A 68,383-nucleotide genomic window follows, 5' to 3' on the forward strand; every position below is an offset into this window, starting at 1 on the left:
AACTAGGAAATTCCGTCTTCTCCCCCGGCTCACAGAACTCGGTCCAGCTGGACCGGCGTGCTTCCTCCCGGGCCAGGGCTGCAGCAGTGGCCGACCGTCCCTGGCCAGAGCTGCTCAGCCCCCGCCGGCAGCGCCCATTCCCCCCAGGGACTGCCGGACCCCGGCCAGGGAGAGCAGACACCCAGGCTGAGCCTGGAACTAGACAGCCCCCCACCTCGGCAGCGTGCACGGTGTAGACTCGCTTCACCCCACCCCCAACCCGTCGTCTGTGTGTCGTCGCGCCCCCTCCCCAGGGTCTGCGCGCGTCCCCCACACCTTCACACAGGTCTCGGTCTGTGCTGTAACACCGGCCCCATTCCCGGCGCTAGGCTCGGGTCAACGTCTGCTGAGCTTCCAGAGGAAGCTCATTCACCGCATAGTTGGATGGGGGAGGAGTTGGGGCGGGGGCGGGGGGCGCTGTCGTTCTGAACCTCCAGGTGGGAGTCCAGGGGCCAGGTGCTCCAAGAAGGGGCTAGGAAATAGATCGGGACGAACCCCCCACCCCAAGCTTGGCCCTGCTTGCCAGTCTCCAAGATTTAGGACTCCTGATACTTCTTGGGCCCCCCCGAGCCCTTCCCCTCGCCCGCCACCCAAGGACCCAATGCGAGGCCCCTCTTTCCCTCCCCCTAGACTTCTTTCTACCTCTTCCCCTCCTCCCTCCCGAGTCTTTTCCGTCCACGGTCTAGGGCTCGCGGCCTGCGCCTCTGCAAACACCCCCACCCCTCCAATCCGGGCAGAACTCCGAGCGGAGGGGCCGGAGGCCCCCCTTCCCGCCTGTGGTCGGAGAGGGCAGCGCCGCAGCCCGGGACGGGTTGGGGGGCGGTAGACAGGGGCCGTCTCTGCGCCCCGCCCGATCAGGCCACTCTGCACACTTAGGGTGGGGGGCGGGAAGCAGGGCTAGAGGAGAGGGGGGCTCCGGTCCGGGCAGGTGCGGGCTCTGGCTGGGCCCAGGCGGGCTCCGGGGGCGGGGTCTCAGGTTACAACCCCGCGGGGGGCCGGGGGCGGCCCGCGGTTTGGGCGAGTTCGCCAGCCTCGAGAGGGGCCGGGCGCATATAACGGGCGCCGCGGCGGGGCGAAGACGCAGAGCGCTGCTGGGCTGCCGGGTCTCCTGCCTCCTCCTCCTGCTCCGAAGGCCTCCTGCATGAGGGCGCGGTAGAGACCCGGACCCACGCCGTGCTCCTGCCGCCTCGCTGCGCTCCGCCCGGGCCCGGCTCCGCCAGGCCCCGCGGTGAGCTATGATCCGCCTCGGGGCTTCCCAGACGCTGGTGCTGCTGACGCTGCTCGTCGCCGCTGTCCTTCGGTGTCACGGCCAGGATGTCCGTAAGTCGCCCACAGCCCCCGCCTGCCATCCTTCTGTGTCGACCCTCAGCATCCTCTTCCCTGGCCCTCTCGCGCACTGGAGCCCGCGGGTCTGGGTTAGAGCGGCTCCGGGGTCAAGGCGCGCGGAGACGGGTGCAGGATGCGCAGAAGCTCATCGAGTGGAATTCTGCAAGTCAGGGGCTCCGTCCTAGCGTCCTCCCTGCGGGGTGGTGGTTGGAGGCATTTGCCGGTCCTTGCGTAGGGCAAGAATATTAAAGAAGCAAAGCGTCGGGTCGGAAGTTTGCGCTTAGATTCAAGCGCGTTCTCTTTCACCAGCTTTGATAATTAAGCTCACACGCACACTGCTTGCCTTACCCAAGCACTCAGGGTTCAGCAAAACAGGTTGTGGCCCATAGATCTCAGGAAAAGTAGGAAAGAAAGGGCACGAGCGAAGAAGCGAGCAAGCGCCAAGGGGTTGAATTCCCAGTCGTGTCCAGGGGTCGGTGTCTGGGGTTCAAAGGGAAGTTAGTTAGACAAAGGAGAGGCTCTGAAACTAGCAGGCTGAAACCCGAGGCCACGATGAAGGGCTTCGGAGAGACACCGTGAGGTCTCAGCGCCCCTCGTGGGTTTTCTGCCTCTCGCGGCTGGCCCAGGAGCAAGGTGCAGCCCTCTTGGCATCTCGGCTTTCCCCTTGCCTCTAAAAGATACAGAAACTTCCCGCAGGAGAGGCCATCTGAAAGGCGATAACATTCCAACCAGACCTTGCTTTTGAAACGTCCGGGAAAATAGCGCCCCCTCCCCGCCGTGTTCCCCCCATCCGCCCTCTCCCCGCCCCAAGCCAGGTACTACAATGAGTTACTTTTATAAAAGTTTCTGAAAGTAGAGGAGGCTCTGCCAGAAGTGAGTGAGCGAGTGTGTGTGTGTGTGTGTGTGTAGCAGAGGAGTGGGACACGGTTGGTCGATTGCTGTAACAATTTCTGCCGTATATAGTTAGAGATGGCAGTTTCACAATCTGGTCCAAAGGCAGTGCGAGCCGCACCTTTCCATCATCTCCTTTGGTAAAGTCCCACTGTCTGGGATTATATTTAGGACAAATGAAGCCTGGAAAGTGTATTAAGTAGAGAAGATTTTTTTTTTTTCCACGTGTTTGGGCACGTTTCCGACGGCTGGGATTCCAGCCCTGTCTTTGTATGTTACAGATTGTAAATCAATCGCAGGGTAAATTTGGGGGGAAGGTATGGAAATCAAAGTCCGTCTGCCGACGATTCTCTGCAGTCTCGCCTGCCACCAGGCTATCTCTGGAGACAGTTCAGAAGGCTGCGGGCCCAGCAGGACTTTCCGTTCATTAGGGTGGTCGACAGGGGCAGACCTGGAGCCCGTGGCACAGCTGCAAGGAGCCTCAGGCAGGAGATTTTGGCCAGGGGGTCGGGAGGTGCACTAAGCTGAAGGCGCGCTCAGGGCACTTGTTGGAATACGGTGTTTTTAAGTGGCCCCAACTCGGATTGGCTATATATTTGTCCTAAATTTGCACGTACAAAGGTGTCTTCTTGACTGATCTCTACCATAGTGCGCAATGGAATTAGCTAGGTGACTCTCAAAATCCCCAAACTCTCCATCTGGTATTAGAGGCGCTCGCTTAAGTGGCAGAGCGTTCTCAGCGCCGCAACTTTCCTAGGAGGGAATGAATTCCACAGCTCTTTGGGCCCAGATCTTCCAGTCGCTCCTCCCCGCCCCCTCCCCAGGGGCAGAGCATTGGAGCCGCTGGCTTTGCGCCCTAGCGCACCCTTGTCGGGTAACCCACTCCCCTGGGTCAGCGGACCCAAAGACGTGACGTGGGGAAGGACGCAGTCTGCGTGGACGTCAGGAATGTCAGCAACCTAGGGCTCGGGCACGCCCCTCCTCCCCATCTTTCCACAAGTCTGAGAAGCTTATTGGCTGCTGCATTTTTGACCCACATCTGCATTTCACAGCCCTCGTCTCTGAAAAGTGCCCCTCGGCTCGGGGGAGAGACCTCAATCCGTCTTTGTGAGGCTTGTTTGCGTTAGGAGATTGGCAGCGATGGCTTCCAGATGGGGCTGAAACGCTGCCCGTATTTATTTAAACTGATTCCTTGCGGAGACCTGTGAATCGGGCTCTGTGTGCGCTCGAGAAAAGCCCCATTCATGAGAGGCAAGGTCCGGTGGGTTCCCCCGGACTCCCCGACCCCCTCTCCCACAATGCCCCCCTGTGCCCGCCCGCCGCCACCTCTCAGGCTCCAGCCCTGCGCGGAGCGGCCGCGAAGCAAAACAGTTCCCCAAAAGAGGTAACTTTTTAATTGGCCTGCTACAAAGAGTTGCTTATACGGCCCTGCGGTAATGAGGGGAACCCGATCAGGCACGCCGGGATGCTATCGGCCGCCGTTTCAAACAGCAATTATGGAGGTGCTGCGCTCCTCCGTCCACACCTAACGGATCCGGTTACGGAGCTGGCTTCTTTCTGGGGCAGTCATTTAATCGCACTTTTCACCCTCCCAGTGTCCGTGGGCGAGCTGCGTCCAGAGCCGCAGCCACAAAGAGTCACCGTAGGGCTCTCACACCCAGCGCTGCCGGCCCCGCCCCTGCGCCCGAGCATCCCGGGACCGCCCTTCCGAGGGAAATCTGATCTGCCTTCTGGGTGAACCCCCTCATCCAGCATTTTACTCTTTTCCCCCTACGGCCCTCCTGGCTGAGAGTGGATTCTTCTTTAGTCCGGACCCCACCCCTCGCTTTCTGCAGCTCCACCTATTTTAGCCGTGGGTGTGGCCCAGCAATTTCGATACTGAAGCTAGGATCCCCACCCCCACCCCCGCCACCCACCACCGCGTGATTATCTTGCCTAAAGGCTGAGTGGATTTTTTTTCTTCTAGTGGAAAAAAAAGGGGGGTTTATCTTTCCTAGTTTCCTTAAAGAGCAGGGGGCAGGCCCGTTTCTCTCTCCGCCCACCTGGTTTGTGGCCCTTTCCTATTATTCATCCCTCGCTGCCAATGCTGTGACGATTTTGATGAGAAAAACAGCGCTGGGCGCTCCCTAGCACGTGGTGCGGGCTCTGCCACGCTTGGCGCTCTTCGGAGCGCTCTTGTCAGCACAGGCTTCGTTTGCAGGGTGAATTCCAGACGGCAGGGCACTTATGGAGGGGGACTACTCCGTGCCCTTCTTGGTCTGCATTCTTGCCGGGGGCCGGGCCTGGACTGGCTACTCTTGGCCGGGACCAGGCATTCAAAGCCTCCTTCCATATCCCCTCCGTCACGTTGAGCCGTTGTCTTCAGATGGAAGCAGGGTCTTTCCAGAGAGGGGCTCCAGCTGGAGGTCAGCACCCACAGAGGGGTCTTTGGCCCTGCTTGCCTCCCGGGGCATTTTGTCAGCCCTCGTGTGTTCTATCCAGGTGTGTTGTTTGACTGGTCCAAACTCCCTCCCCAAATTGGTCCTAAGACTAATATTATTTAAAGAATGGGACAAGATCCTACCTCTAATAGCTCCTCCTTTCACACGCCTCCACTCCCATATATTCACTTCTGGACCCTGGCTGCTCATAGAGTCTAATTTTTGTGGGTAGAATTTTCTCCACGCCTTCTGAATTTTAGCTGTCAGTTGTATTCAGCAGATTCCATAATTCCCAGAGGCAGGCAGAAGAAAGAAGGCCTCTGTCCCTGTTTTGGGGGTGGGGTGGGGTGTGGGCATCTCTGCATTTTCCCCTCCCCTCTGTCTTTACAGTCCTGAGTCCCCCAGTTCAGAGGCTCATCCTCTTCCTGCTCCTACTCTAACTTGCCCATGACCCCCACATCATCATGTCTCCCCAATATGAGATGCATGAAGACAGTACTTCATCCTCCGTGCCCCCCGCCCACCTTCCCTGCTGGGTCAGGATTTTCATTGGTGAATAGAGAGCAGAGTGCAAAGTGGACAATAATATTTTACATGGAAGAATGAATGATGTCTTAGAAAAAATAACAAGTTCTCTATGCTGGGTGGCCGGAGTCCACACGCTTCAGCATTTGAATGATGTCAAGTTGACCTGCAACCTCTCTCTTTTTCTCTTCTGGCTCCTCATCCCCTCCTTCCCTTGGCACTCCACTCCCACCCCCCGACCCTCGGTGCAGAGAAGGCTGGCAGCTGTGTGCAGGACGGGCAGAGGTATAATGATAAGGATGTGTGGAAGCCCGAGCCCTGCCGGATCTGTGTCTGTGACACTGGGACTGTCCTCTGCGACGACATAATCTGTGAAGACATGAAAGACTGCCTCAGCCCCGAGACCCCCTTCGGAGAGTGCTGCCCCATCTGCTCAGCTGACCTCCCCACTGCCAGTGGTCGTAATTTATTTATTTCCTGTTACACATAAATAAATTACTTGCAGGGGCAGTAAATGCCCTGCCATGGATGCCAGTCATCTCTGTGAAGCAGAGGGACTGGTTATCCATGGGACCCCAGCAGCTGAGGCTGAAGGGAAAGGTGATTTCTCGCTTGCAGGATGACACTGAGTGAGCCTGACACACCAGAGGGGTCCCTCCTCACCTGACACCTCCAGAAAATATGTTCCTAAGACCTGGAGGACAGAGGGGACTCCACACAAGCACCTCTGCAAAGTCCTTGAGGCACAGGCGATCCAGTGCTCCTTCAGGCCAAAACACAGATTCATTCCTCCTCTATTGCCCACACCTTGGCTTCTCTGTAGAAGGCCTCCAAACATGTGGTCTTCAATGTGGAGCAAGCTCTGCTGGCCAATGGGGTGACGGAAAGGGCAGGCCCCCTTTTGAAAAATACGGAGCATTGCTGGCAGTTTCATTTTGGTTTTGCCTCTGTTGGTATTGACTGCCAATTAAGAAGCAAGTTTCTAGCAGAAGGAAGAGCTGCGGTCTGGGAGTTCAAGTGGTGAAGAGCGGAGCTGGGCCCGGGACAGAGCCCCAGGTGCCTACACTCTGGAGCCAGGCCTGGTGAATGTGTAGGTGTGCAGATGACCCCTCCCCAGCTCTGGAACCCATGCCCCAGGGGATGGGGACACATCTAAGCCTTTTGGGTGGCCCTCACTATTTTCTTCCTGACCAAGCAGAGAAGACAGTTGAAAAGGAAGCGAGCAGTTGCCTTTCCTTAACACTTCACCCACCGTGGAAAGCTGCTTGGGGAAGCCGCTTTGATAGCCCGGTTCCCCAGATCATTTCTGAGGGGGCCTATGTGAGTGAAGCATTGATCACCTTTACTATTTCGCTGCTACAGATGGGGAAGGGGTTACTGATTCGGGGGGCACTGGCTCCAATGCCCTCTGTAACTTCTGTGCTCTGCTGTTTTTTTGTGCTTGCTTCATGGAGACCCAGCTTGAATGTAAGACCTTTCTAAATACCTAACTCTTCTTCTGGGGTGGGGGATGTGTTGCGGGGTGCTTGGGCTATGGGAGGGTCTTCTTACCCTCTGGGGAAGAGAAGAAACTGAACTTCTCTGTTTCTCAGTTTTGGGTGCTTTCTCTCCTGGTGGCTGATAGACCTTGAGTTCTTCATATTCTTTTTGGCCCCTGCATGCTGATTGCCTTTCAATAACAAATTCTGGGTCATCTCTGTTCCTCTTGGGACCTCAGCAACTCCAGACCCCAGTGAAACCTAACACCCCAACAGAGGGCTTCGGTGGCGTAACAGGAAGCTACCTCCTTCCCTGGTCGTGTCCCCTTCTATGATCCCTTCACGAAAGTTTGAATAACAAGAAGTTGTACTTATCCATTTCATGACTCTTACATTTTCCTTCTCTGTTTTTTCCATTTGCAGGGCAACCAGGACCAAAGGTGAGGATTTTTGTTGTTGTTGTTTGCTTTTTTTTGTTTTCTTCGCTTTATATTTTCATTAAAAGCAATGCTGTGCTCATTCAGCATGTGGTTTTTAGGCATCAACAAAAGATCTGTTTCAGTGGGCACCTTGATGCAGGGGCTACTGTTTTGTACTGGAGGCTTCGTGAGCTTGCTTGACTCAGTCCTGACAATGTTTCATGTTTCAGGGACAGAAAGGAGAACCTGGAGACATCAAGGATGTAAGTACACTTTCTACTCCCATGCTGCGTCAACTTTTCCAACTGGGTCATTTCCTTGAGGTCTCTTCTAACTTGCCATTGTGTGGGTGTCTCTCTCACAGATCGTAGGACCCAAGGGACCTCCCGGACCTCAGGTAAGAAAGAGAGAAACCCCGTTTTCCATGCTTTCCTTGCGTTGTTGATCAGCAGGCTCTCCGGGTCTTGCTGTCATCTCAATATTTTTCTTCATTTTCAGGGACCGGCAGGTGAACAAGGACCCAGAGGTGATCGTGGTGACAAAGGGGAAAAAGTGAGTGGAGAAACAGTGCTGTCTGGCCCTGTGGACTCCCCAGGCGCTCTAAGGACCGCCCCCAAATGCCTCAAGGCAGCCCATAGACAGATGGGTCTTGCATAAACACTGCTTCACGTTGGGGCCTCTTTCTCTTTCTGCCAAGGGTGCTCCTGGACCTCGTGGCAGAGATGGAGAGCCTGGGACCCCTGGAAACCCTGGCCCCCCTGGTCCTCCCGGCCCCCCCGGCCCCCCTGGCCTTGGTGGAGTAAGTATCCTTATGTCCCCTTCCTTCAGGCTGTCCGTCCAGAAATGTGGCTTCTAAATTGCTAGTCATACTCACCTGGCTGGCTCCCAGGGCTGCCAGAAGTGTGTCCGCAGCCTGTCTTGAACATGGACTTCTCCCCCAGGCCTGTAATTTAGTGGAATCACATAGTGGGCATGCGACTGTGGCGCTAAGGAGTGACTTTGTTCACTCACTGGGTTTCTGTAAAGAAAGTCTTCAGTGACCTGGCTTCCTGGCATCTCTACTGTGTGGCTGGTCCTTGGGAGTGGGTGTAGCGGTTGAAGGAGAGGATGACTGGGCACTTACAGTTCCCTGGAAGAAGAGTGACCACTGTCCGTGGAAGACATTGAAGCTTCCTCTTTGCCAACTACATTCCAAGCAACTATTTATTCTCATGAAAGAGCCCCACTGAGTAAAGGTGTGTGGCTAAAGTCATTTTTGGAATGAGACCAATCAACAAATTATGTTATTGCCCAGTTTTTGCAGGTTTGTCATTTTGATGTTGCTATGATTTAAATTTTTAAACTTGAATGGCTCATAGATGCCTACTATATCCTCTGCTAAAATATTTTAAGACTGTTGATTTTAGAGTTTTGCTGGGCATAAGGTCTTAGAAAAGAAAAAACAAGAACCTTTAAAAGTGATGTTTTTAGTTATAGTTTTCAATTTATGTGAAATAATATATTTAATATTTTAGAATTAAAGAAAACTTACAAAATGAAATGCAAGTAATGGATATTCTTGCAAGTAACACTTCATCTCCCAGGGAAATGGTTATGCCACTGTCATCTAATAAGCCATTTCCGAAACTATTTTTCAGGAATCATTAGTATTTCTGATCAATGCTAAGTTAGTCTTCAACAATTAAAAGTTTTTTTTTCTATTCAGATACAGCTTACCTAGCCATGTAGGAAAAACATAGAGCCTCTCAAGCTTTTAATGTTGTTGGGTTTATTTGCAGAACTTTGCTGCCCAGATGGCTGGTGGATTCGATGAGAAGGCTGGTGGCGCCCAGATGGGAGTAATGCAGGGACCAATGGTAAGAAAAGGCACCCGTTCTTCGCAGCCAAAATGGCAGGAGGTGGCCCTCAGCAGAGCCAGGGACTCTGACAACCTCACTTTACAGATAATTACTTAGAGCGGCCCTTCCCCATCAGTTACATAACCTCCCATTTAGCTCGCCCAGAGCATTTGGTTTTTAATGGCGATGGATGCCAGTTTTAATGATGCGCTGGAGTGACTAAGAAGAATGAGGATGGAGAGAGGCATATAGGCTGATCTGTCAGAAGGCCAGTTGCTATTGCTCTTGGAATGAGAACTGAAGAATGCAGACAGCAGCCACTGTTCTCTAGCATCCACAAGACTTCCAGCAGGAAATCTCAGCCCTGCAGCTCCCACTTGGCACATGCTAAATGAAACTCAGACTTTAGTAAACATGGCTGCTGTCCAGGGGAAAGCAAGGCCAGCTTCTCTGTCCAAACTGTACCTATAAATAAAAATAGAATGTTGCGAGGGGAGAGGGAAATGAGAGGGAGCAGCCTCTGCAGGCCCCCTCCTCACAGAGTAACTCCTTGTCCTTTGTCTGGGCTGTTAACTGGGAGGCGGCGGCACCGTGGAGGCCAAGGGTGAAGCCTTTCCAGTAACGCTCCTTATTTTCTGTTCCAATGCAGGGCCCCATGGGACCTCGGGGACCCCCAGGCCCTGCTGGTGCTCCCGTAAGTATTGGGTTTTTCCTTTTGGAAAGTGGAGACACAGATGCTTTCAAACTCTCTGATGTCAGTTCTTAGGGGGGCCAACCTGGTGTCCTCGCTTTACTTTTTAGGGACCTCAAGGATTTCAAGGCAACCCTGGTGAACCTGGGGAACCCGGTGTTTCTGTGAGTACTGGCGCTGGCCCTCCCTCCTAGGGGGGCCTTCCAGTGATGCACCATTCACAAGCTAGTCCTCTCACCTTCTGGGCTCTGCCCAGTGCTTTCCACAGTGGAGGGCTCAAAGGAAACTCAGATGTCCCCTCTTAGCTCTGGGGGAGCTCTTCAGGGAGCCAGATGTGGCAGGAACCACCCAGGATTCTGTCATGTCAGTCCTTTTTCTGGGTCACCCCTGCTGGCCTGTGCTGTCCACTGCCACGATCTGCTCTGTGCCTCTGCTCTCTCTCAGCACAAACTGGGTTCCTCCATCTTTTTTTCCTTTTAGATGAACTAGCTTCCAAAAGCTATAATCCCTGAGTTTTGCCCACTGATTAGGTGTCTTCCCCCACTCCAACCATCTCTTAAAGCTCACTTATTTTGTTTGTAGGGTCCCATGGGTCCCCGTGGTCCTCCTGGCCCCCCTGGGAAACCTGGTGATGATGTGAGTACACCTGAGTCAATCAAGTGGCTGCCTCACTTGAAAGGGCCTGGAGAGAGGGGGTGCTGGGTGGTGCTGGGCGGATGCACCCTCGACTTGGCCCAGGGGGCGGGGCTGGTCAGTTGGAGACTTGGACACTACGTCTACATTTCCACTGGCAACTTAGCTTGCAAGTGCCTTTGGGGACAGCTTTGGACCCACTGGGAAGGGAAATAATTAAAACATCATTAGCTCCAGGAAGGGAAATTGAGAAGTGAGAGAAGGGAGAGGGGAAACACAAGAGGAAAGATGCAGAGAAGGAAAAACAAAAGAGAAACGCTCAACAGTCCAAGGTTATCTTAATTGTAAATGAGTTGGGGAGAGCTCAGGCTGAGTCAGGATGTCTGCAAGGGATGTAAACGAAGGGGAGAGAGGAGAGCTGGCACTGAAGCTGCTGGTGAGAATCCCATTAGGCAGTGAACGTCTCTGAGGTTAGGGAACACAGGCTGGTCATTAGCGCCTATGAGAGGAGACAGTGAGCCCACCAGGGGAGGCTGGAGGCTGTAGGGGGCGGAGGAGCTTGGCCAGGGCACAGGCAGGGAAGGCACTGAGGGAAGTCTGGGACCTACAGGGGTGAGGGGAGATGAGGAAGCAGGTGGGCAAAGGTATGGCAGGCTGGGAGAAGTGATGCCATGCTGGAGTGCACCAGTGATGCTAATGTGTCTTCTGAGGAAGCTGAGGTACATCTCTCTCCCTTCAGGGTGAAGCTGGAAAGCCTGGAAAATCTGGCGAGAGGGGCCCTCCTGGCCCTCAGGTAAAGTCCAGCTTTCCCAGTCTCTAGTCTCATTCCCAGCATCTCCATCCTTGCAACAAACGCAGTGGCCTCCCACCCAGCTCATCCAGCTCCGATAGCTCGCTCCTAAAGTTCCAGCAGTCCCCACATATGTCTTGATTTCATTGCTGATGACCATGTCTCTGATCCTAGCACAGGCTCGGGGCGTCCGGGGCGGGGGGCTGGCAGATGTTTACACCCACTTTGCCTAAGCTGGAGTGGGCACAGAGAGGGGGATTCTGGGAGTGACCGAGAGATGTTCCTGGTGCCGGGCTTCCCCTGCTTCCTGGCCACCCAGGGGCCTGGCTCCAAGGCCTCTCGCGTCAGCCCAAGGCAGCCTTTACCTGGTTCTGCTCCGTGCTCTGAACATCTCTGCTTTGGATTGCAGGGTGCTCGTGGCTTCCCTGGAACCCCAGGCCTTCCTGGTGTCAAAGGTCACAGAGTAAGTGTCATGGGGGGAGAGTGCTGGAAGGAAAAGATTGACCAAGGGAGAAAAAAGTCTTGGTGGGGGGGACATGAATCGTCTTCTTCGGCTTCCCCAGAAGCGTGATTGAAAGTCTTCTCTTGTCCCGTAGGGTTACCCAGGTCTAGATGGTGCTAAGGGAGAAGCTGGTGCTCCGGGTGTGAAGGTAAGGACCAAGAAGCACATGGGCATGAGGGACGGATGATGAGGAGGTGCTGCTGAGCTCGGTGGAGTTAGGACGTCTGAACGGCTTGGGTTAGGAACACCCAGCGCTACATCCTAACAAACGAACAGCAGGTCCGGAGAGATCCAGGAATTGTCCCTAACGGAACTAAAGCTTGGAGGTGTCGGTGCTAGCTGAGATGACCAGAGCATTCGGCTTCCTCCATGGGAACTGTCTTGCGGGCTGGCAGTGGGGGCCCTGCTCGCTGACCCTCTGCATCTTCTTTCCAGGGTGAGAGTGGTTCCCCAGGTGAGAACGGCTCTCCAGGCCCAATGGTGAGTATGAGTACCACCTCCTGGAGGGCCTCCAGACGCTCTTGAGACGCTTTCTAAAGCCCAGCAGATGGCGCCACTGTAGATGCCACCGCTCCCTTTGGGCAAAGTAGATACTCAGTTTTGTAGACTGATTCGATTATGAGCAAAAAGTAAAGTGTGTCAAGTGGATGGTTTATGCAAGGGCTCACCAGCATTTCTTTGAAATAACCCTGTTGACACACTTAAGGTGTTCTTCAGTTTTTACAAATTCTGTTTATTTTCAACATTTGGGGGAGTTCATCTATTGTAAGGAGCAAGATCTGCCTATAACAAGGCTCCTAATAGGTAACAGTGGGAACACCTGTGTGCTCTGGCATGGCAGAGAGACCTTTGGTGTGGTAGGAGGGTCCTGAGTCAGGAAGGTGGGACCAGGGGCGTCCACACCTTTGCCTCCTGGGTGCTCCTGGCTCCCTTCCTTCCAGCGTCCGTGAAGGGCCTGCAGGTTAAGTGATGGTGCCGAGCGGTCCTTGAACCAACTCATGCTTGTGCCTCTTGGTGTGTGTTCCAGGGTCCCCGCGGCTTGCCTGGTGAGAGAGGACGGACTGGCCCTGCCGGCGCTGCAGTGAGTAATTGACAAGACCCAGAGCCACCATTTGCCCAGCTCTTTGGAGTCCACGAGGCACTTGTATTCAGGGTTATTTTGCCTGACCCTCAAAGCAACTCCACGAGGTGTAGACAGTGTCATCCTCCCGTGAGGATTCACTCTGAGTGTGCCCGTCACAAATCCCCAGTCTGGGACTGCACAGTCAGAGGACTTGGCGGGGCGGGGGAGGCCATGGGAGAGCTGGCGGGTGAGGACAGGAGTGTCTTTAACCAGTCTCAATTATTCAGGTAATCCCTCGACAGTCTCACCCGCTCCCCAATCAATCCTGTTTGAATTTATGGACAGACTTTAGTCGGCTATAGTACTGTGTTCCTTTTAGTCCTTTCTGCTCACTTAGATGCTGCCCTAGAAACGTGTAACCGTCTAGGGTCAACTCACGTACTTTACATTACTGCACTGTTGGTGACACTGTGACATACCAGTGGCCACCGCTTCACGGGCACTTCCTCTGTTTAATACCCAGATGCTTTGTCTTATCCAACCTTCCCTCGAATCCTGCCAGGTGGACTTTGTTGTCCTCCCCCTTTTAGAGGAGAAGAAATTGAGGCACTGAATGGTTAACTAGCCTAAGACAAGCCGTGCTCTGCAGCCTCAGACTCCGGTGGCCTCTCATTAATGGGGAGTTAAGAGCGCGGGGGTTTGTAGCAGTGGAGGGTGCAGGTGTTTAGCTCCGATCCCTTAGCAATAGAGAGCCCTTGTGGGCGCCTGGTCAGGCGAGTGATGCGATGAAAGCTGTGTTTAAGAAAGATTATGCTCTCTGTTGATTTCACACCCCAGCCACCCAAGCTCTAAGGCCCCTCCTCATGGGTCCTTGCAGGACCGGCCAAAGTAAATCAGCTTCCCTCAGTTGTGCTGCTGTCCAGATAATGTATCTGTTTTGGCAGAAATTTCCCTCAGAAGCAGATCAGTGAAATAGCACACAGTCTCGACCCCCATTTGTCAGCCAGAGCTGTTGAAGTGGCTTGTCTCCCCGGGTCACTTTGTGTGAGAGGATTAGAGAGCCCCGGGCCTGCCAAGAAGCACTGTGATTGCTCCAGATTGTCCGGACCTGGCTTGTGCCTTTTTGTCCAGGCTTGGAGTCATGGGGGCCACACTCCATGAGGGGCACAGATGACCTGCACCCCTGTTCTCCTTCCTCCTCCAGTCAGCCCTGCTTCTTGCTTCTCCCTGCTGACTCCTGTCCCTACGGTGGTTAGACTGGCAGGGTGTGCATAGGCTTTGGCATGGAAGACTGACAACGTCACATAGTTCCCAGTGCAGGCCTGGTGTCCAGGCCTGGCCAGGGGCTGGGCTGGGCTGTGGTCCTGTGCCCCCTACCTTGGGCCAGATGGTGCCCACTCCCCAGCTTTCCTGCAGGGGGAGCCCTGGATGCCCGTCCAACTTTGGCCTCGGGCAGCACCACACTCCCCTTGCTCACAAGCAGCCCAGGCCTCTCCTCTGGCTGAACCCTGGAGGGAGGGTGCTTTGTGAAGCAGCCAGCCCAGAAGGGGCTCTGGTCAATGCTGAGGCTTTATGTTCCCTGTGACATTTTCTTCTGTTAAGTCTTCTCCTGCTTCCCTGGTTAATGCCGAGCAGGAGAGTCTCAGTCATGAGAAATAGACCACAGCCAGGAGAAAGACTTGAGTCTTATTTAAAACAGGAGCTCCCCCTAAAGCATCCTTCTTCAGCTTCCGAGGAGAGGCAGAGGCAGGCAGGCGGGGCTCAGCTGAGGTCTTCCAAGGACCAGGTGCCCGGCCCAGCTCTACCCAGCCTAATGATTCCCGGGACCTGGAGGGGCCTCAGAGAGACACCCTGGAGGTGCTCACCCTCAAAGTGCATGGCCTGTAGAGGAAGAGCTGGCAGCCTTGCTGTCTGTGAAAGAAGTCTCAGGACAAATTCGGTCCTCGGGCTGTGCCCGGTGCCCTGTCCCCATTGCCAAGCTTCTTCCTGGGCTGGTAGCAGATGCCCTGCAGCTTCTCTGTCTTCCATAGAAGCAGGTTGTTCTGTTGATTGGGAATGGGGACACAGATCCAAGAGTTGACCAAGGAGATTAACCGAGTCCTGAAAGAGCTTTCCGCTGCAACAGGCAGGAGGAACTGAGTCAGAATCGATGTTTGGCTGTTTCATTTTCACTGAGTCTTTAAATGATAACATGGCCTTGAATTCGGGGATACTTGGGGTCTAAATGGAAGTTTAAGAAATGATGGAGTAGCTGGAAAATTACCCAAGTTCTCTGAGGCTGAGAGCAAGCCCACTGCAGGCCCAGTTCTCAAAGCCACTGTGGAGGCTCCTGCGGCTGCTTCCTGCCGCAGCGCACACCTGCCAGGCTCCTGCTCAGCCCTGGGCACCGTGAGAGGGACTGGACATGTGGGTGTCTCTCATAACGGCTACTTCCTTCTCGCTCACAGGGTGCTCGAGGCAATGATGGTCAACCAGGCCCTGCAGGGCCTCCGGTAAGTTCACTTCACCCCTGGCAGGTTTACCTGAGTCCCAATCAGCCGCCCCATGATGTGGCAGTGTTTACCCAGTATCACATTCTGGATTCTCCTGGAAAAAAGAGGAACAACTTTTCATTACTAAGGGAGTATGTTGGTAACAAACTTTGAAGCAACGGTTCATTTTTCTCAGCTACACTTTTGGTAGTTTTTCTGGGGAGGGGTAGAGAGGGAGGTGAAAGAACTACTTGCTTCTCACCATGTATATAGTCAGAAACTATATACCACATCAGAAACGCAGTTTCCCCAAGCCAGGCTTGGGGACACTGGCAGTGGGGACAATTTTCATCCAGGGGCTTTCGGCCACAGTGGATGTAGAGCAGTATCAGTATAAAGGTGGGAAGGCGTGGGAGGGGAGTGGGTGGCTTGCTGTGGAGGCTGGAGGTAGTCTGCCCGGACTGGGCCTTCACCTTTGCATCGGCTTGCTTCCTCCAGGGTCCCGTGGGTCCTGCTGGTGGTCCTGGTTTCCCCGGTGCTCCTGGTGCCAAGGTGCGTGTCCTGCTTGTCGAGTCAGGACCCCCCCTTTCCCCATAACCCTTGCTGACTGCCCCGCTAGATGATCCCCCTTCCCTTTGGAGGAGTGTCCTGCACCCCTCACCACACCCCTTGCCCCACTGCTGCTCTCCATGGAAGCAAGGAAAGAGCCAGGCATTTGGCAGAGTCACCAGCTGGAAAGGAAAGTAAGATGGAATGATACAAAGCTGGAGATACAGTTACAGCTTCATAGTGGGCCAAGGCAGACAAAGATGGGGGGACACCCACCCGAGACCAGGGAGGGGACTGAAGATCAGGAAACCGAAGAAAAAAGGCAAAGCTCAGCTGACTTAGATCTGGAAGAGAGCTGGAGGGAAGTGGGTACAGAGATGGTTCCATCCTTCCCTCTCACCCCTGCTTCATCTTGTGGGGCGGGGCTTGTCTCTCCCAAACTGTGTTAATAGAGTTCTTCCAAGGATTAATAGAGGCCAGTGGGAGGCCAGCCAGTTCAGGGAAAGGCCCCTGTGGCCCAGGAGAGATTCCAACACGCGTGCGTCCCTGGGAATTCTCTCCTGGTGCCGCCAGGAGATGAATAAGGAGCCTCCATGTGGTCACTGGCATCAGGTTGCTTTTCCCCTTCTGGGGGTTTCCATGGCAACCAGACAGTGTCTGAGGCCCCAGGAGCTGGGTGAAGGAGACCCATTGTGAAGAGGGACAGCGGAAGGTGAGGGGGCCTGACCTTTAGAAAATAATAATTACAAAAGTAAAGCAAGAATGTTCTGAGAAGAAACCTGAGGAGGCCATGCCCTCCCTCCAGGTCAGCAGTCCTCCCCAGGGACTCCGCCATCCAGAGAGCCCTGCTCACAGCCAACTGTAACTTTCAGGAAAAAATTGAAAGTAAAAGCAAAGGCCATTTTGGGAAAAGGAGTGTTGGGGCGCTGGTCCCCCCGCTTGCTTTTTGCCCTGGCTTGCTGGCTTCCTTCAAACAGGCTTGACTCAGAGCCTGGTTCACGTTAGCCAGATGCAAGCCCAGTGGCGCCCCGAGCTGAGATGTTCAAGAGCCTCAATAAAAGAGAAAATAGGTGGGGAAGGGGAGGTAAAGGTGCCTACCCATCTCAGCCATCTGTCCATCATCCCACAATGCTGGCCTGGCAGGCTGCCCGGCTCAGGCTTTTCTGATGAGTGCTGATGGAACTAGCACAAAGCCCAGCCTGTGACATGAACCGGTGTGCCTGTTCGTGGTGGTCACCCTGTAGGGGAGAGAAGGAGAGTAGAGTGGGGTAGGTGGAAAGCCCTCAGGTCAGCGGGCTCAGCCTGTATGGGAACCCGGGTGTTCCTGTGCAGAACTTTCTGGTATGTGTGTACAGCTTGTCCTGAACTGTTGCCCACGGGGTCTGTGTCCCCCGACCTGTCCTCACTGCCTCCTTCCCTGTCTCTTTCCAGGGTGAAGCTGGCCCCACCGGTGCTCGAGGTCCCGAAGGCGCCCAAGGTCCCCGCGGTGAACCGGGCACTCCTGGGTCCCCTGGGCCAGCTGGCGCCGCTGTAAGTGTATCTCTTTTGCCTGAAGGCTCTGGGGTCTGCGGCCTTGGCACCCTTGACTCTCTGCTGAGGCAACTGGCGCCTCAATCATCAAACCTTCCTTCTGGCTCGATGCCTGCCACCCACCACCAGCCTCTAGAGACACGTCTCCCTCCATCACCCATCTTCCCTTGAAGTGTCCTGCAGGGCCATGCCTGGAATGGCATGGGAGCCGATGTGGGGTGGGAATGTATTCTTCACTGCTTATCCTGTAACAACACTGTCTCCTTTTTCAGGGCAACCCTGGAACTGATGGAATCCCTGGAGCCAAAGGATCTGCTGTGAGTGCTGCCCTCAGACTCAGCTCCTCCAGGTGGGGTCAGCCCCTCCTCACGCCCCCCTCCTAATGCCCTCCTGTCTGCTCATGTTGACAGGGTGCCCCTGGCATTGCTGGTGCTCCCGGCTTCCCTGGACCCCGTGGTCCACCCGGGCCTCAAGGTGCAACTGGTCCTCTGGGCCCGAAAGGTCAAACGGTAAGATCCAGAGTGAACTCCGAGTCCCACCCACAGCCCTGAAGTCAAAACTGCCATCCCTGCTTCCTGTGTTCACAGTGTCCTCTAGCGGGCTGCCTTTAATGGTGGGAGTGGTGGAGGATTTTTAGGGCCGTGGGGAGAACCAAGTGTGAGAACCTGCTTTTCTCCTTTGTTAAGGGTGAGCCTGGTATTGCTGGCTTCAAAGGTGAACAAGGCCCCAAGGGAGAACCGGTGAGTACCTGGCTGCCACCCCTGGCCCAGTGCCCACCTCCACAGCGGGTGTGGCCCCTACCCTGGGCCCTCTGAGGGCGTACCCAGAGATGAGATGTGACAGAGAAGCTGATTCAGCCTCAGCTGCCACCTTCGGCTTGACCAGCTTGACTTCCCACTGGGCCACTTCTCCTCGCCCAGCTGATCCTTTGTGACCTCACTTCCCCAGGCCCCCCGGCCCTGAAACAGCAGTCATAGCCACCTCCTCCTCGTGCCAGGCCCGTGCTTGCCCCGGGGCCAGGCAAAGACTCACCCTGTTCCTCTGTGGTGCTGGTTCTCAGGGCCCTGCTGGTCCCCAAGGAGCCCCTGGTCCTGCTGGTGAAGAAGGGAAAAGAGGAGCCCGTGGGGAGCCTGGTGGTGCTGGGCCCGCCGGTCCCCCTGGAGAAAGAGTAAGTGAGCCAGGAGTCCTTCCCCACGCCCGCTGGGGTGTGCCCTGTGAGCTGAGCTCCTGTGGCTCTGGGTCTTGCCAAGTCTATGGACCTCATATTCCTTTTCTCCACCCACCTCCGCACTCCTTATTTGTGTCCCTCGCCCCTGGGTGACATGAAGCAGTGGGAGTTCCTTTCCAAAAGGTAGGGACAGGCCCAAGAAGTTAATCTCTCGGAATCTTGCACCTGGAGCTTCCCAGGTGGCACGAGTGGTAAAGAACCCACCTGCCAACGCAGGAGACATAAGAGACACGGGTTCGATCCCTGGGTCAGGAAGATCCCCTGGAGGAGGGCATGGCAACCCACTCCAGTCTTCTTGTCTGGAGAATCGCCATGGACAGAGAAGCCTGGCGGGCTACAGTCCATAGGGTCGCAGAGTCAGACACGAACGCCTGAAGTGACTTAGTAAGCATGCATGCACATAGCTTCTCCTCTGCAGAGACTGTGGTTGGAGGGTTGGTGGGATGGACACCTGGATCCTGACTAGGCTCTCTGCAGCCACAGTTGGGTCAAAGGCCTTTCTAACTCATTGCATCTCCCCTCCACTTCTTCCTAGGGCGCTCCTGGCAACCGTGGTTTCCCAGGTCAGGATGGTCTGGCAGGTCCCAAGGTGAGTGTGGGAACAAGGACTGGGATCCACACATCACTGGTCAAATGGCTTTCTGCTGACTCTGCCTCCTCTTGTGTAGGGAGCCCCTGGAGAGCGAGGTCCCAGTGGCCTTGCTGGTCCCAAAGGAGCCAACGGTGACCCTGGCCGTCCCGGAGAGCCTGGCCTTCCTGGAGCCCGGGTAGGTAGCAGAGATGCTTCTGTTCTCAGCTTCCAGCTCTGGGAAGACTCCTCACGCCCTATCCAACCTGGTCCCTCCAACCCTGTGCTGACACCCATCCCCTTCTCTCTCCTAAACAAAGGGTCTCACCGGTCGCCCTGGTGATGCTGGTCCTCAAGGCAAAGTTGGTCCTTCTGTAAGTCCATCCTCTGGGGTCACTGGGAGAGGTTGGGGGGTACTCTTGGGGAGGCAGGTGGCAAAAGAGACAGGAGCCAGGTGGGGGCAGCCTGTGAATTTTGAGAACTGGGGAGGCGAATGGATGGCATGGTAGGTCCTGTGGCCAGGTGCGGCCTACGCAGTGGCTGCAAGTTCTAAAAATGCCACCCCTTGTGCATTTGGGCCTTCCTTTGGGGAAGACAAAGCCTGATGTGCACTTTCACGAACAAAACTTCTAAGCTAAGCAGTGCCTTGTCACTGATGAGTCCCGTGTGTGATGTGGGCTGCTGGTTGCGACCTTGATCAGTCCTACATGTGGTTTGTCTGGCCGGTGACCTGCTCTGAGCCTGCACTCAGCAGATGGACAAATGTGGTCTCGTGTCCATGTGCTGAGAGTGGTGTCCTCTCTTTCAGGGAGCCCCTGGTGAAGATGGTCGCCCTGGACCCCCAGGTCCTCAGGGGGCTCGTGGGCAGCCTGGTGTCATGGGTTTCCCTGGCCCCAAAGGTGCCAATGTAAGTAATCACCTGCCCTTCCATTTCCTTCCACATGGTGCCGCTACCTCGCTGCCCCTGGGGAAAGGGCTGGTTCCCAAACAGAGTTAACCCAAGGGCTGTGATAAGCGAGATCTATGCTGCTCTGGGTGGCTCGGACCTCCACGCTCCAAGGAGTGCCTGTGATCAGAGGCATGCCCGGGCTCTTTAGAGCCCTCAGAACATCTCAGCCGTGACGCTGATCCCTGGGTCAGTGCTGTCAGCTCACACCTCTCAGCATAAGAGAGGTGCTGATCCTCGACTTTAGCCTTTGCTGTCCATCAGGCAGTGGCCCCACGCCCCAGTCTCCCCAGCCGGCCATACCCCTACTCCCACCAAAGCTCTCCACCTCATGGCTCTGCCCTCTTTCTTCCAGGGGGAGCCTGGCAAAGCTGGTGAGAAAGGACTGCCTGGTGCTCCTGGTCTGAGAGTAAGTACCTCCCCACTGCCCACCCCTGGGTGTTTGTTGGACACCTGTGGGGAGGGAGCATCCCTGTGGCATGCTCCTGGGACCCCTGGTTGGCAGCATGATGCCCATGGCTGAGCCCGTGCTGCTCTGGGCCCTGTGGGAATCCACACCAGGAGACTCTGGTGGCTGACAGCAGCCAGGGAGGTGGAGAAGGCTCCTATGCTGAGGACTGAGGGGAAGGACGGGGGTGGGAAGGGAGGGTGGGGAAGTGGAGTCCAGGCGGAGGATTGGCTGGAAGCTCTGGGTCACATAGTGCACCTGCCCGGTCCTGGGGTCTGCAGAACTGGAGAAGTGTATCATTATTATCGCCCCTCTCTCTCTTGACTAGGGTCTTCCTGGCAAAGATGGTGAGACAGGTGCTGCAGGCCCCCCTGGACCCGCTGTAAGTACCCGCCCAGCCTCTCCAGGTAGCCCGTGGGCAGGGGCTTGGGTTGGAGGTGGGGGGTGATGGAACTGACAGATGTGGATCTGGGCTGACCCCTGACCCAGCCTGAGCAGAGGCAGTGTAGACCCCGCCCTGGTGGTCCAGGGTGCGGGTCACTCACTGGTGGGAGAACAGTGGGGCAGTGAGGGTGGTGTTGGCCTGCCGTGGGTGGCCCCCTGGCCCCTCTAGCCCTGGATGTGGCGTCCAGGCTCTCCAGAAGCTGGCTCAGCTCACCACTGTCTTCCTCTGCAGGGACCAGCTGGTGAACGAGGGGAGCAGGGTGCTCCTGGGCCATCTGGGTTCCAGGTAGGCAGCTGGATTGGCTTCCTGTTTAGTCTCTGTCCAGGGCTCTGGGGTGGCAGCAGCGCCCCCTCAATGGGGGCCAGGGGATGGGTCTTCCCTGCACCCCAGCTTTTGCCCTGTGCTGGCCTCCCCAGAGGGTGGGGCAGCAACCTCACTCCTTTCCTAACTAAGTCACCTTGGCTTCTAGGGACTTCCTGGCCCTCCCGGCCCCCCAGGTGAAGGTGGAAAACCAGGTGACCAGGTAAGTACGGGGCTCTGTAAACCTGCAGCCTGTTTAAGTGGGAAGGTCTATTCTGATGCCCAGGAGGCAAGGGTGGGAGGGGAACAAGGAGCCCAGTGAGGCAGGGAGTGTCTGGGACCCGCAGCCCAGCGCTCCACAGTCTGAGCTCTAGGAGGGGCGCTCGCCCAAGCCTCCGGGACAGAAAAACCTTGCTCTCTCACATTCTTCTTTGATCTTCAGGGTGTTCCTGGTGAAGCTGGAGCTCCCGGCCTCGTGGGTCCCAGGGTGAGTGTCCTGTTGGCCGTTCCCAAGGGGCCTCTCTGAGCGGTTCTGCCTGCCTGTCCCAGCAGAACCGCAGCCCCGGGTCCTGGCCCGCCAGTCCGGCTCCAGTCCTACCTCCCTGCTTCTCCCTGGCGCTCTGTTCTCTTCCGGCCTCCGCCTGACTGTTGCGTGGTGTCTCCGCTCCAGGGCGAACGAGGTTTCCCAGGAGAACGTGGCTCCCCCGGATCCCAGGGCCTCCAGGGGCCCCGCGGCCTCCCCGGCACTCCTGGCACCGATGGTCCCAAAGTACGTGAGGCGGGTGTGGTCCTCTGGGCGGAAGGGGAGGGGGCTTGGGGGTGAAGATGGAAGGAGGCAGGGATGGAGGGTGAGACCCAAAGGGGTCTGGGCAGAGGAAGAGGGGAGGAAAGGGGGCTTGGGGCGCCCAGAGGAGGAGCTGCCGACCACAGAGTCTCTCCCCCACAGGGCGCAGCTGGCCCAGCTGGCCCCCCTGGGGCTCAGGGCCCTCCAGGTCTGCAGGGCATGCCCGGTGAGAGGGGAGCAGCTGGTATCGCCGGACCCAAGGGAGACAGGGTGCGTACCGGGCTGAGCAGGCCTCCCCACACTCCCTCCCGCTCTGGCACCCAGTCACCCTCTTGAGGAACCTGGAGGCCCCCCCCGAGGCTCTGTGTTTGACCTTTAGTGACGTCATCTGCTGACACGCCCCTCCATCTCGTGTCTCTTACTGCTCATCACCCACCCTGAGACCACAGCAAACCCCTCTCGGCCAGGCTCTGACCCCCTCCTGGAGCCCCATTCAGGGAGGACACTGAGCTGGCAAAGGCGGTCTTGGAGCGCCTCCCTGACGTGGCCCGTTCTCTGTATTCCACAGGGTGATGTTGGTGAGAAAGGCCCCGAGGGCGCCCCCGGGAAGGACGGTGGACGAGTAAGTGGATGCTGGTTGCGGCTCCCTGGGGTTGGGATGGGGACAGAGGCAGGGATGCCATGCACTCAGGGGACAGAGGGGCAGTGTGTGAGCACGGTCCCTGGTCCTCTCAGTTGTGTGGGCTGGGCATCCACAGGGACTCCCTGTCAACACTGGGACCCCGGGGTGAGAAGGCGTCTGGGGGCCATGGAAGGATACACCAAGGGCCCCTGGGTGTGGGCGCCCCAGGCTCCCTGCTGGGCACCGCGTCCCTGGCTGCCTCTCCCGGCCCCTCACGCGGTCTTCTCTTCGCAGGGTCTGACTGGCCCCATCGGCCCCCCTGGCCCAGCTGGCGCCAACGGTGAGAAGGTGAGTCATGGACCCCTTTCTTCACTCTGCCCCCATCAGATCTCCTTCTCACCTCCTGCCAAAGACTGCTCTCTCTCCTCGCCTCGATCAACAGCAGTCACCCTCCTCCTCTCCAACTGCCATAAGGAGTGAGGGTGGGGGCCTTCTTAGCAGCAGAGTCCCGGCGGTGCGGTGCGCGCCATTGAGAGAGGCAGAGGGGTGGGGCACGGGGGTCTTTCTCAAGACCCTGAGGAGGGTGCAGGTGTGGCTGAAGCAACGAGAAAACAGGCTGCAGGTCGCTGGGGAGCCCCCACCCACCGTCAGGGCTGCTTCCTGGGTGCACTTTGCTCTGGAAGGGCCCCTTCTGAACCCACACCCCTCATCTCTGGCTTTTGTCCCCCCTCCTACACCTTAGGGAGAAGTTGGACCCCCTGGTCCTGCCGGAACTGCTGGTGCTCGAGGTGCCCCGGTGAGTGTCTGGCTCCCTCCCTGCAGTTCAGGTCTGGGGGTGGGAGCACAGATGAGAAAGGAAAGCCCCTCTCCCATGATGTGATCACGGTGGAGGGCCTTCAGGTCCCCAGACCCTCTGGCCACAGGAGGCCTTCTGACCTGGTTCGGTCTGTTTAGGATGGAGCTCTGTAATCCCTTGTCTCTGGAGGTTACTGCGTAGTAGGCTGGGCCAGGGTGGGCTCTGGGCTGCCAGGAGGAGGCAGGCAGGGCCCAGGAACCGAGCAGGCAGGCAGCTGAGTCTCCGCACCTCTTTCCTCACAGGGCGAACGTGGAGAGACAGGGCCCCCTGGACCCGCTGGATTCGCCGGTCCCCCTGTGAGTATCTCTGTCCACCTTCCCTGCCACACCTTCTACTCTGGTCAGCTCTGCGTCATTCCCCAGCCCCGGGGGCAGGGAGGGACAGGGCTTAAAGAGGAGGGGAATGGCTCCTTTCCCTTCACACCGATGTGACGGTCCAACCTCAGAGTGGGTGGTCAGACCCAGGGTGGACACACACTCACACAGTCTCTGGCGCTTTGGGAGGAGTTGTTGCTCCCTCTCACTGGCTTCCTCCTTCCTGATCCAGGGTGCTGATGGCCAGCCTGGTGCCAAAGGTGAACAAGGAGAGGCCGGCCAGAAAGGTGACGCTGGTGCCCCCGGTCCTCAGGGCCCCTCTGGAGCTCCTGGGCCTCAGGTGGGTAAAACTGAGCTCCCTGGGAGCTGACCCCACAGGACAGGGAGGCTGGGAGCAGGGGGAGGGCAGAGGCTGCAGGAAGGAGGAGTTTGTACTCAGCTTTCGTTGTCACAGGTGTGGGTGCGTGGTGGGGGCTGGGGGAGGGAACGCAGGTACCGCTTGTGGCTCAGGATGGAGACCCTGGTTGGGCTCTGAGGATGCCTAATGGGCTTCTCCTCCCAAGGTCTCCTGGAAAATGAGTCTTCTGTTGGTTGGGGTAGCTGGCCCCCGTGTGACCGCTTCCCCAGGCTGACAAAGCTGCATCTCTGTGGTCCCGGCTCTCAGGAGTCTGTGGTCAGGACCACTGGGCCTCACTGTCTCCCTCCTTCCTCCCCAGGGTCCTACTGGTGTGACTGGTCCTAAAGGAGCCCGAGGCGCTCAAGGCCCCCCGGTGAGTGAGGCCCCCACCCCCACTGTCGCTGGGCCGGGTGGAGGGCACTGGGTGGGGGAGGCTGGCAGCTTCTCTGACACCCATCCTGGCCTCAAGGGAAGGCCCGGCCCCAGAGGGTGCTCCCCACCTCCTTCCTTCTCACCTGCTTTTGCCCCCACATCCCACAGCCAGGTGGGAGAGAGGACGCCCCTAAAGTCTAAATGGCCCAGTCCAGTCCTTCCCTGCAGAGGCAGCAAGAGGCAGTCACCACACCCTGGGGGCCCTTTCTCCCTCTCTAATTCCCCTGGCTGCTCTGCAGCTCCTTGCCCCTTTCCACTCCAGCCTGTGAGACCACCCCCCCAACCTTTGATTCTGGGGCCTCCTGAGGGTCCAAGGTGCTGAGTCTCCCCTCTCCTCACATAGGGAGCCACCGGATTCCCCGGAGCAGCTGGCCGTGTCGGACCTCCAGGCTCCAATGTGAGTGCCACCCCGACTGATTTCTACCTTACCCCTAGCAGGAGGCACAGGCAGGGGTCACAGAGTCTGGCCCAACCCCATGTACATCAAGTCTGCATCTTGCCCTTGGGGAGCTCACAGCAGAGGGAGGGGAGATGATAAGTCACCAGGTTCACCAACACTGTCAAGTGCAGGGGGCTGGGCACAGAGGCTCCGGGCTGAGGGGATAGAGTTGGAGCCGTTGCTTGAGGACTGGTGGTGGGAGTGAGGCCACAGGGACGGAAGCGGGAGAGTCAGAACAGGGAGAGCGTGCGGCGGCTGGGGAAGCCAGGCTGGCTGTCCAGAACTCACACGCAGCGAAGGTGAAAGCGGTGGACCAAGGGGGTCGAGCTGCCCTCACTGTGGAGGGAGCTCCCGGAGGGTCATGGCGGCCTGGGGGACGGGGAAGGGCTAGAGGAAGGCTCACTGCCTGTGTTTTGCTTCTCCTAGGGCAACCCCGGACCCCCCGGTCCTCCTGGTCCTTCTGGAAAAGATGGTCCTAAAGGTGCTCGAGGAGACAGCGGCCCCCCTGGCCGAGCTGGTGACCCTGGCCTCCAAGGTCCTGCTGGACCCCCTGGCGAGAAGGGAGAGCCTGGAGATGATGGTCCTTCTGTAAGTCCCACCCCAGGGCCAAGGTCCCTGGGGAAGGGGTGCAAAGGGCATGGGCTCCCAGAGCCTGGAGTTGGGGGGAGCAGGGCTATGGGGCTGCCGGGAGGCGGGGTGCTGCAGAAAGTGCCCTGCAGAGCAGGAGAGCACTGGCCTGACCCCCGCAGTGGGCAGCTGGCCGCAGCACAGATGGGAGGCAGCTGCATGTCGCTCCTCAAGTTCTCACCTCCTTCCTCTCCTCCCTCAGGGTCCCGATGGTCCTCCAGGTCCTCAGGGTCTGGCTGGTCAGAGGGGCATCGTTGGTCTGCCTGGACAGCGTGGTGAGCGAGGATTCCCTGGCCTCCCTGGGCCCTCGGTAAGTGGGGACGCCCCTTCCTCCAGGCGAGCCGGCCCAGCCTGGCTCAGGTGGAGCGTCTGCACTGGGTGCTCTTGGTGGCCCGGCCACCTGCTCCACACCCTGAGAACTGGCCCACGGTCAGCCGTCTCCCCGGAAGGGCTGAGAGGGGCCTCGGAGCGCACACTCACCCTCCTTGTCGCTGCCCCCAGGGTGAGCCTGGCAAGCAGGGAGCCCCTGGAGCATCTGGAGACCGAGGTCCTCCTGGCCCTGTGGGTCCTCCTGGCCTGACTGGTCCTGCTGGCGAGCCTGGACGTGAGGTGAGCAGTGGGTCCCACTGTGGGGACAGGGGAGCCCTGGAGGAGGCGGGTGACAGGGCGGGCCAAGCCCAAGTGCCCAGATGCGATGGGAAGGTCGTGACGGGAGAGAGAAGGCCAGGGAGACTAAGAGCTGGGTGCATGGGAGGGTGGCAGGAGGAAGATAGGAGGGAAAGCCTTGGCTGGATCGGGGTGAGGGTCGGGGGGCTGCGGAATGAACCTGGGGGCCTGAGGGAGGATGGGATGGTGGGCAGCTCTGATGGCGTCTGCTCCCCTTTGCACAGGGAAGCCCCGGTGCTGACGGCCCCCCTGGCAGAGATGGCGCGGCTGGAGTTAAGGTGAGTGTCTCGTGCGGTGGGGTGGGAAAGACACTTCATCAGCCTGGCAGGGTCGGGGGCAGAGCCACGTCCCTCCTTGCCTCCTCTGGAAATTCCTCTCTGAGCCTGGGACCTCTCTCCTGACAGGGTGACCGTGGAGAGACTGGTGCCGTGGGTGCCCCTGGAGCCCCCGGACCCCCTGGCTCTCCTGGCCCCGCCGGCCCGGTTGGCAAGCAGGGAGACCGAGGAGAAGCTGTGAGTATCTTGAGTCAGTAAAAGCCATGGTGCAGGAGGGTGGCTGGGTGGGCAGGGAGTTCCTCTCCACCTCCCGCCCTCCCCTGCCCCAGGCCCCGGGGACAACCCTGGGTCTGGGTTGTGGATCAGCTGCCTCGGTGCCCAGCCCATGGGCAGACGCAGAAGTGGGCCATCCCTGCCTCGACTGCTCTCTGATGTTGCCCCCACTCTCCCCACAGGGCGCACAAGGTCCCATGGGACCCGCAGGACCTGCTGGAGCCCGGGGAATGCCAGTGAGTATCTGAGTGCCCTGTGCTGGATCCTGATGGGCAGGCGGCGGGGCGGGGGTGTGTGCTGGGACCTGAGGCTCCTTGGCTCAGGTGAAGCCGGCAGAGGGCTCTTGCTCTGGGCTGAGCTGACCCAACCTGTGTCTCTGTGTCTCATTCCCAGGGCCCTCAAGGCCCCCGAGGTGACAAAGGAGAAACTGGAGAAGCTGGCGAGAGGGGACTGAAGGGACACCGTGGCTTCACCGGTCTGCAGGGTCTGCCCGGCCCCCCTGTGAGTGCTGTTGCCTGTGTTTGGCTCCCCAGGGCCTCCCACTCTGCAGGGACCACTTGAGTTTCCCAGGCTGCTGAAGCGACTTGGGATGATCCTAAGAAATGTCCAAGCCTGGACCTCCTCTGGGTCGGAGGGAGGAACATGTGGAAGGGGCATGGACTGGGGGTGGGGGAGCAGATACATGTCCCAGCCAGCTCCCAATGTATATACCTGTTCAAAAAGGCCTCCCAGCCTGGGGCCTGTCTGTGCTGACCTCTGACCTTGGCCTCTTCCTTCCGCACAGGGTCCTTCTGGAGACCAGGGTGCTTCCGGTCCTGCAGGTCCTTCTGGCCCCAGAGTGAGTGAGAGGGAGTGAGCCCTCCCTCGGGGTGGGGCCGGGGCTCTGGGCAGGGGTCTGAGGAGGAGGGGAGTGTGGCTGCTCCTGGGGAAGCCTTGGCCTCAGGGGGCCTCACCAGGCAGTGGAGGTGGGACCAGCTTGGTAAGAATGTGGCCAGAGAAGAACCTGAGACCCCAGGTTGAATATACAAGTGGCTCTCGGCTGTCAAATAGCCCCCCTGGGAACACAGGCTTACAGAGAGGATTGTAGGAGGGTAGGAAAGCTGTGAGGCCACCCTGATGGTTCTCAGCCACACACGGGCCAGCGTGGGGTTCCATGACTGAGCAGTGAGGAAACTCGGGAACACAGTGGCTTGTGCGAGGAGGGCCCCTCCCCAGCCTTCCCTTTGCTGATGCTCTTTCCTCGCCGCCGGCCTCTCTCCTGGCCTGCAGGGTCCTCCTGGCCCCGTCGGTCCCTCTGGCAAAGATGGTGCTAATGGAATCCCTGGCCCCATTGGACCTCCTGGACCCCGTGGACGTTCCGGCGAGACTGGCCCTGCTGTGAGTGTGCAGGCCCCGGCTGTGTGGGGCCTTCCCAGCACTGGGAGGCTGGAGCTCTCTGACACCAAGGGCTTCTTTTGGGGTGTCCGCCTGCATCTAATGTAACAGCACCTTTATCCTGGGAGCCCCCTGAAGGTTCAGAGGGTCCACGGGAAACAGAAGAGAGGGGCTAATGAAAGAATGAGGCGCATTCTGTGGTCTTCTTGGTCCTGTCCCATTGCACGTACACACACATCCCTAACCTCATGGGACTGGGAAAAGACTTTCTACTGATGGTACATTCCAGAAGGTGGGGATGGACACAGAAGGGGCAGTGTCCCTGTCATTCCTGGCTGATTTCTCTGTCTCCTGCTGCAGGGTCCTCCTGGAAACCCTGGCCCCCCTGGCCCCCCTGGTCCCCCCGGCCCTGGCATCGACATGTCCGCCTTTGCCGGCCTCGGCCAGAGAGAGAAGGGCCCCGACCCCCTGCAGTACATGCGGGCCGACGAGGCAGCCGGCAACCTGAGACAGCATGATGCCGAGGTGGACGCCACGCTCAAGTCCCTCAACAACCAGATCGAGAGCCTCCGCAGCCCTGAGGGCTCCCGCAAGAACCCGGCTCGCACCTGCCGAGACCTGAAACTCTGCCACCCTGAGTGGAAGAGCGGTGAGGACCCCCCCACCACAGAGAGAGCAGGCAGTCAGCCCCCTGGGCCAGCCCTGCACAGAACACAGGAGCAGAGTCAGACCGGGAAGGGTCTAGCAGGGGCGTCTCCCTGCACCCCACACCTCAGCAGGGAAATGGCAGCCTTGGCCCTGTCCTGCCGTGGCCACACAGCAGAAGTGATGTCAGGGTCAAGTTCCATCCACAGGCTGGCCCTGAGCCTGCCCTTCTGCTCGCACCCCTGTTTAGCCCTGGACGTTCCCCTCGCCCGTTCTCTCCTTCTCCCCTCCCTTTGGCTGCATGTGGCCCTCACATCCTGCTCCTCTCCCCCTGGGTGTCCCCGTAGGCCTGTCTGTCACTCCAGGCAGGCCTGGCCCTCTCGGGGGCGTGTATCTGTGCCTGTCTGAGCCCTGATGGGGTGTTGTCTCCCCGCTGCAGGAGACTACTGGATCGACCCCAACCAGGGCTGCACCCTGGATGCCATGAAGGTTTTCTGCAACATGGAGACTGGCGAGACCTGCGTCTACCCCAACCCGGCCAGCGTTCCCAAGAAGAACTGGTGGAGCAGCAAGAGCAAGGACAAGAAACACATCTGGTTTGGAGAAACCATCAACGGTGGCTTCCATGTGAGTCCCCCACTTGCTCCAGGCCATGGACGGCGCCTCAAAACCTCCCTCTGCTTTCTCCTGGGGAGTTTTCAGCACCTTGCTCACATTCCCTCCAGTTCTGGGTGAGAGAGGGGGCCTACGGGGAAGGAAGGAGGAGAGAGAGGTTTTTTGTTTTTGTTTTCCCATTTAGAGGTGGAGGAAGAGGTCCTCGGAAGCCTGCTCCACTTCCTGGAAGCAAAAATGTCTTCCCAGTGACCCCTCCCCCGGCCCCCTTCAGCTCCTCCTCACCCCGGTCAGCTGGCAGCCCCCATCCCCGGGCCTCATGCCACTGCTCTCCATCCTCACAGTTCAGCTATGGAGATGACAACCTGGCTCCCAACACCGCCAACGTCCAGATGACCTTCCTGCGCCTGCTGTCCACCGAGGGCTCTCAGAACATCACCTACCACTGCAAGAACAGCATTGCCTACCTGGACGAAGCTGCTGGCAACCTCAAGAAGGCTCTGCTCATCCAGGGCTCCAACGACGTGGAGATCCGGGCTGAGGGCAACAGCAGGTTTACATACACCGTTCTGAAGGACGGCTGCACGGTGAGTCCGGCGGGCTGGGCCGCCAGAGAGAGAGAGGGCAAGCCTCCTGGGGCCCAGGGCTCAGGCTGGAGCAGGCTGAGGGCTGGTCCATAGCGGGCGTCGTGGTCCTAAAAGGGGCACGCATGTAAGGAGCTGTGTAGGGACGACACCCCAGCGACAGCCGAGGGAGAGGAGCTTGTCGGTTCTGTCTCCTCCCCTCTCGACTCAGTGTGTCCAGTGACTTGTAGGAACAGTCATGCAAAGTGTGGGGGCCTCTGCCCTTGCAGGTGGGGTGCTCACTGTCGGCGATGGGGAGGAGAAGGGCGGGGGGGCGGGGGAGGCTCTGCTGCTGAAAACTAGAGTCTGGAGTCGAGGTAGCGGATTAGTCAAGGTGGAGGTCAATCCGAAAGAGAACGAGCCCCCCAGGGTGTTCTGTGCTTGGTGTTCTGTGCTGCTTGGCTTTCCCAATCGCAAGGCGGCCACTGACGCTTCTCTTGTTCTCCCTAGAAACACACCGGTAAGTGGGGCAAGACTGTGATCGAGTACCGGTCACAGAAGACCTCTCGGCTGCCCATCATTGACATTGCACCCATGGACATAGGAGGGCCCGAGCAGGAATTCGGTGTGGACATAGGGCCTGTCTGCTTCTTGTAAAAACCCGAACCCAGAACCAACACAATCCGTTGCAAACCCAAAGGACCCAAGTACTTTCCAATCCCAGTCACTCTAGGACTCTGCACTGAATGGCTGACCTGACCTGATGCCCATTCATCCCACCCTCTCACAGTCTGGACTTTGCTCCCCTCTCTAAGAGACCTGAACTGGGCAGACTGCAAAAGAAAATCTCGGTGTTCTATTTATTTATTGTCTTCCTGTAAGACCTTTGGGTCAAGGCAGAGACAGGAAACTAACTGGTGTGAGTCAAACGCCCCCTGAGTGACTGCCCCCCAGCCCAGGCAAGAGGCCCCCCTGCAGGTGCCGGGCGCAGGAATGGTGTGTGTCCTACATAATGGTGCTATTCTGTGTCAAACACCTCTGTATTTTTTAAAACGTCAATTGATATTAAAAACAAAAAAATTATTGGAAAGTACATCCTGGCTTGTGCTTTGTGCTTTATTATTTTCCACGAGTCCTGGATTCTGTGGGCAGGACAAAATGGCTGTCCTCAGGCCTTCTCTTGACTGAAGCCACGCTGCCTGGTTTAGCCACCTCGCACAAACTTGCCTTGTTTTGTAACCCCTGGCACTGAGTGGAGCCCAGGGGTGAACAAGAAACTGAGGCCCAAGGTTTGGGAAGGGAGGCCCGAGGGGCTTGTTCTTGAGCATAAACCCGGGCACACCTCCGGGGTGGATTAGTGCAAGAGGAGAGATTCGCTCTGAGCTCAGATGGGGGTTGGGGGGGCAGGCTGCATCCTGCTACTGGGGGGAGAGCCGATGCTCCATGGGAGGAGGGGGCGCACGCTGTGGGGAGAGGAGTGGATCCAGAGGCCTGTGATAAGTGCACATAATCAGACAATCTTGCTGACCTACTTATCTATGTCTTGCCCTAAGACTTTAGTTCAAGGAGAAGTGCTAGGGCTAAACACTCGCCCTTATTCCTGTTTCCTGGCCCCTAGTCCTCACTTCCTGGGCTGGCACTTGAAGCTTCCATGGATGTCTTCTCAACTGTGGGCTTATGAATGGACAGCCTTCCACTTCTCGCTTTTCAAAGACTTGTGTACGTGGGGCAGAAAAATGAGGAAATGGACACCTTTTCTACTAGAGGGGGCTGGTGGATGACAAACTAAAAGAATACAATACGAACATAATTAGAAGAGCTCGCTCATAATTTAAACAACACTCCTAAATACCAAAGAGCTAGTGGGGGCAGTGGGGAGAGGTACCCAGGTGCTTGTGAAAACTTCCTCAGGCCACACAGGTGGAGCTGATAGGTGAGCTTGGTTCCAACCTGCCAGCCACACTCAAAGCCCATCCTGCCGCTTGACTCACTTCACTGGCCATGGTGGAGTCAGAGCTACCTACTCTGCAATGGCTCAGTAGATCCCGACCATCAGCTCAGACCCTGTGAAGAGGAGTCCCGTGTGCACCAAGATATCAAGCTGATCTCTCGCAGTCCACCCATTTCCCAGGGACCCAGCTGAAGCCTAGAAATAACAGCAACTGCTGCATAGGTAACTGCTGAATGGACCAGAAGGTGGCGCTCAAGGGAAGAGAAGCAGCAGGACAGAAGGCCCTGCATCTGTGGTCATATCAAAACCCCCTGGGCGGCAGTGCTGCAATGCAGTATTACTGCCCCCTTGTCTGAAACTGGGCCAGAGGCTTGCCACTGATTCCCACGATCCCTGATGCCCCCAGGAAGGGCAGAAGGGCTCTCCAGGCACAAGAACCTCTCAGATAACATTTTGACCCCAGCAGGACTGGGTGGACAGACCTGGCTGACTAGCTGTAGTCCTCAGTCAGGTTACTGTCCCTTTCTGGAGCTTCCTCATCCCTATCAAAGTGTCCAGCCTCAAAGGGCTTTAGTTTTTGGCACTGCGTGGAACCCAGGGGTCTGACTCCAGTACTTACTCAAGATCCTGGGTACATCACAGACAAACTTCTAAAATAGTTCCTCTTCTAAAAAAAAAAAGAAACAGAATGAAACTTGAGGTGGTGGAGTCTTACTTTGAAAGGCAAAGAATAAGGATTATTTTTGCCCAGAGAAATATTTAGGACCCCTAGATTCATGTAGAACTTTTACAAACAGACTGATTCTTTCAATAATTTGTTTCAAGTCTGGGGCTAGAAACCCTAGCAGGACAGTTGACCTAGAGGTCTCAGGGATCCTATTCTGGGGTAACTAGTGTTGCAGAACAGATAGTGGAGGTATACTGTACCCTATAAGGGACCTGGTATTGTTGGCATACAATTGTGAATAGTGTTCTTGTGGTTTGGGACCTAATCAAACCTATAAGCTTTTGCACAGCAAAGGAAACCATAAACAAAAAGAGACAACTTATGGACTGAGAGAAAATACTTGCAAATGACGAAACTGACAAGGGCTTAAGTTCCAAAATACACAAACAGCTCATACAATTAAATAACAACAACAAAAAACAACCCAACTGGAAAAATAGGCAGAAGACCTAAATAGACATTTCTCCAAAGAAGACATACATGTGGCCAATAGACACATGAAAAGATACTCAACATCATTATTACAGAAATATAAATCAAAACTACAAAGAGGCACCACCTCACACTGGTCAGCACGGCCATCATTAACAAGTATACAAATAATAAATGTGGAAGAGGGTGTGGAGAAAAGGGAACCCTGCTACACTGTTGGTGGGGATGTAAATTGGTACAGCCACTATGGAAGACATTGTGCAAGTTCTTCAAAAAAACTGTAAATAAGAGTAGCCATATGATCCAGCAATCCCACTCCTGGGCAAATGGCCAGACCAAACTGTAACTCCAAAAGATACATGCAACCCTATGATCACAGCAGCACTATTTACAGTAGCCAAGACATGGAAACGACCTAAATGTCCATCAACAGATCAATAGACAAAGAAGGTATGCTATGTGTGTGTATATCTCACATGGAATATATGGTAATATTACTCAGCCATAAAAAAGAACAAAATAATGTCACTTGCAGCAACATGGATGGACCCAGAAATTAAATGAAGTCAGAAAGACAAATACCATATATCACTTATATGTGGAGTCTAAAGTACAACACAGATGAACATACGAAGAAAAGACTCAGACAGAGAACAGACTTGTTGCTGAAGAGGAGGGAAGCAGGGGGAAGGAACAACTGGGAGCTTGGATTAAGGTGCAAACAATTATATATAGGATGGATAAACAATAAGGTTCTATGCATAGCACAGGGAACTAAAGTCAATATCCTGTGATAAAACATAATGGGGAAGACTATGAAAAAGAATATATATATATAACTGAATCACTTTGCTGCACAGCAGAAATGAACACAAATAGTAAATCAACTATACGTCAACAAACTTTTAAAAGAAATGCATTCCTTCCAAATCTCAATAAAGGACAAATACAAAGGTGATGGCAAGGAAACCTGAGCCAACCACTTCCTCTATTTTGGAGTTGCCGAGAGCAAATTCTATATGCATTTGTTCAAGTATTAACAGAGAGCATGACACAGCTACTCAGAGCATCCACAGTGCAGGATGGGATACTGAGGGTATAAACAGATATGACAGTTTATCACGTCATTAGATCACAATTATTCCTTTATGTTTAAATGTGTAACTGCTCTCATTTGAATATTATAGCTGCATTTAAAGACAAGGTTGAGGTGCAAGAAAAGCTACTGAGGCACATGGTCACAAAAAGTTACTGAAAACTGAAGTACCAACAGGAGTAGCTTTTTGAGAATCACATGAAAAATATGCTGAAGGCTGTTTGGAAAATGGAAAAAGAAAAAACGAAGCAATATGAACATCTTCAAGTATTTAGGGCATGTTCTCAAAACTGGTGCACATGTGCCTCCATAGAAGCCATGTTTCATCATTTACACAGACAACAGTCATCACCATCACGTACACACAAGACCGTTAAAGGATTCCGGTTACAGGGAAACTCAGCTTTTGGGTTACACAATCATGGTCAGAATCAGCCAAACAGCCAGGAAATTTAGCCTCAGTCTGAAGACTCAGAGTGCAAAAATCTTAATACTGAAAATCAAGCTATGGGAATGGGGGCAAAAAAACAGACCCCCCCCAGCCACCACCTACTGCTGTTAGGTATTTCCTGAAGCACCAGAGCACGTGAAGGAGCTGGAGCCTATCCTAGCGGAGCTCTGAAACCGACTACTCAAGCTTCCCCCAGATGCCCTGCCATCCTGCGGCTGGAGCCTGCTCTGCAGTGGCCGAGAGGGTGAAGTTCAAGAAACTTGCAACTTCACACCACGTCCTCTTAATCAGCAAGTTACTCCTCCTCAGATGGTAAGGAATCTGCCAGCAGTGCAGGAGACCCAGGTTCAATCCCTGGGTTGGGAAGATCCTCTGGAGAAGGAAATGGCAACCCACTCCAGTATTCTTGCCTGGAGAATCCCATGGACAGAGGATCCTGGTGGGCTATGGTCCATGGGGTCACAAAGAGTCGGACACGACTGAGCGACTAACACTGCTGCAGAGAAGCAGCTTCTCACGTCTCAGGCACCACTGCGCTACCTCTTCCAACCTCCAGGGGGGCACTAAAACAGGGCTAGGACAGCGTGTCACCACCAGAGGCAGACGGACAAGAGCGAGCCTTCACTGGCAGGAGGCTGCTTTCCGTGACAGGAGCTCAGAGCAACAGGGCTTCTCTTCCCTTCCCATCCTGTGCTGATCCACTGTGCAGGAAACTGTTCTACAGTCCCCCAGAGACATCCAGGAAATCAGAGGAGACACAGATCAATCAAAAGCAGGGTTTATTATTTTTTTTACCAAACTCCCCAATCCATGTTCCAGCCAATGGATGAAGGGTAAATTACACCCCACATAGACTCTTAGTAAAAACAATTTTAACTTTCTACAGAAAAAAAAAATTTATTTTAAATAAAGTTCTTAGGCATTTGGAAACAGATGAAAAACTTTCACATGTTGAATGTTCTGTGCTTCTTCAGTGTATTCTAATGCTCCCTCCCTGCTGCCTCTTCTGTGAGGACGCCCCTTCTGCAGCTGCACTGACAGTCCTAGTTCTGGATCATTGTATCGTCTGATAACCTAGAACCGTGGTATGATTCCAACTTATAACACTACCCCCCCACCAAACAGCTGAAAAGATCTCAATCAAACTCTTCAAACCTTCTCTGAGTGCCTACTATTTGCTTGGCATCAGCTAGGCGCTAGGCAGTGATCCTGCTGGTTCTGAGAAAGGTCAGAGGTGCCACAGGGAGGACTTTTCCTCCCAAGTGGCTGGGGACTGAGAGAACCAATTTCTCCTCTGGTTCTACAACTTGGGGCAGGGACAGGGCTCAGGTCCCAGGAAGAGAAGCTGTGTCTCTTCTGACAGGTGCTGCCATGGAAGAACTGAGAGCGGTTTCTAAACTGCTGTGGAATTTACTCCACAATCCACATAGTGATGTGTTTCCAAGGAGCTCTGGGTCACGTGGCCAATGTACGAAATCTTCACCGAAGTTCTAGGGAAAAGAAAACTGGGAAGAATTAATTCTGTTTCTGAGATAAATAAAGTAATGAGATTGCCCAAATAAATTCTTGCAAGCTCAGACAATAACACACAGGTCTCAGATGCAAGTCTTCATGGTTATACAACCAGGAAGTCAGAGGATCTTTTCATATCCCCAGAGACACTGTGCCCTGAGATGACCTTCTAAATAAGTGGTTCTCAGCTGGGGACATTTTTACCCCACAGGGAACTTCTGGCAGTGTCTAGACATTTGGGGTTGTTACAGCTGAGAGGGGGAGGAGGTAAGCCTCTAGCTGGTAAGGGCCAGGGATGCTGTCAAACACCCTACAATTCACAGAACAGCCCCTCACAACAAAGAACTGTCCGGCCCAAAATGTCAACAGTGCCAAGGCTAAAAAACCCTGCTCTAAACCCTCATATTTCAAATGTCTGCAGCAAACCCTTGTCACTTGCAAATTTAATTGTCATGGTTGTAAAAATAACCCTACAGGTCCATGACATGTGGTAATTTGTGTGGTTAGAAAGTAAGTCTGGCTGGATGCCCTGGGCTTACGCCTTGAGAAAGCTTTTCTCCTCTTTACTAGTCCCATGAGGATTCTAAAGCGATCATACAACTTGACCCCATTTCATGGAGAAAATTCTTTAACTAACTGCTTCCTGTGAGACTGGTGACAGGGACTTGGCCACTGCATCTAAAGGACAGCAAGGCTCTGCTGTGACTGTGCCTACTGTGCATCAAGCATAACCTCTGTGCCTTGTGGGTCCCACAGGTTCTCTCGAGCAAAGCTGGCCAGCTCACGTGGCCTGACAGTCCAGGCCCTGGGCACAAGAAAATGAGCAACATACCGAATGAAGACCACGATGTTGTGCACTCCAATATAGGGTAACGTGCAGAAAAAGCTGTTGAACAACAAACAGAAATGGTCAGTTTAGGTGTTTAGTGTTTTTTTGGGGGGGGAAAAAAAGGAGAATCAGCAGGAATGCTGAGTTACCCTGTCAAACTGAGGAGCAGTCAGCCCCATCTGGGTGCTTCCCCTACCCCATACCCGCCCTCCTGGGATAAGCACTGTCCTGGCTCACTGCTTCCAGTTCCCCACAGTGTCTGTCCATCCTCCCACATCACTGTCTTCTTGGTTTTTGGTTTTTTTTTAATGCCCATCACAAAATGCTGGAGTTTGGAAATGTTTCTAGTGGCCTAATGTTCTCTTTTCAGAAATCTGAGCACTTTAGTCACATATCAAATACCACATCCTCCAAAAAAATCTCAAGATAGTGAACCCACACGCTAAAAGACTGGAACTTTAGGCAGGACCAGCTCCCCTCAATTGAGCTCAACTCTGAACCTTTTTCATCCCATAAAACACACACATATAGAGAACACTGTCCTTACTACACATAGGAATATGGTCCTCCCATCTCGGCCTTCGTGGTAAAATTCACCTGAAAACAAGACACCAGAGTCAGTCTGTGGCCAGGCAAGCTTGACACAGAACAGTTCTATTACTAGCAACCCAAGAACCTGAGAGCATTCTTCTATCACATATAAAATATTTCCCCCAGATTGTCACTAATCCTACGACCATGAGCCTCTAACAAAACTTCCCACCTCTTCCCTTTTGAGAGGTCAATGGGCCCCAGATTATCATAAGGCCTCTTCTTGATCATTGGTGAATTGTTTTCTCCTACAAATTCTTCTTTCCGTAACACTTAACTCTTAGCTGATTTTTTTCCCTAATTTTTCATAATTACAGAGCTTGTCAGATCTTCCTCATCAACTAGTTCCTACCAGTAGAAATGAGGAGAGGGAGAGGAAAGGAGCAAGGCAACAGCATCACACAGCCCAGCGGGGCCAGGCTCCTAAAAGCAGGCATACCAGGTGCTCGCTCCGAGGTGGAATGAGGGAGATGTTAGTTGTCATGTATGACCCAACCACAGTGTTCATGTACTGAACCTCGCTGGACAGGCTGGTCACCGCCACGGAGTAGAAGTTGGAGTTTCTAATTTTCAGGGTGGCCTGCGTCAGTGCAAGCAAGGAAACACGGTAAGTGGCCTGGGTACAGGACTTGCAGGCGCACAACCCAGGAAGGGCGGCCCTAAGCTTACCGTGATGGCGAGGATGACAAGGGAGCTCTGCTCATTAAATGTGACCTTCACCACTTTGATCCCATCGTCATCCACGAGGACTGAATGTGGAAACAGGAAGAAAACCACCAAACCAGACGCCAGGAGGCAGAGCAGGACAGACAGCAGGACATACTGCTTCCTGCAGATGACAGAGCACACAACCAACCCAGGGAGTCAGACATCAAGGGCCAACGGGTCAAGATAAGACGCAAAACCAGGAATGAGGAGGGAGAGACAAGAAAGTGCACAGGGACAGGAAGTGCAGACCAGGCAAGAAGGGGTAGAGCAGGAGAAGCCTTTCAAAGCCCTCTGAATGCTGTCTGCAATCTGGGAAAAGACGCTGATGAGAGGGTGTGGACACAAACACCTCTTCCCCTGCCAGGACACCCTCTTCTCCAACTCCTTCCAATTCAGCTCCTTCACTTGAGCCTTGGCCCTCAGAATGTCTCGAGCTTCAAGTTTCCTTCCCCAGATTGCGATGAGGGCAGAGACATCTTGCTAGAGCCAAAAGTATTGAAGGAAGTGGGAAATTTTACAAGAAGAGATAACATTTTCAAACAGTGAACTGGCATTCATACACAGAAAAAAGGACTAGGGATTGCTGTAGGCATCAACAGGCGAGACTCAGATGACTCACGTTCTCTGAGGACGCAGCCGCTGATCGCTGTGAGGGATCAAAGCCACCAACTCATTAACTTGCTCTAGAAAAGAAACAATTGACAATTTTGGTAAAATAAATCCCACATGTGACAGTACTTTCCTTCATATACACAGCAGCCTGCCACAATATATACTTGTCCGGGATTATTTGTTTCCAAGATACCAGTTTCACATTTTGGGTGTTGTGAACAAGAAACAAATCAATTTGTAGAGAGTGCTACAAATTACAAAACATCTATCAGTGCGGCCAGAGCGGTGACATGGAAGCTGAGAAACCTAGGATCTCGGGACTTCCCTGATGGTTCAGTGACTTACACTAGGTGCTCCCAACGCAGGGGCCCCGGGTTCTGTCCCTGGTCAGGGAACGAGATTCCACATGCCACAATTAAAGATGCTGCATGCCGCAACTGAGACCCAGAGCAACCAAATAAATAAATATTAAGAAGAAGAAATCTCGGATCTTGTTCTGACTTTACTGCATGGCTTTGAGCTGCGGCATGGTTATGGACTGCTGCCTAGCCTTGGGTAAGTCATTACGTCTCTAGGCCATTGTGTCCTAATCTATAATATGAAGGCTTTGGATTGAATGATTTCTAAGGTTTTTACCAGTTTTAAACCTCTGTGACCCTCCATCTAAACTGCTAAGACTTTTTGAGAGCCAACTTAAGATAATTCTGTACCCAATCCAGGCTCCAGTCCTGGGCATGTTTTTCTCCCCTGACTTGATTTTTCTTTTTTTTCAGACCTTAGGTTGTTAATGATGCACTATCTGCTTCCTTGAATAGAAGCTTCCAATATGGTGTCTGCTACTCCTCCCCCTCAAAGCCATGCCAGGCCCTGAGTGCCAGCAATGAAGAAATGTACCTGTCAAACTGCAGAATGTAGAGCAAACCCCGTGTTCCAAACCAAGGAAACAACAAATAGAAGAGTGAAAGTGAAGAAAAGTAAGGCTTTCAAATATCAGGAAACCCAGAGAAGCTGTGGAACCTGCCCAAGTTTATCAATCCAGCTGAGCTGGCCTGCTCAGGGCATGGTCTATGACCGTGGTACTGCTGCAAGGAAAAAAGTTCAGTCTGGGAGAGAGGAGAAGTCCTGTGGGTATCCTGGCATTCTCCGTGAGGAATCATCTTTTACCATGATCACCAAAGACTCTCACCTGGAATGTAGCCTGTCCCCTGACATGTGAGACAGGTAATGCTATCTCGCCCGGTGAACTCCACATAGGGGAACTGAGCAATGGCCTCCTGCTGCTCCCGTTCGGCCAGAGAATCCTCAGTGTCATCTGCTTTCCTTCTCTTGCTGAAAGGCCGGTGAGCATAGATGGAATGAGGGGACCCCATGGCCAGGATGTGCGCCTTGTGTCATGTCCTAGGATGCCAAGAGCCAAGTGAGTGTGTGTTACTGGCTGTGCATCTCTATGAGAAAAATGTAACACAAAAACGACCAAATTCCCCTCCCGAGTGTGATCCTGAACCCCTGCACAATTTCTTACCAGGCCCCTCATTATCTACCAGGGCTCCCTAACCCACCACCGACTCTTGACACACAGCCTGGGGGAACAGGGGCCGCATTCGCCAGTCTGCTCAGCTCATCGCCCCGGGAATCGGGGCACCCCAGCTCCCACGGGGTCCAGGCTCACCCCTCCTGTCTGCTACTTGCAAACTCTGTGTCTTCCTGGGAAAAAACCTTCCCGGACAAACAACAAGCCCCAAATTAATAACAGGCCTCAGAGTCCCCACTCGCTTCCGCCCCCAGCTCCAGGAGGCGGGCTCAGTTCACGCCCCTTGTCAAAAAGAGCGCTCCGAGCCCACCAGAGTCGCCCAGGCGGGAGCGAACGCCAAAGACCCCAGACCTGCAGGACACGAACTCCCGGCAGCTCCCCTCCGGGCCGGACCCGTCTGCCACACGCCGGATGCCGCGGGTTTACCTGCCTTTCGGGTGTTTAGAGCGGCAAGCACTCGCTGCGCATGCACTCGCTGCGCAAGCCGGCTCGGGGACGCCCGCGTGAGCGCGCGCCTGCGCCCTACGGAGCCCAGCCGGCGGCGCCGATAGAGGGCAGCAGAGAGAGCGGAGCGGGGAGCGGGGCGGGGCGGGGAGCGGGGAGCGGGGGCGGGGCGGGGCGGGGCGCGGGCGGGGGCGGGGCGGGGCGGGGCGGGGCGCGAGGCGGGGGCGGGGCGGGGCGGGGCGGCTCTCAGGGCTTGAAGCTGGTGGACCCGTGGAGATGCTCCGCGGTCCCCCAGAAACACCGGGAAAGGTTCCAGTGAAGAGGGAGGCGGAAAGCGCTGGCAGCCAAAACCATTCTCAGCTAGTCTTTGAGCACAGGAGTTGTGAAGACGCTGAGGGTAGAAAGAGGCGTCACAGAACCTGCCCTCAACCTGCTTCAGGGCGTCCCCAGCCCTAGAGACAAACAAACAGACAGACAGATACACACACATCATGCACATGAGGGGTTCAGTTCAGTTCAGTTCAGTCGCTCAGTCGTGTCTGACTCTTTGCGACCCCATGAATCACAGCACGTCAGGCCTCCCTGTCCATCACCAACTCCCGGAGTTCACTCAAACTCATGTCCATGGAGTCAGTGATGCCATCCAGCCATCTCATTCTCTGTCGTCCCCTTCTCCTCCCGCCCCCAACCTTTCCCAGCATCAGAGTCTTTTCCAGTGAGTCAACTCGTCTCATGAGGTGGCCAAAGTATTGGAGTTTCAGCTTTAGCATCAGTCCTTCCAATGGTTCAGTTCAGTTCAGTTCAGTCGCTCAGTCGTGTCCGACTCTCCGCGACCCCATGAATCACAGCACGCCAGGCCTCCCTGTCCATCACCAACTCCCGGAGTACACTCAAACTCATGTCCACAGAGTCGGTGATGCCATCCAGCCATCTCATTCTCCGTCGTCCCCTTCTCCTCCCGCCCCCAACCTTTCCCAGCATCAGAGTCTTTTCCAGTGAGTCAACTCGTCGCATGAGGTGGCCAAAGTATTGCAGTTTCAGCTTTAGCATCAGTCCCTCCAATGAACACCCAGGATTGATCTCCTTTAGAATGGACTGGTTGGATCTCCTTGCAGTATAAGGGACTCTCAAGAGTCTTCTCCAACACCACAGTTCAAAAGCATCGATTCTTCGGTGATCAGCTTTCTTCACAGTCCAACTCTCACATCCATATATGACCACGGGAAAAACCATAGCCTTGACTAGACGGACCTTGGTTGGCAAAGTAATGTCTCTGCTTTTTAATATACTATCAAGGTTGGTCATAACTTTCCTTCCAAGGAGCAAGTGTCTTTTAATTTCATGGCTGCAATCAGCATCTGCAGTGATTTTGGAGCCCAAAAAAATAAAGTCTGACACTGTTTCCACTGTTTTCCCATCTATTTCCCATGAAGTGATGGGACCAGATGCCATGATCTTTGTTTTCTGAATGTTGAGCTTCAAGCCAACCTTTTCACTCTCCTCTTTCACTTTCATCAAGAGGCTTTTGAGTTCCTCTTCACTTTCTGCCATACGGGTAGTGTCATCTGCATATCTGAGGTTATTGATATTTCTCCCAGCAATCTTGATTCCAGCTTGTGCTTCTTCCAGCCCAGCGTTCCTCATGATGTACTCTGCATATAAGTTAAATAAGCAAGGTGACAATATACAACCTTGACGTACACCTTTTCCTACTTGGAACCAGTCTGTTGTTCCATGTCCAGTTCTAACTGTTGCTTCCTGACCTGCATACAGGTTTCTCAAGAGGCAGGTCAGGTGGTCTGGGATTCCCATCTCTTTCAGAATGTTCCACAGTTTATTGTGATCCACACAGTCAAAGGCTTTGGCATAGTCAATGAAGCAGAAATAGATGTTTTTCTGAAACTCTCTTGCTTTCTCCATGATCCAGCGGATGTTGGCAATTTGATCTCTGGTGCCTCTGCCTTTTCTAAAACCTGCTTGAACATCTGGGAGTTCACGGTTTACATACTGCTGAAGCCTGGCTTGGAGAATTTTGAGCATGACTTTACTAGCGTGTGAGATGAGTGCAATTGTGCGGTAGTTTGAGCATTCTTTGGCATTGCCTTTCTTTGGGATTGGAATGAAGACTGACCTCTTCCAGTCCTGTGGCCAGCGCTGAGTTATCCAAATCTGCTGGCATATTGAGTGCAGCACTTTCACAGCATCATCTTTCAAGACTTGAAATAGCTCAACTGGAATTCCATCACCTCCACTAGCTTTGTTCGTAGTGATGCTTTCTAAGGCCCACTTGACTTCACATTCCAAGATGTCTGGCTCTAGGTCAGTGATCACGTTATCGTGACTATCTTGGTCGTGAAGATCTTTTTTGTACAGTTTTTCTGTGTATTCCTGCCACCTCTTCTTAATATCTTCTGCTTCTGTTAGGTCCATACCATTTCTGTCCTTTATCAAGCCCATCTTTGCATGAAATGTTCCCTTGGAATCTCTAATTTTCTTGAAGAGGTCTCTTGTTTTTCCTATTCTGTTGTTTTCCTCTATTTCTTTGCATTGATCACTAAGGAAGACTTTCTTATCTCTCCTTGCTATTCTTTGGAACTCTGCATTCAGATGCTTATATCTTTCCTTTTCTCCTTTGCTTTTCGCCTCTCTTCTTTTCACAGCTATTTGTAAGGCCTCCTCAGACAGCCATTTCGCTCTTCTGCATTTCTTTTCCATGGGGATGGTCTTGGTCCCTGTCTCCTGTACAATGTCACGAACCTCCGTCCAGAGTTCATCAGGCACTCTATCAATCAGATCTAGTCCCTTAAATCTATTTCTCACTTCCACTGTATAATCATAAGGGATTTGATTGAGGTTATATCTGAATGGTCTAGTGGTTTTCCCTACTTTCTTCAATTTAAGTCTGAATTTCGCAATAAGGAGTTCATGATCTGAGCCACAGTCAGCTCCTGGTCTTGTTTTTGCTAACTGTATACAGCTTCTCCATCTTTGGTTGCAAAGAATATAATCAATCTGATTTCGGTGTTGACCATCTGGTGATGTCCATGTGTAGAGTCTTCTCTTGTGTTGTTGGAAGAGGGTGTTTGCTATGACCAGTGCATTCTCTTGACAAAACTCTATTAGCCTTTGCCCTGCTTCATTCCGTGCTCCAAGGCCAAATTTACCAGTTACTCCAGGTGTTTCTTGTTCCTACTTTTGCCGCCGGCGCAGACGCGACGCGAGAGACGCCGGCCCCGGCGCAACGAACCACGCAAAGAGGTGTGGCTGTGAGGAGCTACCCCACGCCTGAGGCCAGGGCCGGCAGCCGAGAGGAGCTACCCAACTTCCAACAGGCGGTGGCTGCGCGGGCACAGGAGGGCCGAGAGGAGCTACTCCGCGTTCAAGGTCGGGGGGGCGGCCTTGAGGAGATACCCCTCGTCCAAGGTAAGGTACAGTGGCTGCACTTTGCTGGAGCAGCTGTGAAGAGATTTTCCACGACCAAGGTAAGAGAAACCCAAATAAGACGGTAGGTATTGCTAGGGGGCGTCAGAGGGCAGACACACTGAAATCATAATCACAGGAAACTAGTCGATCTGATCACATGGACCACAGCCGAATGTGGTCCACTGGAGAAGGGAATGGCAAACCACTTCAGTATACTTGCCTTGAGAACCCCATGAACAGTAACAAAGGGCAAAATGATAGGATACTGAATGAGGAATTCCCCAGGTCGGTAGGTGCCCAGTATGCTACTGGAGATCAGTGGAGAAATAACTATAGAAGGAATAAAGGGATGGAGCAGGAGCAAAAGCAAAACCAATACCCAGCTGTGGATGTGACCAGTGATAGAAGCAAGGTCCGGTGCTGTAAAGAGCAATATTGCATAGGAACCTGGAATGTTAGGTCCATGAATCAAGGCAAATTGGAAGTGGTCAAACAGGAGATGGCAAGAGTGAACGTCGACATTCTAGGAATCAGTGAATTAAAATGGACTGGAATGGGTGAATTTAACTCGGATGACCATTATATCTACTACTGTGGGCAGGAAACCCTTAGAAGAAATGGAGTAGCCATCATGGTCAACAAAAGAGTCCAAAATGCAGTACTTGGATGCAATCTTAAAAATGACAGAATGATTTCTGTTCGTTTCCAAGGCAAACCATTCAATATTACAGTAATCCAAGCCTATGCCCCAACCAGTAATGCTGAAGAAGCTGAAGTTAATCGGTTCTATGAAGACCTACAAGACCTTTTAGAACTAACACCCAAAAAAAGATGTCCTTTTCCAATGGTTAGAGGACGTTTTTTAAAGGGCGAGTTTCTCTGTAGAGACTGCCTGGTTGAGCTTCACCTGCCGCAGAAGCAGACATTCCTGCTGCTGCTGCCAAGTCTCTTCAGTCGTGTCCGACTCTGTGCGACCCCATAGACGGCAGCCCACCAGGCTCCTCTGTCCCTGGGATTCTCCAGGCAAGAATACTGGAGTGGGTTGCCATTTCCTTCTCCTAAGCAGACGTTAACCACATGAAATTATGAAGATGATGCTGGGGAGAGGAGAGATTCTGAAGTGGGGGCGTGCCCTGCAATGGGGAGTGAAAATGGCGACCCGTGAGCTCCGTGCCACCTCCATCCCTCTGGCCTCCTTCTCTTGTGAGGAAGGCTGATGTCCCTGCTGCTCTCAACTCACCTGCCAACTCCTGGTCACAGCCCACAGAACATTTACAGTGAGAAATGTTAAAGAAAAAAACTGAGCGACACACTGAAGACAGTAAGGCAGGCTTTCTTCAAGGGGGAAAACAGCGAAAGGTATAGGACGGCTGCTACCAGTGGGGTCTCGCCATGGGGCAGAGAGACTGGGCTCAAGTCTGAATACAGCAGGGCAAGTGGGAACTTAGAGCCAAGGAGCAGGTGAGGGTCAGTGGATGGAAAATTACTGAGAGACAGCATCATGGGTAAGGGGAATCCTGGCTAAACAGACCTAACAGGATTCTTGCTAAAGACAGGCCATGGTGATTAGACATCACCTGGGGGTTGGAGGAGGATGAGGAATCCAGTCAGATATGGCAGGTGATCAGATTTTGAGGGCCTGGGATTCCTGCTAAGGTGATTTATCAGGTGGTGTTGGTTTAGTCGCTAAGTCGTGTCTGACTCTTAAAAACCCATGGACTGTAGCCTGCCAGGCTCCTCTGTCCATGGGATTCTTCAGGTAAGAATACTGGAGTGGGTTTCCATTTCCTTCTCCAGAGGATCTTCCTGACATGGGAATTGAACCCATGTCTTCTGCATTTCAGGCAGATTCTTTACTGACTGAGCTATGAGGGAAGCCCTGATTTATCAGGGTTCATGCTAAAACTGGATTTTATAATAAGTGCACATATGGACCTGGGAAAAGGTTCAGGAACCTGACTAAAGTTTGGTCAAGCGAAGATTATTTGTCAGAAGCAACAAGGAGCTGTTGCTCCTCTTTTTCCATTTCTGGCCCACACCTTCTCCTTCATGAAATTGTTCTTCACTTCTTTCCTTCCAAGCTCTATACCAGTTTACATTCCTTGTTTACACAATTCTGATTTTGTTGGAGGTGGGGTCGCACAGAGTCGAACACGACTGAAGCGACTTAGCAGCAGCAGCAGCAGCAGCAGCAGTATGTTCAGTGAAAAATACACTTCCCTACCTTACTTGCCATGTGACACAGTTTGAATCAATGAGATGTGTGGGACTTCCAGGAAAGCTCCTTATAAGGGATGAAGATTCGGCTGGTACTTTGACCTTATTCTTCCTGTTTGGAGTTTGGACTTGATGTCAGAGATGGGGCAGCCATCTTCTGCCCATGAGGGAAGAAGTGTGTGCTAAGGAAGACTGCATAGAGGGATTAAAAGAGCTCAGGTGGCTGATGACATTTGGACTACCTTCCTTCTGACTTTTCATTACATGAGAAAAATAACCACCCCCACCTCTACAAACTGTGGTGTGTGTGTATGTGTGTCTTTCTTATAGTGAGGTGCAGTCTTAAAAGATGCAGACATGGAGTTAGTTGAGGGGAAAGCCTGGATTTTCACAAGGCGGTCTGACTGCTTTACCCGAACACCATGTAGGCCACCCTTAGGCTTCTATCATCTTCAAACATCTGCCCTCAGGGCACAGGCCTCTAGAGAGAGGGAGGCCCCTCGCCTGTCTGAGGCCCATCTTCCAGGTTCAGCTTTCCTATCTGAAGACTCCCTTTTCACGGGGTGTTCACCTGGGATACCTGGGGAATGAGCCCATCCCTCAGTCACGTGGTGCCTCACTTCATGGCCTCTGCTGGAAGCCTGCCAAGGGCAAGGGGCAGCGAGCCTAATGTCCGCACTATGGATGGACACTGCAGAGGGAATCCAGGCTGTCCCAGGAGCAGGGAGGGTGAGGAAGGCAGCAGAAGAGAAGGCCAGGGGAAGACTGAGGGCTGTGGATGCTTCGTAAAGGAAGGGAGACTGGCTAAGGGCTTGGGCCCATGTGAGGAAAACCAGTGCTCAGGTTGCTGGGGAATATAAAGGGGGTCTGGTGGTTTAACCAGCAGAACCCCTGAGGCTTTCCTACAGTCTTTTGTCTAGGACAGACTGTATCCTCCTGTTCCTCCTTGTCTCCCCAGCACCCAGCTCGAAGCCCGGTGTGTGGTAGGCCCTCAATAAATGCCTGCAGAATGACCTCACCTGGAGCCTGGCCTGCACTGCCTGGGGGAGTAGTCTCAGCATCCGCCACGGCCATCCGGGTGGCTGTTTTAATTGGGCAGCACATTCCTGAAGAGCCACCCATCACTTCTCACCTGTGCCTGGCTTCCAAGGTTATCTGAGCATCCGGTTATGAGCAGTGAGGTTACTGCAGACATGAGCTCACCGGGGCTCTTGGTGGGGGTGGGGGGACCAACCAGAGATCCCTGCCCTCCCAGCTCCTCGGTTTCTCCATGTGCATCACGGACCCCTGGCCCCGCAGGCTGAGGGGAGTCATGCATCGAGTGGCTGCGGTCCTGAAAGGCCTTGCACACGAGGAAAGTGAGCGCTTTAAGTTGGCGGAGTTCTTCATGGTCTTCATCCTGTGCCCTTTGTTAATTCACACAGTGGAGACAACTTACTGTTGTTGTTTAGTCATTAAGTCCTGTTTGACTCTGTGACCCCATAGACTGTAGCCCACCAGGCTCCTCTGTTCATGGGATTTCCCAGGCAAGAACACTGGAGCGGGTTGCCATTTCCTTCTCCAGGGGATCTTCCTGACCCAGGGATGGAGCACGCATCTCCTGCATTGCAGGTGGGTTCTTTACCGCTGAACCACCAGGAAAGTCCAGAGAAAATTTGCTTGATGTTAAAAATACAGACCGGAACCAGATATGCCATTGCCTTGTTCTGTATACTTTCCAAAGAGATCTGGGGACTCACTGGAGTGTAGAGAGAGAGGCTGCTGCAGACACTGTGGCCACGGGCAGATTTAAGGGGCACACACCCATTTAATTTAAGGATTCTGTGTTTATTCTAGTTCAGAGATTTCAGTGTGCAGAGCACTGGCGCATGTGTTGTTCAGATAAAGAGGAATAGTCGGCCCTGCCCTCCAAGATTCCAGGCCCAGTTCTAGTGAAACGGAGCAGGACTGTGTGGTCTTTGCCCTGCTCCCCATGTCCTCTGCCTGCCTTTTGCCTGTGGAAAACTTTAGTCAAAAAATAAGTTTAATCAGAGAAGTGAGAAATGCTGAAACAAAGGAAAACAATCAAAGGAACATAAATATTAATAATGTAGCCCTTAAGCATAGTCAAGGACCTTCAGTTCTTTCTCAAGGGCTATAGAAAATATTCTGAGCCATATCCTGTGAGCTGTCTTACAGATACCAAAACCCCAGGTGGAGAAGATAACTACATGATGACCAGACTGTACTCAGGACAAGTTGCTGCTGCTGCTGCTAAGTCGCGTCAGTTGTGTCCGACTCTGTGTGACCCCATAGACGGCAGCCCACCAGGCTCCCCCGTCCCTGGGATTCTCCAGGCGAGAACACTGGAGTGGGTTGCCATTTCCTTCTCCAATGTGTGAAAAGTGAAAGTGAAGTCTCTCAGTTGTGTCCGACCCTTAGCGACCCCATGGACTGCAGCCTACCAGGTTCCTCTGCCTGTGGGATTTTCCAGCAAGAGGAATGGAGTGGGGCGCCATCGCCTTCTCCAACCCAGGACATGAGCTGCCACAATTCTAAGAACTGACCGCACAGAAATGGGCACAAACTGGCCCTGGAACTGAAGATGAACTCTACCTAAAACAATCAAGATGCTGCTGGCAGACCACTGATGACCAATTTAAAGATGTCTCTTAGGCCTTCCCTGGTGGCTCAGAGGTTAACGTGTCTGCCTCCAATGCGGGAGACCCAGGTTCGATCCCTGGGTCAGGAAGATCCCCTGGAGAAGGAAACGGTAACCCACTCCAGTATTCTTGCCTGGAGAATCCCATGGATGGAGAAGCCTGGTAGGCTACAGTCCACGGGGTCGCAAAGAGTCGGACACGACTGAGCGACTGAACAGAACAGAACAGAGATGACTGTGCTGTTTCTACACATAGCCGCCCACTCCACCCTGTCTATAAAAGCTCTCACCCCCTGCTTGTTGGGGGCAGTGGCGGCGGAGAGGAGTCGGCCTTTGGACAGACAGCTACAACCTTCCCCTTGCCCAACCCCCAGTTGCCAGCATCTGAAATAAAGCAAGCTTTCCTTTCCACAAACCTGGTCTGTTTATTGGCTTTTGAGCAATAAGCAGCTGAACCCACCACACAAATTCCTTTCGGTAACACTAGGAAGGTCTAGAGGGAGAAGGGAGGGAAGATGATCCATTGTCTTTAAGAACCTCTTCTAGCAGTGGAGCATTTTACCACTTACCTGGCACTTCCTTAGATGGAAAGCAGCTGTTATTTCCATTTTAGGCTGAGTCCGGGAGGCTGACTGCCCTAGCCATAGTGTTAAGGTCAGAACTAGATCAAGAGTGTTCTGCTCTCAAGCGCCACCTCTTTTTCCTTTACTGTGCTATATCCTGTGAAGAATGGTCACAGGGAGCAGGTTTACAGGCCTGTTCTAGGAAAAGAAGTGACCTAGAGGGTGCTTGTATGTAAAAGGGATATGGGTGCTGTGTGCTGAGCCCACGGCAGCTGGAGGCAGGGAGCTCTGCCTAGAGAGCTCTTCCCACCTTGATGGGAAGACAGCAGGGATGCAGGGGCTTGTGTGTTCAAGGAACTGATAATCTACCACACACCACTGAAGGTCAGCGAGGCCAGGGTTTTCTCAGCTCCATTCCCAAGGGCACAGAGGAGGCTGACTGTGGGGCCCACACTCCCCTGGCTCAGGGGTGCACCCTGGGACAGCCAATAGTCTTCTGAGTGCTGTCTGCATGGGAGGTATGAGCCTTCCTCCAGAAACCCAGGTGGACAAAAGATATCCTATTGAGGCAGGAGATAAATGGGCTCAGGGTAGGCATTTACAAATAGTCTCCTGTTTACATTTCCTGAGGAAGGAGCAGGTGGGCTCAGGGCTAGATATTTACAATCAGCCTCCTGTTTGCACTTAGAAATAAGCAACAAAAACAGGTTGAATAGCCAGGCTTTGTCTCCTGAGGACACTTAAAGATAACAGCCGTGGCAGGGATGGAGAGGGGCTAAGCCCTACCTGAGGAGAAGATCAGGAGGTCACATATTTCTCATCCTTGGGGCAGGGGAGACCCTGCACATGTGTGGAGAGACTCCTTGGTGGTCGCGAAGGAGGGGTATCATCTCAGAACAAGTGATGCCAAGGTCCCTCAATAGGGCTCTGGGCTGAAATCCATCTTGGAAAAAAGTTGTGCATGCCTGTTGGGGAGGGTCCTAGGGCAGGTCAGGAAAAAGAAACCAGGTAATTGGCCAGAGATAAGCAAAGACTCCCCATATAAATGACTTAACCACCTCTTTACTGCAATCCTTCTCAAAGAGGGGACACCCAACCTCTCTCTGGGTGTGTATCTCTGTGTTGCTTCTGTCTTAACTAAACAAGCTGTTTCTCTGTCTGCTCTCCCAGTTGTTGTGCTGTGTCTCTAATAATACACTTTTTATCTATTTTTACAGTTTTTGCCTCCTTGAGGAATGCACTTTTCAATGGAGTCAAGGGCCAGGGGAATTTTGCTTCTAGTCTCTAGCCCCTGCTGTACTAGTGGCTAGGATTCCTGGTTTTCATCCAGGCTGCCCAGGTTCAATTCCTGGGCGGGGAACTAAGATCTCACTTCAATACTGCTCACTGCTCCTGCTTCTCCAAGATCACTATTTTAAAAAAAGGGGGTGGGGTGGGGAACCAATCTAAATCTAACTCAGAGTCCCAGACTGGTGCGGAATTTAATCTCCTTGGTCATCAAGGCTTCTTCTCTTCCCCAAGATGTCTCAAGAGCTCCACGGACTTGCTTCTTAGAGTCGGGAAGCAGGGGCAGGAAGGGCCTCTCACATTCGGCCCACGCTGTCATGCTCTCTCCTCCTCACCCAGCACTCCACAGGTCTCTGATTTGGGGGCTGTTAGTGCTTTCTCGGGACCTGGGAATCATTGCTCTGGCTGGCACAGCTGATGCCCAGGCTTCAGCATGCCCAGTGCACAGGGCAGACCCAGGGGAGGGGTCTCAGAGCCTCACAGCCTTGCCAGTGGGCTTGCCTGCAGGCAGTCCTTTTGAAACCTATTGGTATTGCTTTGGGGGCTCTGAAGAGCTCTGGTACCATAACTCTTTATGTCTTGGTGCAGAAAAGAATTCAGCGAGAGCAATGTGTTAGGTAAGAAGTGATTTATTAGAATAGGAGGTTTGTCAGGCTTACAAGCAGGCAGGTGAGAAATGCTGTGTCCCAAGAACTCACTGGGCTACAGTTTTATAATCAAAGGGAAAGTTGGGGGGGGGGTGTGGAGAAGGGCCTTCTTTGTCTTTCTTGAGTAGACGCCATGTTTCCATCATCAGTTCCTCCCCCAGGTCGGGCAGGGAAGTTTAGTTGTCCCTGTATGGTCAGGCCAGGACTGTCATATAGCACTTTGGAAAAATATTTTCAGGTTTCAGTACAATGAGGGTTTTTTATTTTGAAAAGTCACCTTTCCATAAATGATTGCTTTTTGTGTGCACAGAACCTGTCCTAGGGATCATTAACTTATTGAGCTCACTGGGCAGGATGTGGGTCTCACGCCACCTTTGTTTTATTGTTTGGGGGCATGGCCCATGCTTCTGTTGTATGGTTTTGTTGCTAAGCAAGTCTGCTTGGTTTTGTGGTTAAGCAAACCTGCTTTTTTGAGTAACCATTAACTTATCAGCGTCGCCCATATTTTTCTACTTACAATCCCCTAATGGGATTAATGGACTTCCAGGTGGCACAGTGGTTAAAAAAAAAATCCTCCTGCCAGCGCAGGAGATGCAGGAGGTGCGGGTTTGATCCCTGAGTCGGGAAGATCCCCTGGAGAAGGAAACAGCAACCCACTCCAGTAGTCTTGCCTGGGAACTCCCACAGATAAAGGAGCCTGGTGAGCTGCAGTCCATGGGGTGGCAGAGTCAGAGACGACTGAGCACACACGCAGCCAGGCAGTGGGATTAACTAATTGCTTCTTTTGTCCCTTCATACTGTCCCTGTCGCTTTCCCCACTTGAGGCAGGCTCCAGCTCTCCCTGCCCTCCCCTCGTGTTTCCTTTCTCTCTTCAACAGCACCTCAGGGACACCTAGTATTGTCTCTCTCAGCTCTAAGCTGAGCCATTGATGAAAGACAGATTAAGGAATAGCCTTAAAGCAGTCTTTTAAGAAAGCTTCTACCCCACAGAAATCAAAGAGCCCCAAAGGGCTGATATCTAAATGGAACAGGGGACAAAAATACAGGGAAAACTAAAACACAAACTGACATCTCAAAAGGAACACCAAATTGGTTCTCTTGTAGGGGGACTTGCAGATGAAGGAGACAAATGCCTGCCCCTGAAGCCTATTCACAGCTGTCCCCAGGGTCTGTGTAATGGCTGTGGGGGCCTTCATCCTTATAACTGCCGAAGTCCCTCCACGGTTGATGACCTGAGATGAGCACACTCTCAGTCACATTGATATGTGTGCCATCCACACGGAATGTAAACTGCATGGCCCTGCCCCTGGGAACTGACACCCCTAAGCCACGCCAGCCCCCTAAGATGGTGAAAGGAATAGGAGAGCCCCAGAGAGAGCCTGAGGGCAGGAGGCAGAGATGGACTCCAAGAGGTTCTTAGAGAAAAAAATCCACACCCAACCCCATCCTGAAAGCCAACTGTCTGAGGAAGCTCTGGGTGTCTTTCCTCCTGTCGACTTAAAAAATAGTCACAACCTAAAAGTTATGACTTTATTATACGCTTTATTCGGTGGGGATTTTTAGGACTTCAAATCCAGGAGACAGCATTTCAAGTAACTTTGAGAGAACTGCTCCAAGGAGGCAAAGGGAGGAGACAGATCATATAGAAGTTTTGCTAAGGACAGGTAGTTTGGACTTCAAAAGATTATTGTTAATTGAAGAAAATCAGATATCCCAAGTTAAGGAAATTAGTGCTTTTCTATGTTTGGGAAGATGCAAGAGTCTGGGCTGACTGAAATTCATTTCATATGCATCCCAGCTATCCTGGACCAGTATCCTTCCCCCCCACCCCCACCCCCGCCCCTGCATCCTGAGTTCCTTTGGGGCTCACCATAGGGAGTGTCTGCAGTCCTGATGGCTGCTGGATCACGGGTATTCTCCTCCTTCCTGAGCCCTTAGGGCTCGCCAGTCACGTGGGAGGGCTGCGATTGCTGATGACTGTGACATCCTCGTTTACTGATATGGCAGGAAGTGCTCCATTTCTCACTCCTCATCCCTCTATAGTCAGTGGTTGGATTCAGTCCTCCACCTCTGTTGCCTAAGCAATTGTAATAGCCTGCCTAATGGGCTTTCTGACGTCAAAAAAATGATCGTTGACTGACTGCAAGGAGATCCAACCAGTCCATTCTAAAGGAGATCAATCCTGGGTGTTCATTGGAAGGACTGATGCTAAGGCTGAAACTCCGATACTTTGGCCACCTCATACGAAGAGTTGACTCACTGGAAAAGACTCTGATGCTGGGAGGGGTTGGGGGCGGGAGGAGAAAGGGACGACAGAGGATGAGATGACTGGATGGCATCACCCACTCGATGGACATGAGTTTGAGTGAACTCTGGGAGTTGGTGATGGACAGGGAGGCCTGGTGTGCTGTGATTCATGGGGTCGCAAAGAGTCGGACATGACTGAGCGACTGAACTGAACTGAATGGGCTTTCTGACGTCAAAAAAAAAATGATCGTTTACTGAGTGTCTATTATGTGCCAGGCACTGGGGTGGGCACTACCTCCACAGTCTCATCTGGTCCGCTCAACAACTCTGCAGATGGGGCATCATTACCGCCTTTGATGGATGAGGAGTCTGCAGCTTGTGGAAGTGAATCCATGTCACCCAGCTGGAGTACAAGGGCTCCACGAGCCCCTGTTGCTTGCTCTTATAGCCCTTCCTCCACATTCCAATGGTCTAGTGGTCCTTTTCCAAATAAAATGCAGGGACTTCTCTGGTGGTCCAGTGACTAAGACTCTGTACTCCCAATGCAAGGGGCGTGGGTTCAATCCCTAGCCAGGGAACTAGATTCCACATGTAGTAACTAAGAATTTGCATGCTGCAACTAAAAATCCCACATGGTGCAACTAAAATCAAAGATCCTACATTGCCGCAACTAAGACCCGGCACAGCCTAATTAATTAATTACAATAAATAAAATGCAAACGTGGTGGGATCATCTTGTCTCTTAAAACCTTCAGTGGCTCCTCACAGGCTGCAGGAAGAGACCCAAACCCCTTCCACAGCTTGCAAGGCGCTTCCACTCTCCCGCTGCCCTCTTCCCTCTAACCACACACTCTGACCACAGCAGACTATTTGTAGCTCCCTAAACATGCTGGGACTCTCTGTGCTCGATAGTTCTGTCCTCTCTGTGTAGGATATTCTTTCCTCCCTGCCCCACCCAATCCACACCCTGTTTCCTACTCCCAGAGAGATCCTACACAACCACCCAAGCCCAGCCTGGATGTCACTCTGAAATCTTCTCCTGCCGCTGCTATACACACACTGCTTGGTGTCAGCACTGCTGTCTTTACATCTATCTGATGTCTCTTCTCTAGCGCCTGTGTTTTCTCCATTATAATCCTCTGTTAACCAGGCTGGATGTCTTGTTAGACTGTAAATGCCGTGTGGGCAGAGATGGTGTCTCTGGAGCCTAGAGGAGAGCCTGGCGGAGAGTAGAAGCTCCACAGATGTTTGTAGAATGAGGGAATGAGTTAAGTGAGTAAAAGGTGAACGCCTCAGGACAAGGGCAGTGTCACAGTCACAGGACCCGGTCTGCATCACCACCTCATGGCAGGTGCCCAGCCCCCAGTGGATGTGCAGTCAAGGTGAATGAATGGCGGTGAGAAGAGGAGGGAGGACGCCGGGAGGAGAGAAGAGGGAAGGTTGGATTCACAAGGCACTTGCAGGCATGGGCACTGCTTTGTTCCTTCCACCAGGCGGCGCAAGAGGCCCAGGAGCCTGGCCCTCAGTTCTTGAGGCTCAGTCTTAACACTGGCAGAGGTTTGGGGTTGTTTGCTTCCACAGAAGAAGAAGGAGAAGGCAATGGCACCCCACTTCAGTACTCTTGCCTGGAAAATCCCATGGACGGGGGAGCCTGGTAGGCTGCAGTCCATGGGGTTGCTAGCAGTCGGACACAACTGAGCGACTTCACTTTCACTTTTCACTTTCATGCATTGGAGTAGGAAATAGCAACCCACTCCAGTGTTCTTGCCTGGAGAATCCCAGGGACCGGGGAGCCTGGTGGGCTGCCATCTATGGGGTCACACAGAGTCAGACATGACTAAAGCAACTTAGCAGCAGCAGCAGCAGCTTCCACAGAAGGATTCAGAAGAAGCCAGGATCCGAGGAAAGGAGCCCACCCAAAGCTGAGGTACCATAGCAGCAGACCTGGCACTGACCTGGCCTGTCCTGCCTGGTGGGACCAGAAGGAGCCAGCTACCTGTCCTGGGATCTCCATGCACCCAAGCAAGGCCCACCTTGGGACAGGTAGGTACTTGCAACTGGAGTTGAGCTGGCCCTTCGTGTCATGGGCCTGGGGCAGGTAGTTTTCACAGATTCCTGGACAGGAGGCAATAGTTTAGAATTCACATCTTTGTCTTCCCACATTTCCTGTGCTAGTAAAGGCCAGCCTTGCAGGGACTTGGGGCAGAGAGACAATGACGAACAAAATACAGTCATTGCCCTCCGGGTGCTCCCTCCTCCCTGTGGAAGCCCTGCACCTGCGTGTGACCTTGGGCCCCGCCTTTAACCCTTTCTGGGCCTCAGCTTCCTTGTATATTGTTGTTCAGTCCCTACATCGTGTCTAACTGTAGCATGCCAGGCTTCCCTGTCCTTCACCACCCATGGAGTTTGCTCAGACTCATGTCCACTGAGTCAGTGATGCCATCCAACCGTATGGAGCATTGTTAAAATGGTGAAATGAGCTAATCCATGAGAAGTTTCTAGAATACTGTCCATCAGGCAATAAGCATTCAATAAACGGCAGCTGTTATCAGATATTATGGTGATGTTGATTCAGTATCAACAGGCTCTTAGAAGCTTGCATGGAAGGCGCACAGGAGACCAGCCAACGCCACCAGCTTTGAATTAGCCTTGAGCATCCACCCAGCTGGTCTTTCCATGGGAATCCTCAGGGATAGAGAAGAGAGATGAGTACTCTGTGCTCATGAGGACTTCAGACCTGAAACGAAACACACCAAACAGATCCAGAGAGAAAACTGAGGCTCAGACCCTGTGACTGGAAGAGGCCTCAGAGACAAGTGGAGGCAAGGCAGAGAGAAGGGTCCAGCCCAGTGACCTGCCACCCTATCTTTTGGGGTCTTGAGGCCACATGGCTGCATGGCCACAAGATAGCTTGGTGACTTTGGTCTAAATTAAATGCCACCAAACATTTGTATTACAGAGAATTTTTAGAGTGCTGCAGTTCTGCCTCTCACCCACCCCTGTGAACAGGTGTGCCAGGGGACCAGTACAAACAGGAATGAGAGGATTGGATGGCAGGTGTCAGAGGCAGGTGACACAGCAGCCTGGGATGCTGGAGAGATGGAGGGTGAATCTGGACCATGGTCGCTGTGGCCGGGCCTGGGTTCAGCTTATGCATTCTTTCTCTCTGGGCACTGGGCAGGGGTGGGGGTGGCTGCTTGAGTGGTGGGGGTCAACTGCTGGGAGTTGGGTCCCTTGGGTCCTGTTTTGGCCTGCTCCTGCCTCAGCTTTCTCTGCTCTATACCTTCTGCCCCTGCCACTGAGCACAGGCTCAAAGTTCCCACTCTCCTTCCAGAAGTGGTGCTTGTGCTGCTTCCTCCATGAAGCCCTCCTTGATTCTGACCCTCTCCCAGGGACCATCTCTGAATTTTCGTGTTAACTTGTTTATACTGTCTCACACATGGGGTTCTTGCCTTGCCTTTGCACTTACAGAGGTGGCAGAGTACAGCACTGAGAGCGTGGCTTCTGGACTCCCTGGGCCAAGAGTCTGACTCTAGTTTGTAGCTGTATGGTGGGGTGAAAGTTTCCTAACTTCTGTGTGCCTCTGTTTTTCTCCTCTACAAGATGGAGAGAACAGCAGTACTTTCTGTACAGGGCTGATGGGATTTTAAAATTTTATTTAAATATTTGGCTGTGTTGGGTCTTGGTACCTACACTTGGGGTTTCTCTAGTTGCAGTGAGCAGGCTTCTCCTTGTGGTGGCTTCTCTTGCTGCGGAGCAGGCCTTCAGTGGTTGCAGCATGCGGGCTCAGTAGTTGTGGCTCGTGGGCCCTAGGGTGTGCAGGGTTCAGTAGTTGCTGCTCGAAGGCTCAGTAGCTGGGGCACACTGGCTTTGTTACCTTGTGGCATGTGGAATCTTCCAAGACCAGGAGTCTAACCCATGTGCCCTGCGTTGGCAGGTGGATTCTCAGTCATTGGACCACCAGGGAAGCCCTGATAGGGCTTTGAGCCACTATGTAAAAGTACTTCGGCCTGGACCTCAAACGTAGGAAACACTCTCTAAATGTGTTCTCTTATTGTCACCAGAGGGCCTGAAGCCTGAACCTCCTCCTGAAGCCTGTCACTCCTTGAGGAGAGGTCTCTTTCCTTAAGCTGATTTGTGTTCCCTCAGGGCCCCAACCCAGGGCCTGGCCACCACAAGTCCTCACTGACCTTGTGTGGAATGGTGTTGGGACCCGAGGGCCCTCTTGCCTGGTCTCCTGTCCCTCTGGGGCCCCCAGAGAGCCGGGCTGCCTCCGTGGCTGAGGCCCTGCCTCCCACAGCCCCGCCTGAGCTCCGGCAATTTTCCCTGGCAGCTCCCACGTTCTGGACTAACTTTAGGGTTGGTTTCCAGCTGTGGTTGGATTTTTCTGTTTGAAACATATTTTAAGCAGCTGGTGGGGAAGGGGTGGAGAGGTGGGAAAAGAATAATAAATAAGGTCATGAAAGGAAGATTGTCTGCATGGCTTGGAGTGGCCACTGCCTCCAGCGTGTTCTCTGGGCTGTGGGGAGGACTGGGGAGCTTCAGGTGACTGGGGGTGGGGAGGGGACACCCTGGTGGCTTTACAGACTAGCGAGAAAGACTCTTTCTACCCTTTGCAAGCACTTCTTGTTCCTGCTTTCACTTTACTCCCTGCATAGGTTCTGATGGTGCAAGAAAGGAACAGATGGGGAAGAGCTAGTTCTGCAGCAGGCAGGCTTGAGGTTAGACACCAAGAAGAACGTAGTATCAGAATTTATCCCAGAAACCCACTCTTACGTCACTCAAGGCTCTGTTTTCCTCCAAAACTCAACTTCCGTCTTAGCTCTTATTACACAAGACCACAGACAGCCGCCCACCCCGCTGCTCTTCATTCCCCTAACAACAGAAGTTTCATCTGCCTGCACCCCAGTTTCATCAGCTTCCTCTTCCCTTTCAGCTCAGCTCTACCACTGAGGCCCTCAGGCTCTTTTCACCTGGAGGAGGGGGTGGGCGGTGGGGTGGGGAGACCTCCCAGAGGAGCTGGCAATGGCTCAGGCTGGGGGCAAGGGTCATAAGCCCAGGGGCTGCCCCCCCTGCAATGCTGTTGGAAGATTCCTGCTGCCCCTGTGCTGGTTGGGCAGGATGGAGGAGACAGAGGCCCACAGAAAATCAGGGAGGGAAGACAAACTAAATCACAGAGTCAAAAAGAAGCCAAGTCAGGAAGAGACAGGGAACAAGTCAGACGGGGGGTAGGAAGCTGATGGTCACCGGGCAGAAGCCCTGGCCAGGCCCCACAGAATTCCTGTGGCCTCTGATGGCAGGGTGGGCTCAGGCCTGAGGGCCATTGGGGTGCTGTGGCCCAGCATGGTGTCTCTGGCCTGGGAGGGCAGCGGGAGCCCTGCCTGCATGCCCAGTTCTCCCAAGGGAGCCCTCCACTGGAGTCAGAGCCAGCACGGGGGCACTGTTACGCAGACTGGGCCTTGGAGCCCTGGGGTGCTGTGGGGTGGCAGAGAGTGCCTCACTGTCTAGGAGAGCTAGAAGCAGGGTCAGGAAAGGCTGGGAAGTTGGGGGGGCAGGCCTTCCAGGCATGAGGAAGGACCCCAGTGAAGCAGGAAGTGGTGGGCCTGGGGACCACGGAAGGGGCCATGCTGCTGAGGAGTGCAGAGTGGCAGCTGGGTGCGGAAAGGAGGCTGTCTGGGGTTCAGGAAACTTTGCAGGGGCGGGAATAATGCCAGCCCGGAAGTTGGGTGGGCCGCTGTGCGCATAGCTCTCAGCCCTCTGTGGTGGGGAGGAGTTGTGGGGAAGAACAGGCTAATTCTGAGTGGACCTGCAGCAACCCACACCTCTTAGGCACCTCTGCCCTCCCAGGCCTCCCCGAGCAAAGAAAACAACACTGGTCTAGGTTTAAAAATGAAATCTCTACTTGTTAGTTCACCCTTGCCGCACAGCTAACCCTGACCTCAGAGAATATGCATGAGAGTGGGAACTTACACTTGCTCATATTAGTTTACATTTATGCTGAATATGAAACTTTTCAAAACATTTTTTCTTATTATGAAACATCGCATACATCTGTTAAATATATACATATATGAACAGTTTAATAAATAATTATAAATTAAACATCCTTGTTCCCATAGCCTAGAATTAGAACACTGCCAGCACCTCAGAGGTCCTTGTGTCCTTCCCTGATCACAGCCCTATTCTCTGCCCTGGAGGGAACCAGATCCTGACACCTGATCGTCATTTCCTTGTTTGTCTTTCGAAGCATTTCGTCTCATAGATATTATCATCTTTGAGTTTCACAATAACCTAATTATTCCCATTTTCCAGATGAGGAAACTGAGGCTCGGAAGGTTTTAATAACCTTAGTCCAAGATCACCCAACATGTAAGCGGCAGAATCAGGATCACATTTGGGCTGGCTGAGACCCAGGTGGTTTCTTAATTAAACCGGGATCCAGAGGAAACCCTGGGACAACCCTGGTTTTGGAAATGGGTGCCCCAGTGACCCAGAGGAGGGGAAGGCAATCTTCATGGCCAGGCCATGCACTCCTCTCCTGGATTTGTTGACTCCCTTGACTGGGCAGGGTCCTGCTGTGTGAATACCTGGCAGGAAATGATGGAGGCCTGGGGGGGTTGGGAGGGGAGAGGAGGTGGAGTAAATGGAGGCTGGGGAAGCAAGAGGATGGGATCGGTGCCTAGAGGGAGCTTCGGGCCCTGCCAGACACGAGCAAGGGGAGCCCGGGTCTGTGGGGAGGTGCCTGAGCCAGGTGTGTGCCCAGGTTTTTGCCAGATTTACCAGGTGTGCCCTCCTTGGTGGGCCAGACGTGCTTGGTGTGAGCATGCGCACAGGAGTGTGTGTGTGAGCGCGTGCACACACCTGGCATGTCTATGCATGTGCCCAACTCTATCTACATACTTAGACTGCTCTAAACCACCTCCTCCACCCTCATCTTTTTTTTAAATTATAAAATTATACATGCTTGGGGGCTTGATGGCTCGGGTGGGTTAAGTATCTGCCTGCAATTCAGGAGACCTGGGTTTGATCCCTGGGTTGGGAAGATCCCCTGGAGGAGGGCATGGCAACCCACTCCAGTATTCTTGCCTGGAGAATCCCAAGGACAGAGGAGGCTGTCAAGCTACAGTCCATGGGGTCAGAAAGTGTCAGACACGTCTGAGCAACTAAACACGGACGCACATGCTTAGTATAAAAATTCAAATATGATAATCTTTCCTTTAATTCTAATCCAAATGACCCCAGGCATAAGTTTGGACATTTACTTTTCTATGCTTCCTTCTAAGCACATTCAAAGTGAAAGAGAAGTTGCTCAGTTGTATCTAACTCTTTGTGACCCCATGGATTATAGCCCGCCAGGCTCCTCCGTCCATGGGATTTTCCAGGCAAGAGTATTGGAGTGGGTTGCTATTTCCTTCTGCAGGGGATCTTCCCGACCCAGGGATTGAACCTGGGTCTCCTGCATTGCAGGCAGACGCTTTACCGTCTGAGTCACTATAGTTATTTAGATACAGATATCCAAGTGCAGTGGTTTGAAATCTGATTATTTTTAGTAAAATGGTTTCAGAAGCTACTTATTGTTTTTCCACTTACTGTACTTTGATCATCCTCCCTGTCTGGATACATGGGTTTATTTGACATTTTTAAAAAGTTGAAGAGGGCTCCATGACATACCATCATGTGTTTAACTGGGTGGACCTCTCCCAGTCCCAGATCGCTTGGAAGCTGAGAGAGTCGGGTGTAAGTGGATGCTTGGGCCACGGGGACTGGCCCCACCACGGAAGGCGGTCCAGTCCCAACTGCACTTTGTGTGCTTAGTCCTCCAGTTGTGTCTGACTCTCTGCAACCCCACGGACTGAAGCCCGCCTGGCCCCTCTGTCCCTGGGATTCTCCAGGCAAGAATACTGGAGTGAGTTGCCATGCCCTCCTCCAGGGGATCTTCCCAACCCAAGGATTGAACCCACGTCTCCCGCATTGTGGGCGGATTCTTTACCAGCTGAGCCACCAGGGAAGCCCAACTGCCCTTTGGCCTCCTACAAATGAATTCCCTTCAACCCCACCCACAAAGTCCACACCTCCTATGCTCTGTCACTTGACCTCTGCACAGGGGTGCAGGTTTGGGGGGCCACTAGGTGCGGTGAGCTCCTGAGCTCTGAGGCTCTCTGATCTAAGAGAGCTGGGAGGACTTGGGATTGAGGACCCAGAGGTCAGGAGGCTCTGCCCCACCCTGCAGGGCAGTGAGTGTGCCTCCTACCCAGACAGCCCCAGCAGAGGGCGCCATGCTGGTGATGAGCCTGGCACTGCCCTAGGCCCAGGTGGCAACTTCCTTCTTCCCAGAGGGCACGGTGATGGGAACTGAGCCAGACAGTTCAGCAAGGCTCGGTGCCCCCGCCCCTGCACGAGTGTCATGGAAAATCCGAAGCCTTGATCTTTGTTCTTGATCGCTCCTCCCCGATTTTTACAACTGGAAACTTGCAGCCTCTTTGTTCCCATCAGCTTGGGAGGGAGGTGTGTGAGGGGGGTGGGGGCGGTGGCTGAATCAGCAGCGGGGGGTACACAGCCTGCTGCTTCTGAGGATCAACCACGACCCCTTCTCTCTCTCACCCACACTCACAGTTTGTCTGTAAACAGCGGCCACTCCTGTTCTGGGAGGCAGAAGGAGCAGGGATGGGCCTGGCCTTGGGGTCCTTCTTGGGTAAACCGTCTCCCTTCACTGAGACCAATCCCCCAGGGGACCAGAGCCTGAGTCCCTTGCTACCAGCACCCCTAATTCCTCTAAAGTCCTGGTGGCATGTGGCTCCCAGCCCTGCTCATTCCTCAGGCAGGTCCTATGTGTCTGTTTGTACCACTGGATCCAGATCCAGTTAGAAATTTATGGTAAGGAAACTGCTCGGAGAGGTTACTGCCTTCCCCTGTGCCTTGCCCGCTTGTGCGGGCCTCTCCCCCTTCTCCGGCATGGCCAGAGTTCATGGAAACTTCTCAGGTCAGTGATTCTCACCTTCCTTTCCTTCCCTGGGAGAGAGGGGCCCAACCCTTGTGCTCTGGAGCCTGGCACCTTCCGCTCCTCAGAGCCCTGCCTTCCTGGGGATGGTGTGCTGTGGGGGAGGAGGGGCAGGCCTGGGGGCCTCACCCCATCTTCTGGTGCCATCTGCTCAATGAAAAGTTGTGTCTCTTGCTTCCTGCAATCTTAGAAGTGAGCCTGGGAACAGGAGGTGAAGCAGAGAGATGGAGGTGTCCTTGTCCCTAAGGTGAGCGAGGACGGGGTGCCGAAAGAGGGAGAAGGACCAGATCCTTATTCAGCAGGTTCTGCATCCAAAACCCACCCATCACCCAGCAAGTCATAGATCAGCCTTCCCTCTGATGACCCTGTCATCTGCTGCGTGTGTGGTGTGCTGGGGGCATAACCTTTCGGACCTTGGGCAAGGAGATCTGAGGGAGGCTGGGGTGGTCAAAGCCTGCCTCCTGAAGTGGGTGGGAGGCCACCCCTCCCTGACCACAGGCAACTGGGGCTGCTCAGGCCACAGCTGTCTGGCTGGGGCTCAGCAGGGCTCTGCCTGCTTGTCTGTCTGGGCGATGTTCTCATCTGGGGTCTGGAACAAGCAGTGCTGTGAGGCAGAGGGGACCAAGCTCGCTGGCCTGGGCACTGGCACATGGCCATTAATTGAGGAGGCTCTGCCTGCCAGGACCCATCGCTTCTGGCCAGGCCAGAGCAAGACTGAAGAGCAGAGCCCACCCCTGCAGGCCAGGGAGAGCTGCTGGGGGCTGAGGGACCACAGGCCAGGCCTCTCCAGCCCCCACATCCAATCTGCCTCATCACCCAAGCGGCACAGATTATTTTTGCTCCTTCAGGCTCTGCCAGGGCCTTTGCCCCGTCTCCAGGAGTTACTCAGTTACCAGCATTGGTTTTCTATTTCCAGAGCAAGACAGGCCCTCCCCTCCCAGCTTCCTTCACCCAGGCCCTGGCACTTCCTCTCCTGGCACTTCCTCTCCATGCAGCCCAAGGAGGGGCCTGAGAGGCCGAAGTCCGGGTTCGAGGGTAGGTGGTGATAGTCGCTAAATCATGTCTGACTCTTGCGACCCCCTTGACTGGCGCCTGCCAGGCTCCTCTGTCCATGAGATTCTTTAGGCAAGAATACTGGAGTGGGTTGCCATTTCCTTCCCCAGGGAATCTTCCCGACCCAGGCCTCGAACGGGTGTCTTCTGCATTGCAGGCAGATTCTTTACCAACTGAGCTACGAGGGAAGCCCCGCTGTGGGGTAGAGGTTTCCTCAACTCTACTGGAAGAGGTGGGGGTGCCTGAGGAAGGCCTAACCCCTGTCTCGTTCACACCTTCATTCTCTGGCTTCCACCCAGAATGCGGAACAGGTCTTTTAAAAATCCCTCTACCAGATCCACACTGCCTCCCCTAGAGCCCCAAGCTGGGGGGACACGACACTTGCCTCTGCTTCCTCCTCAATCATCCCCTCTTCGCCACGCCCTCCAGCCTGACTTCTGCCGTGCCACCATTCATAATAAATTCACCAGACTCTCACCTCACAGGCTTCCTCTCTCTCGGCTGCTTTAACTGAGCTGACCCCACCCTGAAACCCTTCTCTCTCTGGGCTTCCCCACACGGTGCTCTCCCGGTTTTCTTCCTGCCCTGGTGGGAAGTCAAAGCGACTCTAAAGCCAGTGCCCTTGGACTTGGTCTGGGGCGTCTCTCTGTACGTTTCCATGGCTGTACATACCACCCACAAGATGGCAAGTCCACATTTCTGACTGGCCCTTTCCTCCCCTTTGAGGCCCGATTTCCAGAGGCAGGTCCCACGTGACCTGAGGTGTCTGGTCATTTTGAGCTTAACCTGTCTTGACAAGAACTCGGGATTCTCACCTGCTACCCACTCTCCCAGGCTCGCCTGTGTCGCCTCCACCTTCCTCATTTCTAAGGACTGTGCTCCTTGATTCCTCCTCACCTTCCACGTCCTTATTATCATCAGGTCCAGCAATCCCTGCCTCCAAAGTGTACTGCTAATCCCTCCATTTCTCTCAATTGCTATGACCATCCCAGTTTCTTCAAATTACCCTCCTCTCCTTCCCTGGACTCTACCCTCATGACTAGTCCCCTGCTTCCAGCTTGGGACTCCTGCATTTCAGTCCCCATGAGCATTAAGAATCATCATTCAGACCACAGTAGCCTTTCCCCACAAACCTTTCAGAGTGTCTGTGTGTGTGTGTGCGCACGCTCAGAATGTTACTGTAGACTATAAGGCAGGTCCTGGGTAATTCTGGACTTCCCCCATGTCCCCAGCTTCATCCTCTGCCCTCCTCACTGACCAGGCACTTGGCTCTTTCAGTTCCTAAAGGTTGAAGTTCTTTTTCTGCCTCAGGGCCTAGAACGTCCATTCCCCCTGCCTGCCCCTCCCGCTCCAGCAGCCAGGCCCATTCTCATCCTGTCTGTTGGCCTGAGTGTCATCTCCTCAGAGAGGCTTTCACTCTGTCCTGTTCACGCTAGCCCTCTAGGTCTCAGCTGGGAACGTCAGGTTAGTCTGCGGGGCTGGAGGAGGCTAGAGGCGGGGGCACTCCCTGGGACAGTGCTGCCTGCCACAAGCCGGGGAGCACAAACTCCCAGCAGTTTCTTTACACCCAAGTCTAGGGGATCTGCCTGGACACAGGATGGAATCGGCCACCAGCACGTGGCCAGGGGTATCCTGGCCTCACTAGCCTCTCACGGTGACATTAAACATATTGTCCTCAGTCCCTCAGAGGATTCCAAGGTCTGGGGAGCAGGAGCAGTATGGGAGAAGGGGCTGGTGAAATGCTAGCCCTACCCCGATCCCCTCCCATCCCAAGGGTCTCGGGTCTTTCCAACTCTGGGGCTATGAGCGGGCTCACATTGCTTTGCTTGGAAACCCCAGGTCTCAGACCCAGTCGGGTTGGGCTCTGAGAAGGTATCCTTGCCGTCCTCCTCCTCCAGAGGGCCAGGCCCCTCCCGCACTTAGGCTCCTGTGGCATCAGCGATCTGTGCAGCTTACCCTCCCCAGGGTCTTCTTTGCCTAAAGAAGCGTCTTCCCGGCTTTGTCTCTTCCAGTGGTGTTTGTGGTATATGGAGCCCAGGTCTCTGAGAACCAAGATGACCTTGTTTCAGCTAACTGTTTCTGTCTTTCCAGTTCCGCATGGCTCTGTTTCCTTTGTCTCTCTGTGCGTGCTGTCCTTAGTTGCTCAGTCAAGTTTGACTCTTTGTGACCCCCTCGGACTGTAGCCCGCCGGGCTTCCCTGTCCATGGAGATTCTCCATACAAGAATACTGAAGTGGGTTGCCATACCCTCCAACAGGGAATCTTCCTGACCCAGGGATCGAACCCAAGATCTCCCACTTTGCAGGCAGATTCTTTACCAGCTGAGCTACCAGGGAAACCCTGTGTCTCTCTATTGTGTCCATATTAATTGATAATTTTCAAGGAGATGTAGCTTGGGTATGGGGAATCCCTTCCTTGAGTCCTCATGGGACTGACGTGGGATTTCCCAGCATCGGGTCCAACACCTAAAGAATGAGCCTAGACACATTTCCCTAGTCACATTTGATCTAATTCCTAGGGCTGCTCTCTACCTGTGCAAATACACACATAGTCACATATGCGCACACTTGCAGATATATATTCTCTCAGCCATGCTTGCACATACATTGACACGCATGCACTGGCACCTGGATGCCATCCATTGTAACAGAAGGCGGTGGTATGTGTGTCAGGAAGGGGCCCGCTGTTGCTGATATCCACGGGAGAATTCATCCTCTGGCCCGTTGTTGAACAAACCTCACAACTAATGATGTGCCATTTGAGTCTTAGAAGGCAGTCCTTGCATGAGATGCCTTATTGTTGGTGTTCTGTCACTCAGCCATGTCTGACTCTTTGCAGCACACCAGGCTTCCCTGTCCTTCACTGTCTCCCCCAGTTTGCTCAAACTCATGTCCATTGAGTCAGTGATGCCATCCAACCATCTCATCCCCTGTCACCCCCGTCTCATCTTGCCTTCAGTCTTTCCCAGCATTAGTGTCTTTTCCAATGAGTTGACTCTTCACATCAAGTGGCCAAAGTATTGGCACTTCAACTTCAGCATCAGTCCTTCCAAAGAATATTCAGGGTTGGTCTCCTTTAGGATTGACCGGTTTGATTTCCTTGCAGTCCAAGGGACTCTCAAGAGTCTTCTACAACATCACAGTTTAAAAGCATCACTTCTTCAATGCTCAGCCTTCTTTATAGTCCAACTCTCATATCCATACATGACTACTAGAAAAGCCATAGCTTTGCCCATACGGACCTTTGTATCATATTGGACACCAGGGAGAGATAGGCTTGTTTGTGAGTAAGGGCTGTTTAGCTTAGAAGGCAGTTGGATAAAGAAGGAGCCACAGCATGGTAGGAGGCTTGAGCCCAAGAATAAGACAATTCCCCATGGCAGGAATGTAGGGAAAGAGAATACTGGAAGACTTTTAAGGATACAGATTCTAGTAATCAGCATTAGGAGCTATTCTGTTGTGTAGCAAAGAATAGCCCTTCTGTTCCTTTTCATTCACAGGGCAGGTTAGCTATATCCACTGATCTTGGTGAGTGATGTTTTGGAGAAATCAAGCAAAATGGAGTGAATTTGATACTCTAATCCACGCAAGTACAGAGTGGAAATGTCCACAAGAGGCAAGACACGAGAGAGAAAATCCCACAGAAATACAAACTTAGAGACAGGAGTGAGCGAAGTGGCTCGGGTCAGGGTAGGGGGACCTAAGGCCAGTATCCACTCCTAGACATAATGGGAGGGACCCTAGATTTCCCACCTCCTGTGGGACGAATGTTTGAGTTGATGTCTCAAAGAACAAGTGACCCAAGCCAAGTTCCATGTAAATCACGTTAAAACATGTGTGCTCACACTCACATAAGAATTTCTTTCCCATTAATAGAGCGTGAATGAAGCAGCAATTTGGCAAGTAACAGGTTAACTTTATAATGAAGACAGCCAAACCAGAATATTTAGGTTCAAAAATCTACCACTGGCCTGAAGGATCTGGTTTGGCCTTCCTGACTCAGCAAATTAACCAGAAAACTGCCAAAGCCCTGAACTTGTGCTGGACACTCTTTTAGCATGGCCTGCATCCTTGTAGATGTATAGATATCTCTCCACACATTGTTATTAAGTGTATCTCTCCACATGTTATTACATCTAATTTATATTTGTAACCAACTCAGTGATTGTCCCAGATTATCCAGAGCCAAACTTTCATAGCAGGCTGGTTTTCTATAGCTGCCTAGCCTGCGACTGAACCATAGGTAGAAAACACTGAAAAAATAGGACATGCCAAACAAAGAAAAGGCCATGATTGCCTCTATTCTTGTCACTGTGGTGACATTTACTGTTAATCTAAATTGCACATAAATTGGCAAAGAAAACCTGCTTTTATAACAGAACCCCGAGTAATAAGCACCAAATAGGACACAAATTTAAAGTAAAGAAATAGGGGGAGATTCTGCAA

The 68,383-nt window shown here is 53.6% G+C and overlaps 2 protein-coding genes across 5 annotated transcripts; one reads left to right on the forward strand and one right to left on the reverse strand.

Annotated features, from left to right (window-relative positions):
- Positions 1-1,274: 1,274 nt before the first annotated feature.
- Positions 1,275-30,887, forward strand: COL2A1 (collagen type II alpha 1 chain). 2 transcript variants are annotated; one of them, XM_088836690.1, is made up of 54 exons: positions 1,275-1,359; positions 5,453-5,662; positions 7,103-7,119; positions 7,329-7,361; positions 7,463-7,495; positions 7,597-7,650; positions 7,796-7,897; positions 8,877-8,954; positions 9,586-9,630; positions 9,738-9,791; positions 10,210-10,263; positions 11,000-11,053; positions 11,460-11,513; positions 11,647-11,700; positions 11,988-12,032; positions 12,580-12,633; positions 15,063-15,107; positions 15,585-15,638; positions 17,067-17,165; positions 17,438-17,482; positions 17,576-17,674; positions 17,852-17,905; positions 18,226-18,333; positions 18,929-18,982; positions 19,062-19,160; positions 19,282-19,335; positions 19,770-19,868; positions 20,263-20,316; positions 20,684-20,737; positions 21,032-21,085; positions 21,270-21,323; positions 21,543-21,587; positions 21,771-21,869; positions 22,047-22,154; positions 22,453-22,506; positions 22,801-22,854; positions 23,249-23,302; positions 23,605-23,658; positions 23,909-24,016; positions 24,393-24,446; positions 24,849-24,902; positions 25,371-25,532; positions 25,774-25,881; positions 26,073-26,180; positions 26,462-26,515; positions 26,642-26,749; positions 26,968-27,021; positions 27,179-27,286; positions 27,570-27,623; positions 28,055-28,162; positions 28,520-28,808; positions 29,244-29,431; positions 29,761-30,003; positions 30,490-30,887. In XM_088836690.1, exons 1-54 carry the CDS (start codon positions 1,275-1,277, stop codon positions 30,634-30,636), a joined length of 4,467 nt encoding a protein of 1,488 aa, XP_088692816.1. In that variant the 3' UTR covers positions 30,637-30,887. The 2 variants fall into 2 exon arrangements, with proteins under 2 accessions (XP_088692816.1, XP_055250861.1); XM_055394886.2 differs by having other exon boundaries at positions 5,453-5,659.
- A 4,513-nt stretch (positions 30,888-35,400) lies between these two features.
- TMEM106C (transmembrane protein 106C) lies at positions 35,401-40,926 on the reverse strand. 3 transcript variants are annotated; one of them, XM_055396161.2, is made up of 8 exons: positions 40,850-40,926; positions 40,075-40,286; positions 38,896-38,959; positions 38,238-38,397; positions 38,008-38,148; positions 37,525-37,574; positions 36,981-37,034; positions 35,401-36,126 (listed from the first exon to the last, which is right to left on the reverse strand). In XM_055396161.2, the coding sequence occupies exons 2-8, from the start codon at positions 40,256-40,258 to the stop codon at positions 36,030-36,032; spliced, it is 750 nt and encodes a 249-aa protein (XP_055252136.1). In that variant the 5' UTR covers positions 40,259-40,286; positions 40,850-40,926; the 3' UTR covers positions 35,401-36,029. The 3 variants fall into 3 exon arrangements, with proteins under 3 accessions (XP_055252136.1, XP_055252135.1, XP_088693076.1); XM_055396160.2 differs by having other exon boundaries at positions 40,771-40,917; XM_088836950.1 differs by having other exon boundaries at positions 40,846-40,902.
- Positions 40,927-68,383: the final 27,457 nt, after the last annotated feature.

Source organism: Moschus berezovskii, chromosome 6 (assembly GCF_049115385.1).
Source record: "Moschus berezovskii isolate FMDL1 chromosome 6, NW_MosBer_1.0, whole genome shotgun sequence".
In the NCBI taxonomy this organism is placed as follows: domain Eukaryota; kingdom Metazoa; phylum Chordata; class Mammalia; order Artiodactyla; family Moschidae; genus Moschus; species Moschus berezovskii.

What these genes read in the sequence shown, in the direction of transcription:
- TMEM106C (XM_055396161.2), bottom strand. Translation starts at nt 40,258, where the DNA reads ATGGGGTCCCCTCATTCCATCTATGCTCACCGGCCTTTCAGCAAGAGA. An exon ending in CGGCTGCGTCCTCAGAGAAC is followed by an intron (nt 38,398 to 38,895) that starts GTGAGTCATCTG and finishes TGTCATCTGCAG; the next exon opens with GAAGCAGTATGTCCTGCTGT. An exon ending in GGACCATATTCCTATGTGTA is followed by an intron (nt 37,035 to 37,524) that starts GTAAGGACAGTG and finishes GTTGTTCAACAG; the next exon opens with CTTTTTCTGCACGTTACCCT.
- COL2A1 (XM_088836690.1), top strand. Translation starts at nt 1,275, where the DNA reads ATGATCCGCCTCGGGGCTTCCCAGACGCTGGTGCTGCTGACGCTGCTC. An exon ending in GGGGCCCTCCTGGCCCTCAG is followed by an intron (nt 11,054 to 11,459) that starts GTAAAGTCCAGC and finishes TTTGGATTGCAG; the next exon opens with GGTGCTCGTGGCTTCCCTGG. An exon ending in CTGGTGCTCGAGGTGCCCCG is followed by an intron (nt 23,303 to 23,604) that starts GTGAGTGTCTGG and finishes CTTTCCTCACAG; the next exon opens with GGCGAACGTGGAGAGACAGG.